Raw genomic sequence first — 59173 nt, forward strand, 5'->3', positions numbered from 1 at the left:
CCCAGGTAGCTGTAGGTGGAGGCTGTGAGGCCCCCATCAGGGCCCTGCGCCCGCCGCAGCCCCATCTCCAGCAGTCGCTTCTCTGGCCCAGCAATCAGGCGCAGGCGAGCTGCATTAGTGGCCACCAGGCTGGAGGAGGCAACAAAGCATGTGTGGGGAAGGTGCTCCCAACTCTCCCTTGGGACGGGGAAGGGGGCTGTGTCTGTCTCCTCATTCCCCACCTGGCATAGTTGATGAGGCAGAGCAGGGGCGTCTCCAGGAGCTGTACCAGGAGAAGAGGCCCAGACACGCAGAGTAGTGGTACCTGGAGCATGAGGATCACAAGGCCCCATCAGAGCCTCCCTTGAGCTGGGACTGTGAGTCCTAACTCACCTTCTCCTCCCCTCCCCCCTCCCACCCCAGGGCTGCACACTCACATGGGCAAAGGCAAGGGAGCCCTCAGGCTGTGCCCGAACAGTCACTCCAGAACAGTCCAGTCCCTGCAGGTGTTCGAAGAACGCAGGGTCCGTGCCTGGTGGGAGCACGGAGGCCAAGTACTTTACATCTGTGGGAAACAGAGGGTAAGGTGGCACACAGGGGTGGGTGTGTGCATGTGTGTATAGGATGGAAACCTTTCCATGGCAGGGCCAAGGGCCTCTGGTCAAGGCCTAATTCCTGGTCCTGCCTTCTCCCCCACATTAGAATCTAAAAATGATGGTAACAATAAAGAGCTAGCATTTATATAGCTGCAAAGCACTTCACAATATTATCTCATTTTATGCTCACCAACCATCCCCCTATTACTACGTCCATCTTACAAATGAAGAAACCGAGGCTGATTGGCCCGGGTCACACAGCCAGTTTGAGGCTAGATTTGATTCAAGTCTTCCTGACTTCAGTCCCAGCACTCTATCCACCTAGCTTCCATCTCTTCCAGTCTTTCCCTAGATCCCTAGTGAAGAACCTCGTCCTGGGCCTTGGGTTTCACTGAGGCCTTTGTGGCTTCCCGAAGGGCTCCTTTTAATTGGTCTCCCTGCCTTAAGTTTTTCTCCTCTTCAATCCATTCTCTACCCAGCTGCCCAAAGGAATTGTCTTTAAGCACAGGTTTGACCATGTTACTCCCCTTCTCAGTCATCTCCAGGGGCTCCCTACTGCCTCTAGGAATAACATATAAACTCCTTTGTTTGGCATGAAAGTCCTTCATGACCTGACCCCAAATGACAAAAGGCAGCTAGGTGGTGAAATGGATAGAAAGCTGGGCCTGCAGTCAGGAAGACCAGAATTCAAATCCAGCCTAGATATTTCCTAGCTTTGTGACCCAGGACAAGTCATTTACCCTCTGTTTGCCTCAATCTCCTCAACTGTAAAATGGGGATGATAACAGCACCTACTTCTAAGGTTATTATAAGGATCAAATGAGATGTTTGTAAGGTGTTTTGCACAGTGCCTGGCACACAGTGATTTTTAAATGCTAGCTATTATTCTCTTTCCAGCTTCCTCATACATCACTCCCCTGCCCAAGCTGGCCTTTTTGTTCCTCCCATCCAGAGCTCCATCTACTATCTTCCTGTAGCTGTGTCAAGTTCTGCTGCCTGCTCGGATCAATGTGCCTGCTAGGATCTTTTATTTCCTTCAAGACACAGCTCAAGCATCACCTATAGAGTCCTTTCCTGATTCCTATTCCCATCCTTGCCACCCCACTGCATTTAACTACATTGGATTGATTCTCTTGTAGTTTGATATATTGAATATGTGTAGGCACTTAATAACTGCTTGTTGATTGATTGATCACAGGGACCTTTGCTCTTTGGTCAAGCACTGACTTTTTCCACAACTTTCTCATTTTTCTCAGCTCTAACCTGAGGACCTAAGGGCCTGATCTTTCTGGCCCCTGAGAGCGCTCCTTGGATTCAGAGACTGGATCGTCCACTAATCACTAACTGTGGCACTTCCCCCACCCCCCACCCCCATTAACCCTGGTATCTTGGTCCTAGCGATTACTTCCCTTATAGGATAATAATAATTGCCTACAATCTTATTCTTAGGAACTTTTAAACTTATAAAGTGTTTTCCTTGCAACAGACTTCTAATTTCTCATTCCAACTTCCTATTGGGTATCTCATATTGAATGTCCCAAAGACATTTTCCATTCAACATGTCTGACCCTAAATTCATTATCTTCTCCCTAAACTCAGCTGTCTTCCTAACTTATCCTCCCAGTCACCCAGGCTCACCAACTAGGTGTCCTCCTTTACTCCTGATTCTCTCATTGCCCCCCCTCCCCAACAATGAATGATCTCTTGCCAATGGATTCTACCTGTTGGAACTATGTGGGCCCTTTTCTCCTCTGATACAAGTATGACCTCATACACCAGGACTACTGCAATAGCCTTCTGGTTGGTCTCCCTGCCTCAAATCTCTCTCTACTCCAGTCCATACTCTACTCAGTTGACAAATGAACCTCCTTAAAGCTCAGATCTGACCATTGTCCTCCTCACTTCTCCATTTAATAAAGTCCAGTGGCTCCCTATCACCTCCAGGATGAGATAAATACAAAATCCAGTTTGGCATTCAAAGCCCTTAGTAACCTCTTTCCCTCCTACCTTTCCAGTTCTCTTGCACCATACTCTTTGCCCCAACTTGTCTCCTTCTTGTTCCTCCAACAAGACAATCCAACTCTCAACTCCAGGCATTTTCATTTGCTGTCCCCCATGCCTGGAATTCTCTCCATCTTCATCTCCCTCTCCTGACCCCACTGACCAGCTACAATCCCACCTTCTAGGATTAGTCTTCCCTGATCCCTCTAAATGTTAGTACCTTCCCTCTGCTAATTCATTCCGTCTCTATCTTGTTTGTACCTAGTTATTAGCACGTTCTCCCCCATTAGACTCCCCAAAGGGAGGACCTGTTTTTTACCTTTCTTGGTATCCCCAGAGCTGAGTTCAGTGTCTGGCTATTAACTTGGACTATCTGGGGTTTCACACTTCTGGGGCTCTTTGGACCTAGAGCTTAGGTCCCTTCTCCCAAGCCCAGGCTCACTTCCAGCCAATCAGGAATCGAGTCGTGATCCCTCCTCCCCTCCCACCTAGTCCCAGCCTACTCATTCTTTCCCAATACTGAACGAACTCTGCTCCTTCTTCCACCAGAAGAGGCCAGGACCCAGGACCCAGGACCCACGGAGCAATTACAGAGATTGAGACTTTAGAGATCAAGTTCAACCCCCACACTTTTACAGAAGGGGAAATTGAGACCCACAACAAAGCGGGAAGTATTTGAGTTTTCCTTCAGGTACTCGAGAAATTAGAACAATCCAATCCTTCTCCTCTCTCACAAGCCAGTCAACCCTCAAAGTTCTCCGCCGACACACCGTTCCTAATTCCTTACACTGTCCTCTCCCTCAGCCCATCCACGCCATTCTCAGACTTCTAGGGGCCGGGGCTACAGCCATGGCAAGGGAGTGGGGCAGAAGTTTGGACCCAGGATCTGGGATCTAGGATCTAAGCTAGGTCTGAATCTGCGTTTGGGACCTCAGGGTCTGAATCTGTCACTGGGATGGGGTCTGAAGTTGGTTCAGGCGTAGGGTTCGAATCTGGGACTGTGGTGTCTGCTGAACCTGGGACTGGGGCAGGGACACATGCAGGGTCCGAATCTGCGGCTGGGGAGGGGTCTGAATCTCGGGGGACGCGGGCAGGAGCGCATGCAGGGTCTGAGAGGAGTGGGGCAGGGACGCACAAAGGGTCTGAATCTGGGGACTGCGCACATGCAGGGTAGGGGGTGGAGCGGGGCCGAAGCTGAATCGGGCAGTGAAGTAGGGCCAGGGTCAGGGTCAGGGTCAAGGCCAGGGCCAGAGTCTGGGTCCGGCTTTGCGTCTGACCCGCGGCGGCGGTACCTGCTGGACCGAGGCGGAAGGTGCGCAAAAAGCGCATGCAGTCCCGCAGCCCCGCTGCCAGGGCGAAGGAGGACCCGAAGGGACAGCGGCGAAAGAAGAGCTCGAACTCCGCGGGCTCCCGGGCCCGGCCCGCCCGCCAGTAGGCCAGAGCCATGGTGATCTGGTAGAGGTCGGTGAGCAGTGCCCGGGCCGCTGCCTCCGCCTCCGGGTCCCGCTCCGGGTCCCGCTCCCGCTCCCGCTCCCGCTCCCGCTCCGACTGCGATCTCTCCATTCCCTAGCCCAGAATCCGCAACGTCCGCGCTCTTAGGAACGCTACAGGAGAGCCGGGTCACGTGGAGACACGCCCCGACCAATAGCCATGACCCTCGGGAATCCGCGCCCCCAGCAACCCCACAACGCGTTTCGGGAAGTTCACGGAACACCCGGGCCGCGGGTTCGAGGCTGGCTCAGATCCAGCGTGGGCCGGGAAGACTAGCGCAGGGCAGCCCCGCTTAGCTGCCAGAGCTCTCAGCTTCCCTGCCTGGGGCAGCTAAGCTCCTTTGGCCCACTCCTGCCCACCAACGTGGAGCGCAGAGTCCAAGGCTGAGAGTCTGAACACCCGCTCCACCACTCAGTGCATGGCCGTGGGCACGTAACAACATGCTGGGAATTCTTTCCATCTCCCCAGAGGAGCTATTCCAAGTTTCCTACAGCACTTCTCCCAAACTCGCTCTCGGCAGAAGACTCAATTCTCAATTTATTTTTTAAGAAAAGTTTTATTGATGCCTTTAGTCATTTCTGGATACAGTTCCCTCCCTCCTCCGCATTGGGCTGGGGCTGTTTCCCCAGAGTCTAGCACTAACTGGTACCTAGTAATAATGATAGCTAAATTTTACATATGCTTACTATGTGCCAGTCACTGTGCTAAAAGCATTACAATTATTGTCTCATTTTATCCTCACTACCTTGGGGAAGTAGTTGCCATTATTATCCCCATGTTACAAACAAGTGACTTGGCCAGGGTCACACAGCTAGTAAGGTGTCTGAGACTGAGTTTTAACTCGTCTTTGTGACTCCAGACCTATCGATCTACCCACTTTGACACCTACCTCCAAGTAGGCATTTAGCAAAGGCTTGTTGCATAGAACAAAAAAACAGACAAACTGTTAAGTAAAACCAGCAGTTAATGACTCAGCTGGACCTTGCATGCAACGGCCTACCTTTTCCATCTTTCAGCAGAGGTAGGCAGCATGTTTCATTATGTCCTATTGTAGGGTTTTCACCTCCAATTTTACTGAAAAAATGTCAGGTATCATTCATGAGCTTCAAATCAATCGAGTTTTCATCAAGAGCCAATTAGTCTGGCGTAAAACCCCTCAAAATCATCCCGTTCTCTCCTTTGCTCCAGTCTGTGACTTAAAAGACTCTTCTCCATGCTAAAGCAAACCTCCCCTCCTCCATCCCTAATCTTCAGCCTCTATCTACTAGTTCCCTCCCTGATGCCTACCTACATCCTTCAAAAATACTTTAACTCTACCATCCCCCTCAAGCGATTGTCCTTTCTTCTTTTCACAGCCAAACTCCTGGAAAAAGCTGCCTGTACTCAGTATTGCAACTTCCTCCCACCTCCCATTCACTTCCGACCTCATCTTTCAGCTGAAACCGTTCTCAGCAAGGTTACAGAACTTTCTTAATTGCCAAAGTCTATAGTTTTTTCCTCATCCTTAACCTTGCAACAGCCAACATCGTTACTAGTACTGCCTCATACTCCTCTCAGGGTTTTTGGAAATTGCCCTCTCCCACTTCTCACCTCTTATCTGCTCCCACTCGGTCTCTTAGAAGGTTATCTGTCTCTTGCATACAAATTGGGGGAGGGAGGGTAGCGGTGGAGTTTTTCCCCAGGTTCTGTCTTGGGCTCTTCTCTTCTTTCTCTCCTATTCTCTTCACATGATCAAATCAAGACCTAGGGGCTCATGATCATTTCTATGAAGAGGACTAATGACATCGGTCTCTCTTCCAAGTTCCAGCCCCACATCTTCAACTGATGTTCCATCAGCACGCCAAACTTACCACGTCCAAAACTACTTATCTCCCCACGTCCCTTCAGCCCCTTCTTCCTCCAGACTTCCTTTTTGTTAAAAGAACCCGCCTCCTTCCAGTAAGCCGAGTTCAAAAGCTCAAACCATCCTCCCATCTTTTCAGTTCTACCCTAACAGCGCTCACATTTGTCCCCTTCCCTTCACTCACACAGCACCACTCTAGCTCACTTCAAATTTGGCCTATTAAAACGATCACCTAATTGGTTCTTGAGCTTCCAGTGTGTGTCTAATCCATCCCAGATATAACTGCCAAAATGATTCTCCTAAAACACAAGTCTGACCTTTTCATATTTGGCTTCTCACCCCTAAGTAAAGAGGTCTTAACCTTTTGGGGATCACAGATGCCTTTGCAAGTCTGGTAAAGCCTCTGGACTCCTCAGAATGATGTTTTTACATGCATAAAATACATTACGATTACAAAGGAAACCAATCGTGTGTCCTTGATACCTGCAGTGTCCTCCCTCTTCATTTCTACCTCCCCCTCATGGATGAAATGCCTCACTTCTGGCTCTTAGAATCCCTAGTTCCTTTTAAGGCTATGCTCATGTGCCACATCTGGAAACCTTGGTTCCCATAGTTGCTAGGTCTTTCTCATTGTTCAAATTATGTAGAGACTTTACCTGTTTACAGGTGGTATTCCTCCTCCCTCCATGACTTTGTAAGCTCCTCAAGAGCTGGGCCTTAATTTTATTTCTAGTGCTTCGTACACAGTAGGCACTAGAAAACGTGTGTTGTATTAATTGGGAAGAACCTTCCAGAAATAGGATAAATAGCTAGAACAGCCCCCAAATCATCCTTTTCTGCTGCCTCTAGGCACTGGCCCCCTCTTCCCTTCAGCAATCACCAGCTCTTAATACCAGGGCTTTGCTTCTATAGTGTGCTGGAAACAGAATGCCCCGGCTCTGTGGTCACCTGAGGGTGTGAGGTGGTAAGCTGGTCCAGCTGTTGGCCTCTTGCTTCCTTCCCTGTAAACTGAGACGGTTACTTAAGATGATTTCCAATGTTCAAAATCCCCTGGCTCTAGAGGGCTAACAGTTCTGGGAAGTATTCTTCAAGTTGGTTTCTTCTCCAATAGGGTAAGGTCCTGGAGATTACAAGACTCCTGGATGTTAATGAGTCTTGGACTCGTTTTTCTCAAAACAATCTCTCCTACCCTTCAAGAAGAAAAATGCCCATATGGGCTCAGTGCCACCCAACAGCTCCTAGAGTACTATGAGAAGAGGGAGGTTATACACGTTTTTGGTTTTGTTCCTGCCCTGATTCTATTTGTGTAAGGAACTCCTGGTGTGTAAATTCTCTCAACGATGAAGACTAGCAACTCATCCCAAACACAGTTTTAGAAACTGCCTGGGGAGGCAGCTAGGTGGTACCGTGGATAGAGCACCAGCCCTGAAGTCAGGAGGACCTGAGTTCAAATCTGACCTCAGACCAAACACTTGTCACTTACTAGCTGTGTGACCCTGGGCAAGTCACTTAACCCCAATTGCCTAAAAACAAAAAAAAACAAAAAAGAAGTTGCCTGGGGGGACCAAGAAGTGAAAGGACTTGTTCATGATTGTTTGTTTGGCTGAGGCAGGTCTGGAATCTACTAGTTCTTCCAGATCCCAGTTGATCCTCTATTGTCATGGCTGTATTAACAATGAATAACTGTTCATGTATTAACATTAATAACCTTGCAATTAAATTCAACCAACATTTATTAAATGTCTACCATGTTCAAGGTTCTTAGAGATACAAACAAAAAAAAACCAAAAACATACCAAAGCCAAACTCCCAAATAGTCCATGCAACAGCCTGTGATCTGCTTTAGGGGTGAGAGGGATCCACATTAGAAGATCAAAATTAACCCTCTACTTTAACAGATGCAAACACAGATGCCCAGAAAGAGAGTCTTGCCCCAGGTCATATAGACAATAAGTGGTTGGCAATGAAGGGGGAATTAGACCCCAGGTTTCCTGACTTAAGAATCACAGTGTGTTCATATCTTGAAAGGAACCCAGAATTCCAGCTCCTAGGAGAAAGGGATTTCATTTCTGACTTTGTATATAGCAGGCATTTAAGGAAATGTGGCTATTCAAAGTGTGGCAGAAAAACCAAGTGTCAAAACAGGTTCAAATCTGGTTGTTACAGACTGGCTATCAGATGCTGGATAAAATGCTCAGGTGCCATTAAAAGTGTCCTTTCCTAGCTCCGTGCCTCCCTCATGCCAAAGACCTGGTAGAAAGGGCTAGTAGAGGGGCTGCCCTACAATGGGACCCTTCCCCTCAGTGGGGGCTGGACTTGACACAGCAGGAAAGGACAGACACCACCCCCACCCCTGAATACACATCCAGGAACAGGTTGAGGGAATAGGGAACTGCTGGAGGTTGAACTCTTCAAATAATAGATGAGCCCTTTCCTCAAAGCCTGGGAGAGAAGGGAGCTTAGGACAGGACAGCCTAGGCTCAGAATTATGTTCTAAACTCCCAGATATAGAACAGACAGTTCCCCTTGCTGTCCTCTTCAGACAGTTCCCCTTGCTGTCCTCTTCAGGTTGTGGCAAAGAAGCGGATCCTAAGGCTTCAGTTGTTTCCAGAGGCACCTAGGTATACACAGTTGATAGAATTCTGGACCTGGAGTCAGGAAGACCTGAGCAGATCCACCCCAATACTTATAAGCTATGTGAATCTGTAATTTAAATTAAATCTGCAATTTAATTAAATCTGTAATTGAAATTAAAGTAATTGAATCTCTGCCTGCCTCAGTTTCCTCATTGGTAAAATGAGTTAGGGTTAATATGAGCATAGAATGAGATACCTGTAAAATGCTTTGTAAACCTTAAAAGTACTATGTAAAATGCTATCATTAAAAGAGTCTCAGTCCTCATCCCTTCTCTTCCATACACGTGAAGATTGTGCACCCGACAAGCAGAGGTCATGAGGGAAAAGCTGAAGTTTTAATCTGTGATTTCAATGGCACTCATCTAGCCCCTTGTTGTTTGGAGCTGGAGGCGCCAGGTTCTTGAAGCCATCCATGGCCAGGCCAGGCCAGGCCAGACTCCTAAAGAGTAGGCCTACACTCAGGAACTTGCCTTCTACCAGTATTTTGTTTTCTTCTGTTTCCTCTGGTCCCAATGTACTTTTCACTCCTCAGGGAAAAACCTGAGGGTTTTCCTTGGTGAAGCAGGGAGCAATGGAGACAAAGAAGCCAGCGTCTCCTCTGAGAGGAAAATGACTGACGTCAGTTTTGCTCCCCAGAAAGACCAAAGCTCAGCACTTCATCTCTTCTACATGCCCTGCCATCCCACAATCATCGACTTCAGGAGAGAGGGTGTCTGAGTAGGGGAGTCAAGCAGGAAATAGTGAGGAGCCGAGAGATCAGGCCAAGCCCCACTGAACACCTAGGAAGGGCTGTTTCCACACTTGTTCTTTCTACTCTATACCCCATTAAAAGAAGCAGAAAATTCACAGCTCATTGTGTGTCCTTGCAGGGCTCCCGAGTAGGGCTACTATGACAGTCCAGGTGGGAGGTGGATAAGGAGGGCCTGCAGCAGGGGGGTGGCAGTGCCAGAGGAGAGAAGGAGGCATTTTCAGGAGATGTTGCAAAGGTGAATTCAACAGGCCTTGGCAACTGATTGGATTACAGGGGTTTGGGGGTGGCGAGTGACTTCAAGGAGTCCAGGATGATTCTTAGGTTATGAGTCTGAGGGACTGACGGATACCCTTGACAGTAGCAGGAGAGGTGGAGGGGCAGGGGTTGGGGGTGAAGAGGGTAAGGGAAAGATAACTGTGTTGTGGACATATTGAGTTTAAGATGTCTACTGGACATCCAGTTTGAGAAGCCTGAAAGGTGGCTGGAGATGTGGGACTGGGGCAGGAAAGATACATTTGAGAATCGTTAGCAGAGAGATGGTAATTAAATCCATGGGAGCTGATGAGATCACCAAGCAAAAGAGTATAGAAGACAAAGAAATGAGGGCCCAAGACAGAACCCTGTGGGACACCTATGGTTAAAGGGAGTGGATGAGAATCCAGGCAAGGAGCAGCCTGATAGGTATGAGAAGAACCTGGAGAGAGTAACGTCTGGAAAATCTAGAGAGAAAAAGAGGATCTACTATAGGTCAGGCATGTGCTAAACGATTTCACAAACATCTCATTTGATTCTCACAAAAAGCCTGCGAGGCAGGTGCTATTAATAATTCTCCCCATTTTATAGTTGAGAAAACTGAGGCAAAGGGGTTATGTGACTTGCCAGGAAGTTTCAGAGAAGAGAGTGAGAGAAGAGGAAGTAGAGGTACCTACTGGAGATACTTGTTCAAGGAATTTAGCCACAAAGGGCAGAAGACACAGAACAACAGTTAGTGGGGAAGGAAAGACCAAGGGAGGGTTTTCTGAGGATGGGGAAACATGGGTAGGCAGGAGGGAAGGAGCCAGCAGGCAGAGAGACTGAAAATAAGGGATAGAATGTGGATGATGGAAGGGGCAATCTGTGGGAGGAGAGAGGCCAGAAGGATCACTTGTGCAGACAGAGAGAGAGAGAGAGAGAGAGAGAGAGAGAGTCATGGGAGGTTAGCCTGGGGCAGCAAGTCTTCACCCCTCCAGGTCTTGGTTACCTTATTTTAAAAAAGAGAAAGGCTGGACTGAATGATGTCTAAGGTCCTTATCAGCTCTAAATCTATGAACCACTGATCCTATGTGTGGAAGGTCTGTTTCCAAAGCAGTCATGAAACTAGGCAGGCAGGCTATCTTAAGACAAAGCTAGTGTGGAGAGTGAAAGAAGGAATGTGTCTGGCGTGACTACACATGTATAAGCTATATCGAATTGCTTGCCTTCTGGGGGATGGGAAGGGAGAAAATTTGGAACTCAAAGGTTTAAAAAAAATGAATGTTAAAAATTGTTTTTACATGTAACTGGGGAAAAATAAAATACTAAATTAAAAACAGTATCAATAAAAACTTCATTAAAATAGAAAAAAAGAGAGAAGGGATGACCCTGCTGTCCTCTGCTCTGGTCAGCCTTCCGTCAGGAATGAGTGTACAGGAGAAAGAGGAGAGAGGGAAGGAACCTTCCAACTCAGACTCTTGTTATTCCACTAGACCAGGGATCTTCTTGGTGACATGGACCCCTCTGGCAATCTGGTGAAGCCTATGGTCCTCCCCTCCCCACCTCTCAAAAACACTATTTTAAAATGCATAAAACATATATAAAATCACAAAGGACACCAATTATACTGAAATACAGGTTAGACGGACACCCCGCCCCCCCAAACTGGGGCATTTCACTCTCCCAGCCTCCCAGAAGGGCTCTTGTCCAGTCCCAGGCCCCAGGTTCCCCACTTGTTGCCAGGCACATCTCCTGCCCCTCAATTCCTGAGGCTTTAGGAAAGTCACTGTATTTTAAGTGAATGAGGCCATTTTTCTACATTTATTCACTTTCAAAGCTCCACACCCTACGGCCTCTGACCTGGTCCAGGACTGCTGTGCCCTGACAGGGTGGAAAATGCTGGTGTCTGGTCAGTGGCTCAGAGGACTAGCCACAAGAGAGGCCACACTCTACCATCCCGAATCCAACTGAAGCCTCTCTGGAACGCCCTTTCCACCTCCCTCCCTAGAGACCCCAGTCCAGAACAGGCTCAAGCACCTCAAATCTCAGCCTTTATTTTGGTTACAGATTCACACACATTCAGGGGCCTTTTAGATCTTATTGAAAGCAGCGATGTCAACGCTCTGCACCTGCAAATGGGAGGACAGAGGGAACAAATTAGAACGATGACCAATGAACCGCTTGCAATCTTGTACTCTCATTCACCCTTCTTATCCACCACTCTTTTATCCCTCACACCTAGGGAAATCCAACCAATTATCAAGCCAATCTAGGGCAAGAGGCCTTACAGACCAATCCTTAGTTGGCTTTTAATTCCAATCACCTCATATTACATATTGGGAAACTGAGGCAACATTCAGGGAAATGAGTTGCTCGAGGTTGGTGGGAGAATTGGCACTAGGAACCCAGTGCATCAGGAAGCACTTCCTGTGCAAGCTGGCTCTAAATAAGACTACTGGACGCAGGCTCACAGATTAGAGCTGGACAGTACCCTGGAGGTTATCTAGGCTAAACCCCTCATTTTACAGACGAGGAAAGTGAGGGCCAAAGAGGTTAGAGGCCCCAGTGCCATAAAGGGAGTAACCGGCAGAGCTGGGAATCAAACTTAGTTCCCATGACTCCAAATACAGCTCTCCAAGTTCAGTGCCTTGTCCACGGACACACATGTGACATGCCCAGAAGCCACAGGCTTCCCCGAGGAACTTACATAATCTTCGAACTTGGTGATCTCCTCCTCCAGGATGTCCGTGCCCACCTTGTCATCCTCTACCACACACTGGATCTGCAGCTTCCGAATGCCATAGCCCACAGGCACCAGCTTGGAGCCTCCCCAGACCAGTCCATCCAGCTGGATGGAACGGACACACTCCTCCAACTTTGCCATGTCGGTTTCATCATCCCACTTGGGAGAAATCAGGGAAAGGGTTAGCTGGGCCCTACAGGCCTGGCTAGAGTACCAAACCATTGTCATGCCCCCATGCCCCTGCCCCCAGGGTCTTATCATCACAAATGTGCCAAACTGTATGACCAAAACCAAACACGATTTTAGAGATAAAAAGGATATTATTGTTAAAAAAAAAAAACTTTTGCCAAAGAACATGGATTTCCATGCATCCTTATAAAAGCAAGGCTCCCCGTAGCTCCCCCCATGCCCCACCCCCACAAAGTAATCATCTTCCTTCTCATGAGGACAAATACTTTAGACTTCGAATCCACACTCTCATTTTACCCTCATACCAGCTGAAGAAGACTGTCACTGCTCTACAATTTACAGCAAAAAAGAAGGTTCAAAAAATAGATATGACTTGTCTAGGGTCACACAGCATTTCTGTGGCAGAGCTAGGGCTGAGAATCAGATCTCCTAGTGGGAAGACTTGCCTCCTAGCTCCTTTCCTTCCAACAGAGGGGGCGGTTCACAGAACATCATGTGAGAGTGCCAGGGTCCAAGCAACTCCTCCTGTTCTACTCCCTTCCTTCACCCAACCCCAGTCCCTACTCACAGGCTTGACATCTAGGAGGATGGAAGACTTTGCAATCAGCCCTGGCTTCTTGGCCTTCTTCTCTGCATACTGCCGAAGCCGTTCCTCCCGAAGCCTGGCTGCTTCCTTGTCTTCTTCCTCATCATCACTACCAAACAAGTCAATATCATCATCTTCCTCATCATCCTCTGCTGGGGTGGCCGCCTTCTTAGTGGGTGATGTGGTGGATAGCTCCACCTTCTGCATAGGGGATACATGCTGCCCAGGGAAAGGTGAACCAGAAGGTCAGAAATTCGGCTGGGCCCTGAGGGACAAACCTAAAGGTTCCTGGGAAGATGTTAATCCATGCAATAACTTTCTTCATCCCCATCTAAAGTCCATTTTTCCAGCCAGTGGCTGCTTCTTGTATCTGATCCTACTCCCCTGTCTCAGTCACCCCTCATCTTTGCACAATTCAATTCAATGCAACATACATTAAAGGAGACAGAGTTGCTTTAAAGAACACTAACAACAGAAAGGATGTCAAAGACAGCTTCAGAAAGCACCTGAGCCAAGCTGTGCAGGAAGAGAAAGACCAGAGAAGGTGAAAATGGGGGAGTATACTTGAGGCAGAGGGGAATGGTCTGGGTAAATGTATGGAGCCAACTGCTGAAAAGTATGAAAGGAAGAAGTGGGACACAAAACTAGAGGTTCGTAGGGCTTTGAACACCAGACTGAGGGAGGGAATGATATGGGCTCGATCACCAGGGCAGCTGTGTAAAGGACGGAGGTGAGAAAGAGGGGATTGGGGGCAATAAGGCATCTTCCAGAGGAGACGGAGGGAGGAATAGGAAAGAGAGAAGAATGTGTTCACTGAAGAGGTAGTTCTACATGCCAGGCCTTTAAAATACCTATTTAGTATTTAAAGAGGTATTTAAAATACCTCTGACTCTGGTGTGAAAAGAAAATTTTCTATCTTAACACATGCTTGTGTCTTTACATTTATCTGTGTCTACCTGTGTTATGTGTGCTTATCTAAAACATGGCTGAAGAATGTGGTAGGATGGCCAACCCAATGTCCACAAGCCTATGTACATGCTGGGACGGTTAAGGATGGAAAAACAGTTAAAAAGACTAAGAAGACTGTTCTAAGACCTAAGGGAGAAGGGGATGTGTGTGCATGTGCGTGCCTGTGTGCATTATATCTGTGCCATATACACCAGAGGCTTGGGCAGGTCAGATCAAGACTAGCTTCCAGTGCTGGGAGGTAAAGCTTCACCTGAGTCTGAGGAGCCAGGGAGCGATGAGAAGGGGAGCATTTCTCCAGGGTACACAGCCGGATTTCGAGCTTGGAGATGGTGAGCTGTAGGTCCTGAATCGCTGCAGAAGAAGAGGGAGTTACTGGGTGAGGGAATCCCCAAGCAATGTCGCTCAAGCAGGATGGGACCAAAGGGGCATGGCAGGCTTTCTTTACCCACAGGTCGTAGGTGTGCACTCACCACTTCGAAGGCTCTGGTTCTCTGCCTCTAGATTGGAAATCCTGGTGACCAGCTCACTATGGTCCCCGCTGGGACCACTGGAAGAGCTGGTGTTTGCGCTCTGTAACGAGAAACAGGGAAGGGGTCTAAGTTGTTGGGTCGGGAGTCTTTTAGGGCCACAGAGAAGCAGGGCGAGTGGGAAAAAGACTGAGGTTCAGGGACCCCAATCCATAAAGGGGAGTAGGGAAAGATGTGATGAAAGGAGATGATGATGTACAGAGGCAGAGGATCATGACAGGGGCAATTCATTTTAGTCTTCTGCTAGTTCACTGAGAACGAAGAGGCTCCTCTTAGTTCATATATTCTCTTCTACAAATCCCTTTCCTCTTCCCTCCCTAGCACCTCCCCCCCCCAAAAAAAACCCCAAAACAACCCAACCCTCTACAGGTCTTTTCTCTCCAAGCCTGGGAGCAGGATGCAAAAGGGCAGAGAGAGGGTGGACACCAGGTTCTGTTCCTACAGCTGCCCACAACTTGTCTGCCATCTCTGCCTTAGAATGAAAGGAGTGTGCCACTGCCCAGTCAGTCCTGGCCCCCACCACAGCAGAAGCCTCAGCTCAGCACAAAAAAGAGAAGCTCAGCTCCAGGCCCAGCATGCAGCTGACTGCCAAAGGAGGAAAGCTGCAGGAGCTGAGGAAGTGGGAGACAGAAAGGAAGGTACAGAAACTCCAATCTGAGGAGAGTCCACTACTGCCTTCCCAATTTTTACCAAAACAGATAGGTAGAGACTTGACCATCTATCATCTGGAGCTGGGAGCAAGGGGGACCTGGGTTCTCCATCCCATTATAGGTAGCAATGTGATCAATCGCTCAAATCTCTGGTTTCTCCTCTCAACGCACTCGGCATGTGACCTGGCTGAAGGGTGTCAGGAAACCATCTCACAACTATGGCCTCTTCATACAAAGTTTTAGTGATGTGACTAGTCAATCCTTGGCCCAGAATAGAAAATATAACCTCCATCTGGGTGACAGGACGGAAACAGGAGGAAAAAAAAAAACAAAAAAAGGGATCCCTGGTTTAGACCCTATTGCTTTGTACTAAGCCCCAGATCAGAGAAAGTTAGGGTCCCTGGCCTCCCTTTTCTTTTCAAAGCAAGCTGACAGACACAAAAGCCACAGAATAGGAAGCAAGGAAGTTGAGGATTTGAACTCTGGCCAATTTGGGGGCACAAGATCAGAAAAGCACCTGCCCCTTTAGGGGTACCAGGTTATGCACCATCCAGCAGAGTTCTGGGGCCACAGCGGCCTTGGCTTGTGTTCTCCCAGAGCTACTACCCTTGAGGGTGAGCAGGCCTCTCCCTTCCCTCCCCAGAAATGACTCAAAGGATCGAGTTCAGCCTGGCTCAGAGCCTCAGGGGGACTTTGCAGCACCATCCTGAGCTGGAAAGTGGGAGGGGAAAAAGATTCAAGGATGAGAGGTGCAGGGAAGAAAGCAAAGCAGAGGTTGCTGAGACAGACTCATACAGAAGAAGGTCAGGAAAGGCAAGGGAAGGGTGAGGGAAAGAGACCAAGACAAGCCTGGCCAATCACACACACTCGGAGCCACAGGCCGACAGCTGCTTAGAGCAGCCTGTCAGGCTCTTGACTCCCTAGGGCGAAAGTATCTGGTCAATACACACTCATGCAAATTCAGAGGCAGGGGCTGCTGTGCCCAGTTGAATGACTAGCCCCAAGGAATCCCATTGAACCATAACTTCCTCTCTGCCCAAACATTCCATTCTGGCTGACCACTTTTTCTTTTTTGGTAGCTAGCTACATGAAGCCATGGGAGTCCTGCTCTACCTTGGCCATTCCTCTAAGATATATACAGCAAGAGGGGAATGAGGGGTGGGCAGTGCATGACAAGGTAATCAATCACTGGGCCCCAGAGAATATCTAATGTCTACTCTGTCCCTTTTCTCATTCATGGAGATCATTCCTCTCCCCTATTCAAGGAAAGCCTCAAGGAGCAATCTTACTAACTACAGTCTCCCCCTGACAATGGTCCACAACATTATCACCACATTACTGAGAAATCTTCAATGGTTTTCCATTGCCTCTAGGGTAAATTTCAAACTCCTTTGCTTCAACCACCCATCTAGGAACAAATTCAACAAATATTGCTGTGATTTGTGTTCAGGGAAGGTAGGTCCATTGCTATAAGCCAGTTCTATCTCCTCTTACTCCCAACATAAGCCTTCTTTTGCAGACAGACTGATCTGTTTCTCTCTGAACACCACATTCACGTTTAGGTCATTCCATCCAGTAGAAAGGCCTTCCTCTGCTCTAGAGGTCCTGCCCATTCTTCTACAGGTCAAATCCATTCTCCTCCATGAGTCCCTCCATAACCTCTTGGCCTACAATGATCTCTTTCTCCTGAAACTCTTATTAAGCACTCTTTTTTAAAATAAAAAGGAAATAATTTATGAATAGAGACCAAATGAAATTCAGTTATAGCTAATTACACTTAAACTGTCCCCACCCCACTTCTGGCCTCAGAAATACCTTCACAAAGGGGCAGCTAGGTAGTGAAGTGGATAAAACCAGAGTCAGGAAGACCTGAGTTCAAATCTGGCCTCAGACACAATACTTACTAGCTGTGCGACTCTGAACAAGTCACTTAACCCCAATTGCCTTGCCAAAAACAAAACAAAACAAAACAAAAAACCTTTCACAATGCATGAATCCAGCTCTTTTCAGAAGCTACCACCTCTGAGAGAAATTTCTCCCTAAATACAGACTGCCATTATTGATGATAGATGATAACTAGGACTGGCCAAAGACTGCAAATATTGCTGAGCCATGGGGAGAGCTATGGTAGGAAAAGACACTTAGGCTCTTTTTTTACCATGAAAACTACAGCCAAAGGATGTAATTAAAAGGATCTTCTGAACTCCAAGGTGGTATGGTACTGTCATCTGCCTTCGCTTGAGTGTGATTTCACTGGTGCACATTAGCAACTCATCTGTAACAGATTCTTAAAGAGCTGCCTTGGGCATTGAAAGGTTAAGTGAGAGGCAAGGCTTGAACCTACTACTCATCCTGACTCCCAGGCTAGCTTTCTATAGCAGATGCTCTGCAGCTATGGACATGAGTGTGTGAGAGTACATTTGCGTCTGTTCTCTGGTCACTGTAACCTATGCAGGTCTGAAATTACTATGTGCATATACACACATATGTAATTATAGAGTTTTATATAGTTATACATCATACTTATATAGAAAACATATCAGGACAACCAAAAAACAAACACAGAAGAACAAGCTCAAAAGGATAGGTAGGATTTTAGTTTTACTTATACACAAACTATTTTTTTTTGAGCCTCACAATAATTCTGTGAAGGCAGGTGTTCTAGGTACTTTGCAGATAAGCAAGCTGAGGCTGGGGGAGGTTAAGTGACCTGCATCTCCTCTGTCCAAAGTGCTGTATGTTTTCAGCTCTGCCAGGCTGCCTTCTTCAGGCTGTTTCAGAGGTGGAGACAAGGGAGTGTATTCCACCCAAAGGGAAGGACATGAACGACAGTGAGGAGGAAGCAAGGTGAGAAGAACTACAAGTTGGCTTATTTGGCTGGAGCACAGATAGGAAGTAATGGGAAACAAAGCCCTGACAAGTAGATTCTAAGTCAATCAGAATTATTCTGGTAGGTTCCAAAGGGAAAAACCAGGTTCAATAAAATTTTCATAAATTTAGAGAAAAAATTAGGGAAAATCAGGGCTTTCCAAAAATGGAATGGATTGCCCTAGATTGGTACTTGTTAAGGAAGATGATTTAAAAGTGAATGCTGGAGAGGGGGCTCCTGCTCAGGTGGGACTAGATGACTTCTAAGACCTCCTCCAAATCTGAAATGATACGATTCAATGACTATAGCAAGCAGCATACCACAAAGGACTCTGGAATGACAGAATCATGAGTAAGAATTTAATCCAGTAGCCAGTGGGGAACTATTGAAGGCTTCTGGTAGAAGGAAAATTACTGAGTTTTATTTTTAAAAGGAAGGCTTTTTCTGATAGATTGTACAGAATAGGCTGGAAAGGAGAAGCTACTGCAATAACTTAGGAGGTGATGAATCCCTTGAACCACTGGGAGGTAAAAAGGGACATATCCTTGATGGGCTTAGCAACTATTTGAATGTTAGAGTGAGGACCGGGGAGATAGAGCTGACCCTGAAGTTACAAGTCTGGGTTACTAGAAGAAATTTGATTTTTACTTAGAGGCAGGTAGATGGCACAGTGGATTTAGTGCTGTGGATGGAGACACATAGTAGGCACTTAATAAATGCTTTTTTTTCTTTTACAATATTGGTTGATTTTTCATAGAAAGCACTTTGTGGTAAGATTTTAGTGTTTGTTGGGCAATGTCTTGAAGAATGCCCACAGTAAGTGGGCAGGAAGGGGAGGAGTCAGGGGAGAACACTAAACAACAGAGACATCAGAGAACTGGGACAGGGTAGCTGAAGGAAATTATTTTTTGGTTGACTGGGGGGGTGTTGAATTGAATTAATCTTATTTTTTTGAGGTTATGGGAATACTATGTGTAACTGTTTGCAGTGCCTTATTGTTCTTTTAGTTGGGGGAGGGAAGGAATTAGAGACTCAGTGATTAGGTTGGAATGTGAGTGGAATGCTCCATAATCCCCTGTGAGGCTACATTACCCAGTATAGATTCCGATAACCATTCTCTACTCCAGCCCCCAGGCATTCTCCCTCCCGATTAAAAAAAAAAAACAAACCACCCTCCCCCACCATTCTATTTTTAATGCTCTTTTTGGTTCTTACTCCTTTCTTTCTCAAGAAGTTCAGAACCTGCCTTATCATCTTCCTCTCCACCCTTGTTCTTATACTTTGGGTATTTCAATTTACATACTGAAATTTTGTTTCCCAGTTCCTCAAACTCCTCAGATCTCACAGCCTGCACTTCTATTCCCTTCAGCCATAGACAGGGATGGTCACAGACATAAGGATGGTAATAGCTAGGTGGCATAGGAGATAAAGCAGTAGGCCCAGAGTCAGGAAAATCCATTTCAGTGAGGTCTCATATACTAGCTGTGTGATCCAGGGCAAGTCTCTTAAATTCTGCCTGCCTACCTTTGCAGAGGTGTTGTGAGGATCTTATGAGATAATGATTGTAAAATGTTTACCACAGTGCCTGGCACATAGTAGGAGCTCATCTATTCCCTTCCCTCCCTTCCGATCTTGTCATCACTCACAAGGGATAACTTCCATAATCCATGACTCTGAAATTTATGTGAGCCTAACACCTTGCTACCCACCCTTTCAGCTGTCCTCTGGCCTCATTCCTTTTTTATATCTATTCTCTGTCCTCACTCAAAACTTCCAGTACTAGGGGCAGCTAGGTGTCGAAGTGGATAGAGCACCAGCCCGGGAGTCAGGAGGACCTGAGCTCAAATCTGGCCTCAGATACATAACACTCACTAGATGTGTGACCCTGGGCAAGTCATTTAACACCAACTGCCTCACCAAAAAGAAAAAAAACAAAACACAACAAAAAAAAACCCCTTCCAGTGCCTCAGTCACTCCTTTTCCCATTTCTCACCCATGCCCTGACCTTATTCTTCTCCCTTCAAAATCCTGATTCAACATTAATCAGTTCAACTTCACATCATCCTATACCTTTAAGTTCCTTTGCTCTCTGTTCAGCTGTCAAGCATTCCTTTCCAAACCCCAATCCTGGGTTACCCACCAGCCCATACCACTTTCTCTTAACTCCTAAATGTTCCACTGAATACAACTGTTCTGACCTGGTCCACTACAAAATGATGTTACAAATATCTATTGTCTGTCACTGCTGCAAACCAACCCTTTAACTCTTCCCTGCTCTACTCTTGATCTCACTGCCTACCATCTTTTCTCAGACTACCTGTACTTTCCTCTGCCCTCTCAGCCAAAGACCCTGCCCATGGTGAAATCTCTCCTCCTCAATTCTAGAATACAAATCACCTCCGAACCCGGCCCCCCCCCCCAGAGACTTCTTCCCTTGCTCCAGGCTCTCACCAATGACAATTATCTACTTGTAGCCTGATCACTGGGGGAGTTCATACCTTTGGATCATGCTCTCTCACTCTCTAATTCTCACACACACACCCCAGCCCCCTTTTCTATCCTTCCTTTCTGCTTACAAATAACCACATCTCCCCCATTCTTCAATAACCTTCACTCAATCCTGCTGTCCTTTTCCAGGTTTGTTACACATTACTCTCCTTCACACATTCTACTTTCCAGCCAAACTGAGCCTACCTCCTATTCCCTGTTCATGGCATCCCATCTCTTTATCTCTGTGCCTTTGTCCAGACTGTCCCCCTTGCTGGGATGCCCGACTTCTTCATCTCTGTCTCAGAGAGCTTCCTTCAAAGTTCAGCTCAAATACTGCCTCTTACAAGAAGCCTAATCTAATTTCCAAAGGCTGCTAGTGCCCTAGGGCCCCCTGGAAATCCCTCTGTATATATTTTATAACTTCTTGAAGGCAGGAAACGTTTGGTCTGTCTTTCTACCTCTAGTGGCTGGCACATAACAGGACCAAAGGATCACAGAATCGGAGATTTAGCCCTAGGAGGGACCTCTGAAGTCAGCTAGCTCCCTGGCCAGATCCTATCAGGGGAAGGGCAAAAATTGGGAGCAACACCAGGATGAAATGGGGGTGGAGGGAGAGGAAAACCCAAGATTCCAAAGGGATAATTTCTTAGCAGAAGTAGCAAAGGTCTAGACTTCTTTTGCTCCCTAAACAGTTCATGTTTGACTAGAAAGAGACCTCATTAAAAACCAAACACCTTTGAGAGGCAGTGGAATGAAGGATGATTCTTGAGCCAGAGAGCTTGTTTCTACATCTGTAAAGTGAGATGGGTGGTGGTGGGTGTCAGTCTAGATCAGTGGGGTCAAAGTCCTGAGTAAAATCAGAATCAGATTAAAATGTAACTGCGATATGTTTAACAAAATGAATAAAAATACAACATAGATGTTCATTTGTGGGGTTTTTTAAGTCAATGTGCAGCCTGCAGGCATTCTTTCTACTTGAGTTTGACACTACTGGACTAGCTTGACCTCCAAGGGTTCTTTTTGGCTCTTATGAGTATGAGGCTACATTTGAACTCTGTACTCCACACTTAAATACACACACACACACCCCACCACACATGCAGGTATCTGAAGAAAAGACAGCCTCCCTCCACCATGCGCCCCAAGATTATCATATTTAGGCCTCCCTCAAAGAAATTAAGAAGTAGACAATGAAGAATTAATTAAAATAAGGACACAGAAGATCCAGGACCTTGGTAAGGACTTTATGAAGCCTCTGGACAATCAGAAAAAAAGGGAGAAAAGGGAAGGCAAAGATTTGAAAAGACAGAGCCTTGTACCACCACAAGGGGATGCCTGATCACCATTTGTAAATTATCCATCCTCTATCCCAACAGGTTTATTTCTTCTCTTTGAACCAGTCATACCAGTTCCCAGCACCTGCCGCCTCATTACCACTTAAGGCCTTTTATTTATTCTTTTCCTGGTCTGGAAGGCCCATCCAGCCTTGTTCCATCTATCCAAATACTCTATCTTTCTGGGCTCAACTCACATCATTTCCTTCAAAAAGCCTATTCTCTTAACACCTAAGGACCACAAAATTGAGCTAGGGCAGACCTTGAAAAAAATGATCATCTATATTCCACCCCAAACCCCCAGATTACAGATAAGGGAACCAAATCAGCTGCCCAAGGTATACTACTTTGGAAATAATAACTAGAGTTGACATTTGAACCCAGGTCCCTCAAATTCAGTGCTCTTTCCATTGGCCCACTCCTGTTGGTTAGGAGATGGTGAGGAAAAATATATAACGGGTCAAGCATAAGCTTCAGATGGTCAGAGGAGCTCCTAGCTCTGGGAGAGGCAGAGAGTGGTCCCAGGCCTCCAGAACTACCCGGAGGCCACCCCAGGAGAAAAGACAGAATTTTAAAATACTTGTTTCTCAAAGTTTCCCCAATGAAAGAACTTTTAGTGTTTTCTCTGCTGAACATCTCCACCTGGATATCTTGCTGGTGCTTCAAGCTCAATACTTCTCAAACCAAAGTCATCATTTCCTCAATTAAACCTGCCCCTATGTCTGTTTCTTTTCAATAGAGCACTGGCATTACTTTTTACAACAGTTAACATTATTACAACAGCTAAATATTATTAATCTTGGGGCAGATACCTGTCAGATAAAGAAAACCCAGGATTCTGATAGCAGCTTTAGTCAGTCAGCTAGGGTTTCTTTTAGTTGTTCAGGGAGCAGTAACCTAAAGAATTTGATGCAGATACATGGAAAACAGACCTATGTGCAACTCCTTCTTTAAAAACTATTGCACATTCAGTACTCTAACCAGCCTGAACAACAGCAAGACAAGCTGAGACACCCTGTGTACCATTCTCTTCCTTGAAACTCTATGCCTTTCTACCCCAACCATGACGGGACCACATCCAAGACTCACTGAAGAAATAACTGATAAATAGCAGAGGGATGTCAAGTACACTGAAAACGAAAGCAGCAAATTATCACCCAATGACCCACACATCAGAAGAGGAAAGGAAAATAAGCCTCCTTTTCTAGGCCTCAAATTAAAAAACAGAACCAATTATCACCAGCAGGCTTGATCCCAAGACTGACTCAATAAATCCAATTTCCTCCTCTTTCTGGAGGTAGAAGGCACAGGAGGAAGAAGACAAAACCACAGAGAGGCAAGCAGCAATTTTCAGCCAAGAAAAGATGCCATCTTTTTTTTTTTTTTTTGCACACATCCTTCCTATGCAGGGAGGAGGCAGGAGAGAAAAGGTAGCAGCATTCTGCAGTGCCTTTGGGGAAGAATAGAGGGAAAGAGAAGGGGAGCCCAGCCCTGCAGGGAAGCAGCAGTAAGAGCCCAGAGCACACTCAGCCTAAGGCCTAAGTCATTAGGGAAACAAAGCCACACAACCAGTTAGGATAAGACTCAGAGAATGTGAAGAGAAAAATATTTCAAAGAGTCAGGGGGAAGGGTGAGGTATGAAGGGATCTGTGTGTGCATGTGAAAATTTAGTGTTTCAAATCCAGTTTGCTGCCTGGGGAAGTGGAGCTCCCCAGACATAAATATACCTCCTCTCTAACAGAGAATAGAAAATACTGCACCTTGTCCTTCCCTTTACTTCAAAAAAAAAAAAAAGTAATAATGATAAAAATATTTAAAACCAAGCTCCAACAGATGGTGGCAGAGGCCAGCCAGGTGGGCACGGGCGCACAAGAGGACGCCATAGGCAGCCAGCTGGTGCGAGCATAGGGTACTCACTCCGGCCAGCGATTTCTGGATATTCTCCCTGGCTCTGGCAATGTCACGGAGGATCACACTGGCGCCGTTCTCCTGCAAACAGTGCAGAAAGAACCAACATGTGTTTTTATTTGGGGGAAAAAAGTATAGATCTAAAACAGGGCATGAAAGTGTTATAGATAGAAACTGATTGGTGGAAAGAAGCAGGAGCCATGTGAGTTTTCTTTTTCTGGTTAGTTTCAAGGCCCTTTGCAAGCATTCAATGCTAGACAACATACTGGCCCTGATGCCTGGAGGACCAGGTGACAGCAGCTGCTGGACAGTGATTTTTCATCCTGTTCTTCCTGGTATGCCTATTGCCACATTCCTCCCACCCTGAACACCCCAGAGAGAGAAATTCCCAAGCTAGTTGGGGGGGAGTCTCAGTCATTTCTCCAATATTAAAACAATGACTGCTAGCAGGTAGAGAAGTCAAGCAGGGCCTCTCTGGCTCGCATGGCTCTAGGCCACAACTCAGCTCCTCACTGGTGGGGTCTATTCAATGGTGCTAGGCAATGGGCCAAAGGCCTGGGCCTATCTGCTGTCCCATAATCCACTTTCAAACCCCCTTCTGCGAGTGCCAACCAGCCATGTGTCTCATTAACCCAGCCAGCACCAGCCTACAACCTCTTTCTCTTCCCATAGCAGTGAGAACAAGCATTGAGGCTTGACTTGTGAGATCTACACCAGGCAAAGTGTGGGGATCTGCCCAATTAACTCCCAGGCCAGGTAACGTTCACAATAGTCCACAACCACCTAAGAGGGCCAGGGAGATGGCAGAATGCAGTAGTATGCTGAAGCAAAGCAAGGGCCAGGGCCCCTCCCATTCAGGAGCCACTTCTACAGCAGACTTGTCCAAAGGGAAGACTCCAGTATATTTGTGGCTGCAGTCAGTCCTTGTCTATCTGTGCTCCCCAGAGTCCCACGCTCACAAGTGAGATTTGCTTTGGCTAAGAACAGAATGCCATAGATTCCACTGAGCATTCATTAAGTTCCTACTGTGTACTTGTCAGGTGCTGGATGTAAGCAGCACTGCTGGGGCCAGCACAGTCCCTCCAGAGTCCAACCTGTCTCCCCAACAGAGCAGCCAGACATACAACTTGACGTGTCCTGCGTCTGGCACCAACACTTCTCTCCAGCTGGCCCAGGGATACCCCCATGGCTCAAGTCTGCTCCCCCAGTCCACTGCTGCCTCAGAAATCTGACTTATAGCTGTAAGATCACCTAGTCCAAATCATTTCACAGATGATAAAACTGTAGCCTTTACAGGGAAAATAACTTACCCAAAGTCACAGAGCGTTAAGCAGCAGGGGCCACTTCTGAAATCCTAGGGTTGCAAATCTCCCACCCCCAACAATGCCAAAACCATCTGGCAGGATGAGGATCAAGGAGCACCCTAAGGGCCTCTTGCCCTCTCCTCCCACAAAGCAGAAGATGGGGGATTGGTCTATAGTACAAAAGGGCACAGGAGGCTCTGCTCCCAATGCTTTAGCCTCCCTCTCCTTTTTAATCTCCTCCATCCCAGCTTCTGGCCCTGAGCTATTATACCTGTCGGGAGGGGACGGGCACAGGACCATTCATCTGCTCATAGAACTTTCTCTCTGCGTCATCATACTTGAATTTGTCAAACCAGATCTTCTCATGCACCAGGAAGCTGGTTGCCATCTTCCTGTAGAGGGAAAAAATAGGAAGAATGTCACACCTAGAGGTGACACCAGTTTACATGAATCTCCTGATATGAACAACCAGTGAGCTGCTCAGATCATAATAAGCTCCTCCATTTATTTCCATCCAAACTCTGAACCTAGCAAACTGCAGCCTCTTTCCCCCTCTTCATTCCACTCCACCTCTGCCGAGATATGGACCACACTAAGAAAAAGTTCTAAGCAATAAGAAAGTGCTGTCACAGGTTATTTGGAAGGTAGGGCTTCTCCAAAATGGCCTCACATCCTGATGCTTTTCTCAGACTCTTGAGCTGGAGAAGACCTCAAACATTATCCAGTCTAATCCACACTGGAACAGGATCCCTTTACAAGATCTCTGACAAGAAGCCACCCACTCTGGTAGCCCCACCCATTTTCAGGCAGCTACAGCAGGATAGCAAAGTCTTTCCACAACTTCCACACCTCACTGCTCTTGCCTCATGCCATGCAGAAGCTGCAATGTGATAGTCTTCTCTTTTCCAAGGTAAACATTACCAGGTCTCTTCAATGACCCCCCCCATCATATGGCATGGGGTCCAGTCCTCTCCCCTTTCCAGTGGCCCTTTCCTAGAAGCACTCCAGCCTATCAACACTCTTCTTTAAATGTGTCCCTTTTAACTGAACCCAACACTCCAGATCTGACTAGGGTAGAAGTCAGCAGATTACTACTGTCCTCCCTCCTTGTAGACACTGCGCTCCAGTCAGATGCTATTATGCGTGGGGACTGCTGTGTCAGCCTGATAACTTCTACTGCACCTGCCTACAAAACCTCTCCAGTTTTCTACTCGACTTAGGCCTCAGTGTTAGGGTGGGTTGGTAGACTTGTGAAGGGAAAGAAGAACCCTGCTTTTCTCTCATTTTTTCATCTTCCAAGTATCCCCTAAACCTGACCATCTCTGGGAAGGAAAGCTATGCCTAACTACATCAGAACGCCCACAAGTGACCAGAATGACTTCAATGGCATTTAATATTCCCTTCCTGTGGCTAGGGCAGTCTGGCCAGGCTGTCCTCATTCTTTAAACCCTTTCTCTGAATTCCCTATCCCAAGGTGAGTACAGAGTCAAGTGTGCTCCCCACAAGCCAACTTGCCTGCTGAGAGGTGTTTTCCTTCCCTTCCCACTGACGGACGCCACTGGTTGCTCTGGTAGGGAGTGGGGAAGACAAACAGGAGCCCTAGAAGAGAAGGAAACTTGTCTTCTAATACTGTCACAACCTTTCTGCTTACCTACCAGGCAGGTATAATGTCCCAACCCTGCCACTAACCAGATGGAAAAATTTGAGCAGATTTCTTTCCTTCTCTGGGCTTCAGTTTCATCCTCAGCATAAGGAGGGGGTCAGGAGAGATGAGAGCTGAACCACTCCCCACTCAAATACATCTAATTTCTAGAGACAGTTATTCTTGTCAACCAAGCCTACTGAATCTAGAAAGAAAAACTACACCCAACCACAACTGGAATGCCCTTAGGTGAATGGAATGGCCCCAGTGGCATTCTCAGTGCCCACTCATACTGACCTCTCTTCCTCTTGCTCTATCACTGCTCTTGACCTCAGTGAGTCCCCCTGCCCCTCCTCTACCTACACACACACACACACACACACACACACACACAGACATACCCCCACCCTTCCCCAAGTATTCTATTAAGTTTTATATAGAAAACAATGTCAGAGTATTTTGTTTGATTCTTCTTTCTTCTCCAATGTGCTATCATCAAATACAGTGAATTTTCCTTTTACGGCACCATACTTGGCAACCACCAGCCTAATCTAGGCCCTTTTGACTCAAGGCCTCAATTAGCACAATAACTCTCAGCTACCTCCCTGACTTTATACATTCCTCCACCAGTACTAAGCTTAACTTTGGTCTCATCACAGAATCAAAGAATCAAAGAATTTGGATGGGTCCACAGAGGTCATCAGCTTCAAACCCTGCTCAAAACACAAATGCTATCTGTGAGACAGGAGGATACTTATTACACTCAACCCTTAGGCTCCCCTGAGGCAGAAAAGGCATGTCATACTCCTGGCTCAAAACCCCTTAATGGCTCCCTGTTTTCTTCCATGTGTAGTCTAAGTGCTTCTACCTGGTTTCCTAAGCTCCTTACAGACTTACTGAACTTACGGAACTATTCCCCAACAAGAACCTGCCAGGCTCCAGAAGACTGGCCTCACCATCCTAGAACTAGACTATCCCTCTCAGTTTCTTGTCTGTCCCCGGTGTAACTATCCCTCTCCTAGATTCATTCCCATTCCATTTACAACTGCAAAGCTCAACTCAAGCCAAAAACTTCAACACTTACTGGGTCCAAACCAGCATCTTATCTCCTCCAAAACCTTTTGTGGCTGACTATTTCAACCCTTATTACTGTGCACAATACCTATAGCACAATTTAAGACTTAAAAAATTAATGATTACATCCTCAGAGAAGACTCAGAGTTCCCCAAGGGAAGACTTCTCTTAAGACCACAAACTATGTAAATGGAATTGAAAATACAGAAGTCTCTTAGGAAAGCCTGATGACTGATGTCCCCACCCCGCCATTCTCAGTGCTCTCAGAAACAGACATCACCAACCTCCCCCTGGGTAATCAAGATTTTAGATTCTGGTTATTATTTAAAGCAGAGGGAAATCTTACCTAGCCTCTTCTGTCAGCTTAAGAACTAGACTGCATTGGATGATCATGGGCAGCTCTGGGCCCGAGAACATTGTTACTGTTCCCCCAGTGTGTTTTATTCAAAACAAAACAAAACAGATTCTTACTTCTCCCGATAATCCACTCCTCCCATACTCCAGCTGCCCTTTTACTCCACTGAGAGGAACCAAAAGGTCTCCTTCCCCTGAGATACTGAGGTTAGAAAGCTGCCAGCCCAACAGTACAAAATCTGGCTGTTTTACTGTTCGGCAATCAAGTTTGGGTTGGAAAATACTGCTCAACAAATGCTGTCACCACCACTCAAAAGAACACAGAGGAAATTCATGAAGTCGCTCAGCTCAGAAGGCACAGGCATATAGAAAACATTACTATCTCTGTGGGTAAAGAAAAAAAAAAAAAGATTACACATGTGTCTGACTAGGGAAAAGGGATTTTAGAGCTTTTCCATCGAAGATTAGGAAGTTCTATGTTTTCCCCCAGCAGGACCTTAAGAGGTACTAAGGCATATTTGGTTTCTGACCTCACTTTTCCCTTCCAAGATGAGGTCTGGCCTCCCCACAGGAGCCTGCAGTAGGGGGCATGCACCTGGTTAACTTACCTGGGACTGCTGCCCTGCCAGAGCCCTTCTGTGCCAGCTAGAATTTAAGCTGGCACAGGACAAGGACCATGTAATCCTGAGCTTCCCCAACAGTGTCTATAGAAAATACTATTAAGGGAAAGGACTTCCAACCTCCCAGGACATCCTACTTCGACTTGATTTAAACCCACTGATTGTTTTTACTTGTTAATATATTTTGAGGCATAAATCATAGCAACTTTTTTGGGGGGGAACCCCAAAACTCTGAAACAAATTACAAAGCCAATAAAACACACAGGGCCCATAATATGTCTTAGTAATTCCTCATTCTCCCCACTATTGCTCTCCCTCTTTCAACCAACTTGGGTTAAAGTTTCTTAGAAATGAGATTCCTTGAGAGAAGGATGAGGAGAGAACAAGTCAAACCAGGGGCTGATGACCGCTCCCTACCCCCTATTCCGTGACTAAATTTCATCCAATACGAGTGGGACCTGGGGACATGTGAGAGAGGAAGGGGAGAAACTGTTACCATACAGTAAGCTTTTCCTACTTTGGTCTTGGTGTAGATGCTGAGGGGACAGCACGGGAAGCAGGCCGATGGGCAGGGACTGGCGAGACTGGAGGTGCTTCTGCTCGCCATGACATTCGGAGGGCCTCAGCAGCATGGTGGCGGGATTCAGCACTGTCATAAGTTGATTTGCTGAGCCATGGAGGTTCACCATCCTTGTGCAAGAAGTACCAGTAGGGCAAAGCAGGGTCCACTTCTTTGGAGAGCACAGGGTCTGCCCGCTTTGGACCAATACGTTTGCTTGTGTTATTTCTGCTTCGTCTATCTTTTCTTCCCCGCCGTGCTCCATCAGGTGGCCCACCTCGTTCCTGCAGCCTCACCTTCCCTGGTGGGTGGCCATCAAACATGGCTTCATAAAAACATCTCTCAGCATCATCATACTGGGGCTTTTCCAACCATACCTCCTGCATCATTGCTTGAAGACTAAAAAGCTGGGGTTTACCATTGGCTGGAGGGCTGGGCCAGCAGGCAGTGAAGGATGAGCCTCTAATGGGTGGCCCTGGGGTGGCAGGAGTAGTTACAGCTGTCATATACCCTTCATCTGGGGTGCCCCTCCCACTTGCCACACTTGAGTCCTGTGAAAGCTGTGGGGATGAGATGTCCAGGGAATGTGGTGGGGTGGACGCCTGCGTCCACTCCACAAATGCCATCTCAGCTCGGTCAAAATAGAACTTGTTAACCCAGACGCCACAAGCCATATGGTGGCAGGCCACATGGCTCCCGTGGGTGCAGGGTGCCGTCAGGGCCTTCCCTGGCTTGGATGCCACTGCTCGAGGAGCTGCCTTCTCTGTCCAGAATGCTGAGTGCATCTGAGTGGCTGTGGCTGCCTCCACGGGGACTAGGCCACGTGCAGCTACTGCATCTGCAAGCTTCTTGCGGTAGGATGTCTCTGCCTGGTCAAAAAGTGGCTTTTCAAACCAAACTGGGTCGGCTGACAGGCCCACTAGGGCCAGGTTGGCCTGGGATGAGTGGTTCTTGGGTGAACGCTTCCTCTTCTTTTGCTTCTTCCCGTTGTTGGCTTTCTTGGTGTCCCACCCGCTACTGTCCCCTGAATCATCCTGGCTGAGGCCATTCACCACCTCCTCTGGTTGCTGCTGGGCCTGGGCTGCAGCGGCCTGTGTGGCTTCCCGTTCGTAGAATAGCCGCTCTGCTTCATCATATTTATGCTTATCCTCCCAGACCGTCTCCAGCGGGCAGGAGGGCTTCCTTGTCCTCATCTTCTCAAGGAGGCAGCATTAAAAGGTAAGCACAAGAAGGTAGTTGCAACATAGCTGAACAAACCAAGGATACACGTTAAGACGTTTCTTTTGACAAGTTATTACGACCTCGTTACAAAGCTCTGGTAAGAGTAGATTAAAAAACAAACAAAACACAAAAAGAAATCCTTGCTTAATGGGCAAGGCATTTCTATCAAGGGGCCAGCTTTCTAAATGATTCTGAGTGGGCAGCTGGTAGCATACTTACAGATCTCACATATTAATTATTTAGCACACTGAGACCTGACTAATTCAGAGTAACAACGTTAGAGAGAAGGGAGGTCTGAATTAATGAACTCCTTGAGAAACAATTTTCTTTTAAAGAAATGAAGCCCAGGGGCTTTGGTAACAACTCACTAATAGGAAAGGATGATTCTTATTACACTAGTAACAGTAGGGAAGCCTAGAATGGTGAGGGTAGGCACCAAATTCAAGGTCACTGTCTGGCTGGGTTTCTGCGCATAGATGTGTATGTGTATACATATGTAGAGAGCCTGACCTTTTAGGTACAGGCTCAAAGCTCTGCTTGAGAATTAGCACCACCTTAAGAAACACGATGCTTTGTAACTGCAATCTCAGCAGAGGGAGCTTAACTTGACTAAAGGAAGCTCAAACTCTATTGCTGAGCCAGTCCACATTGGGTTAACTGCTTTCTCTCCAGTCAGACCGAGTTCTAAATAAAGAATAATAATGATCATCAGGCTAATAGGGGCATCCATACTGGTGGTAGTGGAATGAGGGCCAAGCTGGGATCTAAAGGTCCCGGGGCCACAGTCCTGACTTTTAACCATTGACTCCCTCTGACATCTTTGACTCAGTTTCCCTCTCTGGACATCAGGTTCTTCTAACAAATAAGCATTCTGGATTAGGTTCTTTTTAAGGTCATTTTCTTTTGGCTCTGACATTCCATGGTTCTATTTCAACAAGCTGCTACCACAAAAGATGTTGCTGGTACATGCAATTACTCACATAAATATACAATTTCCCAGAATGCTGACCTTACAAGTTGCTGAAATCTCTATTGCTGTGGCTGATTTCAGGTTGTAGGTTTTACCCAATTATTTGACCCTCTGAGACATTGTGAGGGGAAAGGGAGGCACTTTGGTAAAAGGTTGGATAGAAACATATTAAATCACCAAGTTCCTGCAACTATAAGGGGTCAAGCTGGAATAAGGAACTGACTTGCTTTGAAAGAATGTATCAGTAAGATGCTTTGGGAAACCAACTTGAATGAACTCCCACAGTGTGCAAGCTTTCTCTGCTAGGGGTGGCTTTTTTAATACCTTGAGAAGCTTAAGGTCAGTTTAAACATAACTTATACTTTGGGTAACTTTACAGAGCAGGCAAAAGTCATTCCTGAATTTAGCCATAACCCGCTACACCTGTTTCCTTTTAGGTCTCTGTGCCCATTTGCATGCTGTTTCCTGGGCCTTCTTTTTTGGAGAAATGCCTGGCACATGAGAGCCCTTGTTAAGAGCTGTTATTTCACATAAGTCTCTTGATGCTGTGATTGCCTGTTGACACTCTGAGGCTCCACTGAAGAGCCAGAGTAATAATACACTGATTTTCCTAAAACGTCAAGTCCTGCCAACCAAAGATGAACAATTCTTCAGAGAGAAGACACAGGGAGCTTGCAGAAAGCCATCTAGGTTGCCAGGCTGTTACAAGTTTAACCCTAAATACCCACTGCTATTTAGAATGTAGCTATCTTTTCCTTTTCCCATTTGTTCCCAATAAAGGGCAATGTCATCAGTGCCTCCATTTCCCCTGGAGGGAGGACAGCCCTTGAGTTCTGGAAAGAGCTCTTTTGTTATCCAAATCCAGAAGGCTTCCTAAACTTCAGATCACAATTTTTAGGAAGGGTGGCCCACTCCTATGTTTTAAAAAACTTGTTCTTAAATACGTGCAAGGAAGGGTCTTACTCAGAAACAGTAAGAAAAAAATGAAGGGAGTCAAAGAGAGAATGAAAGAATGAGAGGGAAGGAGAGATGGAGAAAAATAGATTGAGGGAGAAGAGAGGAAAGTAGCAAATGCTCACTGAGAAGGAATAGCTTCTTAACACTAGCAAGGATGAACTTAAGTCAACCAAGAACTAAAAACAAAACAAAATGAAAAAACTCAAAAAACAAAATTCCCCCAAAAGAAATGATTAGTTCTAAGCAAGCTCAAAGCCCCCTATCTCTCACTGATCTCTGGAGATCCTGGCACTCACCAATGTAAGGATGACAAGGACGGAGGAGGCAGCAGCAAGTGGCAGAGGGAATGTTGACCTTAGAAGCCTCCCCACCCCACAACAAGCCTAGAGCATTGTGATCCCACGAAGACAGTGACATCACCCTCTCACAGTCATAAAGCCAAAAGTCTAGCTCACTGTGGCTGGCCAAGGCAGACTCCTGGAAACTTGTTTATTCGGGGCCCATATAGCAGCATGAGCTGTAATGCCTTTCACTGTTAATTTGTACTCTTTTCTAAGGAGACCATAAGGCCTTAGGATCTCTCTGCACTTGTATTCTATATTTCACTTTTTCTAACTCTGCTTCATTGTTGGCTTTGGAACATTTGGGGGATGAGGATGTTTTGTAAAAGCCCCTAGATCCTATGGGATCAGGGCAAGGGATACGCACCCACGAGATAACAAAAAACAGTGGAACATCTTAAGGACCAACATGGGAAGGATATAGGTTTGAAATGTAATAGCCACTACAATGAAGGAATATAAAAAGATATATTCATATACACACATACAACTTCTTACTTCAAGAACTTATGACTGTCAGTATGTGTCCTTAAACCAATGATGCCAAATCATAGCTTCTTTGGGTGTTTGCAGACAGTTTCAGCTTACTGTGGTTAAAAAATTCAGCACCAGTAGTGGCCAACTTTCTGGTTATAAGCCTCTCCAGATTGGTAATAACTACAACAATGACCATCATGAAAAGGGGGCCTTATTCTGAAGACCTGCCCACCTTGAGAGGGCCAGCCAAATGTTTTCTCCTGGCAAAGCCTTTAAGAACTCAAGGTCACCTTCACAGGGTTCACAGAGGACATTGTAAGCCTAGAGCTACAGTCTCTGACCAAACGTTTGAGAACACAGCTGTTTGTAACCCTGGCAAAGGCCAGGGCTGGGCAGGGTCTATTCCAAAACTGTGACTTCTTTTTCTTTTAGAATTTGATTAAAAACAACTAAATGCATTAAATTGCATTAAGCTTCTATCAGAAACTGGAAACTAAACCAGACACCTGAGGGGATTTCCTGCTTTATGCTAAAAGGGCTGTTAGATCCCTGATGGTTTGTTAAACCACAAGAGGAAAATGTTGGTATTTTGATATATCCATGGATTCTTATTTGTAATTACAGTAACAACATGTTTTCAAGATGTACCCCCCAGGAGGAGGCACCCAAGGAGGACTAAGGATATATGATGCTAAAATGGGGAGGTGATTGGATTTCTGGCTGAGGACTACAGTGTGCCCATCTCTACTGGTCTTTAGGTGTGTTACCACATGGTACAGCAAGTTAGTCTGGGTAAGAGCCATGGAATAAGGAAACAGAGGCTCAGGCCCAAATATCTAGGCCCAAGGGCTGTATTATATTATGTAGGTAGATCAGTGAAAGAGGTAAATTTTTTGGTTTTGATTCTGCACTGAAGCAGCCAAAAGAGCTGGAGTACTAATTGTTTTTACCCCTCATCATAGCCTGAGGCAGCAAAGGTGGGCAGATTAGACCAGAAGATATAAACTTCAAAGTCAGGAAGGGAAAGGGAAGGGAAGGGAGGGGGTGTGAGAGGGATTCCCCAAGCCCCACCACGAGATTCAGCAAGGAAAAGGGGTTTAGGGCTGAGGACAATGCTTATTATGAGGGGGTGAAGCATGGCTCTTTTTCCATCCCTGCCTACCAAAAATGTTATCTGCAGTTTCACATCCAGAGCTTTTCAATTCAGCTGTTTGATTTTCTCCCTGCCAATAAACAGAATGCTGTACTAAAGCTGGTCCTACTTAAAAGCAGTTTTTAAGTGGAGAAAAACCAACTTAGGATAGACAATCCAGATTCTAAGATGCTGTGCCTTTTTTTTTTTTTAAGGGCATAAGAATTCTATGCCAGATTATCAGAAACAGCTTGAACATAGAAGTTCAAAGTTATCTTCTATTGTCCAAAGGCATTACTTTAATGAGTCAAATCTAGTCTTCATTCCATCTACAATTGTTATCCATGATATACAACTTCTCCTGAAGCTTATTTTATTGGGAGAATGACTCCAGGAATGAGGTAACAGCCACACACAAAAACATCAGAATGAATGAACTGTGATTAAAGACCAAGTTCTACTTCTATATACCCTTTGGAACCTTAATGTTGCTCCCCCAAAGAGGCTGCCTTCACTATGAATTCACCAGGAATCAGGCCCCTTACTCATGGAATCACAGAATGTTACAACTGGGAAGGATACAACCCCTCATTTTCCATGAAGGAGCAGAAGCACAAGGAGGGAAGTGCTTTGTCCGAGGTTCCACAATGAGTTAGTGGCAGAATACGGACTAGAATCCTGGTCTCTTTCCTACTAAACTGTGCCACCTCCTAGAAAGTACTCCTTCCAAGCATCCAGAGATAATTCACTAATTTAAAATGATGATAAACTCCTAGTAACTAGTCTCTTATCTTTTTTTTTAAATCTTAATTTCGGGATGGGAAGGAGGAAGGCAAATTTTAAGAAATCTGAGTTGGGGTCACTCTGGTTTCTTAGTTTACTATGGCACAAAAAACATAAGTTTAAAAAAGGGATTCCATCAAGCATAGATACCATGAGCCAACATCTAGGAGACAACAGGTAAGGCAAATACTTACTTTTAAGTTATACTCCTAGGGCAGCATGAAAAGAAAGCAGTAAGATTAGATATAGTCGGAAAGGTTAAATTCCCCAGAGACTGGTCATCAAGTAGGACATTCCACACAGCATAATCACAAGCTGTCCATGACCCACAAGACCCACATTCTTGGTATAGAGAAGCAAATGATGTTTTCAGAAGTCTTAAAAGAAATTATGCAAATACTTCCTAGTAGAAAGAAAGTGGCATCACTACCAGACAGCCCTGACCTCAGAACACCAGGTGTAAATTAAACTCCCTGACTGTTGAGGGCACAGTGTCATCATCCATTCCCAGCATTAATCAGAACTAAAATGGGCATAATTCAGCAAGAAAAAGAAAATCCATTTAACTCATAGATGGTTTTACATCTATTATTTTGTTTGAGATTCTGGGCAACTAGGTGAGGAAATCAGGCTAGAGATTATGATCTCCATTTTGCAAACAATGCAAATGACGCCCAAAGACGATAAACAACTGGCTTAAGGCCACAAGGCAATTAAGTGTCTGACCTGCTGCCTATAGCCACTATCTTTGAATAGGCTGGCACCAAGAAGACCGACCCTGACATGGTCTCATGTTACTGTGTTATATCACCAGTTACTCAAAAAACCAAGCAATCCTGAAGGTCTTCCCCACACAATGGAGTTCAGCAATGCTACCCTGAGCATCCTAGGACATCACCAGGACTCAGACTTCCCTTCTGGCAGCATGTCTACTACGGAAACACCCTGAGAACTGCCTACACGGTCATTTTAGTGAGCAACTGTTTTTAGTGGCAATTACAAATCTGCCCCCACCTTTTCCTGAAGCAGGAACAAGTCTGGTACCATCTGCTCCCAGAGGGAGCCAAAGACTCTTTCCAGGAAATAGTGGATTAATAATAATTACACCCTACATTCGCATATTGCTTAACTGTTTTTAAAGAGCTTCTACAAATATTTTCCCATTTGAGGCCTACAAGTAAAAAAAAGCGGATGGGGGTTAACCATTCTTGTTGGCCAGAAGGAAATGGAGGCTCAAAGTACTTTGACATGGCACAAGCTATCTTCAAGTGTTGGATGGAATGTCAAGGGGAAGACAGAGGGATTAGATTTGTTCTGTTTGGCTCCACAGAAGAAAATGGGGAGCAGTAAATAGATGGAAATAGTAAAAGCAAAGTTAAGGTAAAATACCTCAACACTTAAAGAGTTATCCAAGAGCAGAATGGGGGGAGGGGGGGAAGGACCTCCTCACTAGAGGTATTCAGGCAAACCCTGGACTGGCCTCTTGTTTGATGGTTGTGGAGAGGAGTCTTATTTGGCCACTGTAGACTAGATGGCCTGAGGTCTCTTCCAAGGGCGAGATTCTGTGATCAAAGTATAATTGGCAGAGTCAGAGCTACAACCCAGGTTTTCTGGCACCTAGTACACCATACCACAGTAGATGAAAACAGATGATTAAAAAAAAAACATTTTGGGGTTTTGAGAGGTTTGTGAACAGGAGGCAACTGGTCTAGAATGATTCTTAACATCAGTGGGGCACCAGTCCTGGGAATCCATTCTGTTTTTCCCTACAATAGCCTTGTCAGGTCTGAGCCAGGGCTCAATGACAGCTGGTCACACTGTTTGATGACAAGTTTTCTATGAGCATCCATGTTTCCAAGAGAGTATCTGCTGCCAAGAAATGCCCAAGACTGACACTTGGTCCCAAACCTATTAAAACACATCAAGGATTTAGCTGGGAAGGCTTGATGCTTTTCAACAAGAGTTTTTTAAAAATTAAAACACATTTACTTAGTTAGCTAGACTTTTATATAAAGTTGAGATTTGCTCCTCAACCTCCTATGACTTAATATACTAAAATAAAAGTTAACACAGAAAAGAGATAACCAATACATTAATGCTACCTTTACAAATATCAGACAGCCAAAAAAATACAACCCAGAGCCACACATTACCAGTGTTCTTGGCATGTACATAAATGTATACATTCTTAAATGTAAAATACAGATCCCATCCCCCTCCTTTTAAACTTCTAAAAATACTTAAAAGTCCATCTCAAATGCCACCTACTCCATGTCACTACTTTATGCCTATGAATTTTTAAAAAGGAGTCTTCTTCCTTGTCCCCTAACTTCCTTCCTTCTCAAACTTCCAATGCCTGTTGCTCCTGAATATGCTGAGGCTGCCAAGAGCAAAGTAGCCTGTGGTAGAGAACACTGAATAAAGTAATGGATAGGATCAGAGGTCCCAGCCCTACCAGAGCTCTGACAGGCTATGATTTGTGAGCAGTCACAATGCAGAAAGGCACTGGGGTGGGAATAAGTTTTGGCAAGTTCAGGGTAAAACTGGGAATACTGGCCAACCTGGTGTAAGTAGTATATTTAATTTTCATAAAATTAAATTTTGGCCCTAGCTATGTGCCTTTAGGCAAGTTCCATAAACTCTGCAGGCCTCGGTTTCTTTATCTGTAAAACAAAGAGACTGGACTCAATGACCTCCAAGGACCCTCTATATCAGATTTCTATGTATCCTATGATCTTAGATTTGGAGGCTCTTATAAAAAGAGGCTCAGATGCATGACATTCTTCTGTTTGCTATGTGGTAACACAAGAATGGAGGGCTTGCAGTGGCGAAGGCTAGGCTGTTCTTTGTTCCAAGAGGCAGTGCACCAGGTGGGAAGAAGGGAAGGATGCCTTTAGCTCCAGCCCTAGGGATAACCTTATATGGTCTCATAAAATTCAGAGCAGGAAGATGTCCTTAATCCACTCTCATTTTACATATGAGGAAACTGAGGCCAAGAAAGGAGAAGGACCTAGCCCAAGGCCACTCAGGTTGTAAAGAAACAGAGCTGGGAATCCAATCCAGGTTCTTTTGACTCCAAACCCGTCACCCCTTCCACTACACCAAGGAGGTCTGGCATGAGCATCCTTGGTATCGGCTATTGTCACGGACTGCTCCCAAAGTAGCAAACACACACACACAATCAAGTAACAAGCAACCACTGGACACCTCCTGTGTATCAGACACTGTGCTAGGAACTAGATACAAAAAATAAAAATGAATTTGTCTCTGCTCAAGAAGCTTATATTCCGGAGGGGTGGGGAGGAGGGAGAAATTAACAAGTGTATATAAACCAAATACAACAGCATTTATATATATAGCACTTCAAGGTTTGCAAAACATTTCACATATCATTTGATCTTCAATTTTGAAAATAGGTGCTATTATCATCATCCCCAAGAAAACTGAGGCAGATTGAGGTGAAGGGCTTTGCTCAGGGTCATACAGTTAATAAATGTGTGAGGCCAGATTTGAACTTAGGTCTTCCTGACTCCAAACCTAGAGCCACTGTGCTTTCTAGGTGCCTCTTATTTATAGAAAATAGGTACTAGAGGCTGGGGGGGGGGGGGGGGGGTAAGAAGGGCCTGGAGAAGGTGAAGTAACTTGAGCTAAACTTTGAAGAAAACTAGGAATTCTAAGAGGCAAAGGTAAGGGATAGGAAACAGCAAGAAGGTCCGTTCAACTGGACCATACTGGCTTACTTGATGATTCTCCCACAGGATGTTTCATTTCCTTAAATTCTTAAAGCCTTAAATTCTCTGTTTATACTTACCTCTTAAAGCTTAGTTCCTGAGGTTACCTACCTCATAAATAGATAGATTACCTATTTATATAGCATGCATATGGATTATTTCATTTCCCCCATTAAGCTTGAGGGCAGGAACCAGTATGTTTTCCTTTCTTTTTATCCCCAGAACTTAGCAAAATTCCTAACCATTAAAAGGGCAGATAAATGCTTGTTGATTGATTTCCTTCCATGTATTTTGTCCCACATTCCCATCTCTAGGTCTTTGCTCATATTGTTGCCTATACCAAGAACATCCTCCCTGCCCCTCTGGATTGAGTTTCTTTTCCCCCTATTTTCATGTTTGTGTATTGCATTTTTTTTTAGTTATATTGATATTACCTTTTGTTTTTACATGAATTATTTCTACTTAGCACCTCCTCCCACTACTTCTTTTAACAAAGAAAGAAACTACCAGACTGCTGAATATCAAGGCAGTGTGGTATACTGGACAGCTCACTGGATTTTGAGTCTGGAAAGGAGCTGAAATCCAGACTCTTACAAAGCTTCTATCAAGCACTTCTCTGCCTTAAATTTCTCCTCTCTCTAATCTACCTTCCATATAGTTGAAAAGTAGATTTCCTAAACCATGGAAATAACCATGTTGCTCCTAGCCTTTACAACCTGACCTTACAACACACCATTCAGGCTATGTACAAGGAACAGAATCCAATTTGGCCAAAAGACCAAATATTTGGAAAGGAATCAATCAACAATCAATTATCAAGTCTTTTTAATGGCCAGGAATTTTGCTAAGTTCTGGGGATAAAAAAGAAAAGGAAAACCCACTGGTCCTATTCCTTGAGCATATATTCTAATGGTGGAGACAACATATTTATATGCATACAAGATAAATATAGAATAAAAGGCAGGTAGCCCCAGGTAAAGACCTACTTACAGGAACTAAGCTTTAAGAGCTAAGTTAAGTCTTAAGAGAAAGAATTCAAGGCATGGGGCATCCTGTGGGAGGACCATCAAGTAGGCTGGTATGGCTGGCCCATACTGCTCAGAGAGGGGAGAAATGGGTTAAAAGACTAGAAAAACCAGAAAAGGCAAGATTGTTAACAGCTTTAAAAATCAAACAGAGGTCCTGTTGATCCTGACCCTGGAGGTAACAGGTCACACAGCTAATAAGTGTCCTGGGCCCCAGGCCCAGTGCCATGCCACAATGCTGTTCACTATGTGTAAAGCCCAGGTATACAAACAGCAGAGTCAAAATGGTCTTGCTCTCAAGGAGCTCACATTCAAATGGGAGAGACAACACAAGTCAGATGGTAACGGCCTGTGGTTCTTAGGGCATAGCAGTAAAGCAGAAATAATCTTTAATGTTATTTTCACAGACAAAATCCTATCAGGGTCTGATATCGCACCATTTGACAGTGCCAAGGACATTGGTGGCCAGAACTTTTTGGGTCTTCAGGAGCTGTGGCTGCAGCACCAGGAGCCTAGGGCCTCAGAAAGGTAGATTCAATCAATCAAAGGTAAAAACTTGGGAGGACTGAAGGACCTTCATCATGGGAGAAAGACAAAGGATGCCACATGGGCCAAAATTTCATGACTGAATGAAAGTACAACACATCTCTGGGCCTATGGGTAACACAGAAAGTCAGTTTGGAAATCCTCATTCTAGCCACAGGCCAGTCTAGTGGTAGAAGTAGGTCCAGCCAATCCCTTTGGCAGAGGGGAGGAAATTTATCCCCCTCTTCTGCCTCTCACTTCAGGCAACTCTTGTGAGTTTGGGAGATCTACCAGAGTAGATATCAGTAACCAGGAGGAAGTAGTAGTGTCCCTGGAACATCTGTGGCTCACAGAAGCATAGAAAGAATAGCTATGTCAGAAGCAAAAATATGGACAAACTAGATATACAGAGGAAAAGTAGCTTCAGGACTCTGCAAGTGTAGTAGCCTTGGAACCCAGCTTAGGGCTACGCCTAGAGTAACTTCATGAGGAAGCCAGGGAGAAAAAAGAGCTTTAACTACATGTCCTCTCTTAAGTTTGAGCCCACTCTCCCTAGGCACTTTGTCTATGCAAGGGGAGAAAGTCCTGCTAGTTTTGGGGGGGACATTTCTGAAATTAGCTATTTTTAAAATATCTGCTTAGAGCAAGAAGGGAACAAGCATTTACTAAGTAACTACTAAGTACCAAGCACTGTGCTAAGCACTATATGAATATTATTTCATTTGACCCTCACAACAACCCTGTGAGGTAGGTACAATTATTATCTATTTTACAGTTGAGGAAACAGAGGCAGACAGATATTAGACTTGCCCAGTGTCACACAGTTAGTAAGTATCTGAGGCTGGATTTGAACTCAAGTGTTCCTGACTCCAGGCCCAGCACTTTATCCACTACACCTAGTTGCTTAGTAAATACCCTCTCTAAAAGCTAATTAACTCTGGTTGATAATCAATAGGGAGCATCTTGGATGGAGGAAACAGCACTAGAAACCTGAACCCTCAAAGCAGTCAGCTGGTCCAGTCTGCCAGGGTGAGGGAGGGTTGGGGAATTAGCCCTGGAGGAAGTGCTACAAAGAAATACATACAGAGTAGATGGCAGGTAACCAACCTTAGAGAAGGTCATCCCTGCTAAGGGAACTAGGGAAAGTCTTCTGTAGAAGCTAGCATGTGAGCTGAATCCTGAAGAAAGCCACTTTCTTTCCCCAACTTGCCCTGACATGACTACTGAGGGGTCAGGTGACAGGGAGAACATGGAGTAAGGGAAAGAGAACTGCTGTACCATGCTAAAGCGGGACTGCTGGCACATTGCCTCCGCCTGGCTTTCAGAATCTTGTAATAATAGCTGACAATAATCCAGCACTGAGGTTTGCAAAGCACAATCGTCTTATCCTCACAACAACCCTGAGATTTTACAGGCAATATTGACATTTTTTTGAACAGATGGGGAAACTAAAGTTCAGAAAGGTTAAGTCAATCAATAAACATTTTTATTAAGCACCTACTATGTGCCAGGCACCATGCTTGTGCGAAGAGCTGGGGATACAAAGAAAGGCAAAAGATAGATCTTAAGTCTCAAGGAGGTCACAGTCTAATGATGGAGACAACATGTAGACCACTATGTACAAAAAAGACATGCAGAATAAATCAGATGTAATCAATAGATGAAGGCACTGGCATTAAAGGAATCTGGGAAACAGGGTGGGATTTTAGCTAAGACTTGAAGACAGCAAAGCCAGGAGGCAGAGCATTCCAGGCTTGGGAGACAGCCAGTGAAAATGCCCATAATAATGCAGCTAGTTAAGTAAGTGAGGCAGGATCTGAGTTCAGGTCTTCTTGACTCCAAGTCTAGAACTCTACTTTGCCACCTAATTCTCCACTATTCCTAAACACACTATCCATTCTAGCTGAGCCAACATGTTTCCTCAGTCTTTTACATGTATCAAACTCATTTCCAACCTTGGTCTTCATTTAAACTCTCCTGTATGAGGTTGCCCACTCTCCTTCCTCTCCTCTGGGGATACAAATTCTATCCATCCTTTATAAGTCTGACACAAATTCAACCTGCTGAATTCTATCTTTGAAGCTGTCATCTTTTCTTCATGCTAAAAATCTCAGTTTTTATCTTCATGAAACATGACTTCTAGAGTCTTAGATCACTTACCTCAACCCAAGAAAGGACTTGCTTATGGATATATAAGCAGTTAGAAGCCTAGATGGGACCATCTACACTACCTCTTATAATCCCATAGCATTTCAGTGTTTTCACATACATTACCATTGAGCACCTGCTGCTTCCTAAATCCTCTGCTCCCTTGCTTTTTCTGACATTGCTTTTTCCTGTTTCTACTTTCCTTTTCCGACCCTGTTTCCTTTGCTTAATTCCCCCTCATCTCCTGCTCCCCCAGTATAGGTAAAGACTCTATCCTGGGCACTCTTCTCTATATACCCTCTCCCTTGGTGATCTCATTAGCTCTCATGGGTTTTAAGCATTCTGTCAATCCAAGAGTACCCAGAAATCTATATTCAGCCCTAATTTCTGTACTAACTTGTCCTGAATAATGACTACTGGACATCTTCACCTAGCTATCTCAATTAACACTTCACACTCAGCATGTCCAAAAGTGAACTCATTTTCTCCTCCCTAATATTCTCTATCTCTAAATCTCTCCAGTAACTAGGCTCCTAACTTCCTTTTTCTACCATACATCTTGTCTTCATTGAGTACATTTTTCTTACCTCTCATTAAGGCTACTATCATAAACTAATTGGTCTTCAGATTCCCATCATTCTAACTCTCCCGGTCCCTCCTCCAACTAGCAGTAGTCAAAACAATTTTCCTAAGGCATAGAGCTGGCCCTGGCTCAGAAACCTTCAGCGGCTCCCCATTGTCTACAGGAAAAATACAAACTCGGTGTAAGGCTCTCCATATTTTGGCTTCCAACCACCACTGCAGCCTTATTTCATACTATGCTCCTTTACAAACTCTACATTCAAGTAAAATTTACCTATTGCCTGTTCCTGAACACTCCCTATTCCCATGGATTTGCACAGGTTGTCCTCCATTCCTGGAATGCATTTCCTCCTCATTTTGCTTTTCACTGTCAGCACCGGTCACACTTTCACAGCTCAGTTCAACTACCACCTCACTCTATGAAACTTCCTGTTTCTTCCTTCCTCATTTTCTTTTACTATACTGGTGTGCATGCTTTACTACAGCAGACCATATAAGCTCCCTGAGCAGAGACCTTCATTTCTGTCTTTGTACCTCTGGCCCCTAGCATGCTGGGAACTTAGCAGGCACTAATACTGGTTGAGTTTAATATAGTGTTTTAATGTTTATAAGCTAATCCTATCTTACTCTAAGGCGTCAGCCCTCAAAGGAAATACCGCTATTATCCTAGAAGAATATGGGCCCAGCCTATCTCACCTGCCCTAACTCTTCCAAGAACCTTAGTTTCTTCCCACTCCTGCTAACTCCCTGTATGACTCAGAGCAAAGCCCATTCCTTGGCCTGAGTTTGCCCATGTATACGAGGAAGAGATTGAATCAGACCATCTGTAAAGTCCCCTTTCCAGCGCTCACAGTCCAGGTTCCAAAGACCAAGATGACAGGGATTCAAATAGAGCCAGAGAAACAAGACACCCTTCCCTGGTGGAGAGGGCGGCCGCGCCTGGCTTCTCTTATTAGTTTACAGAAATGCGCCAGATGCCAGCGCCTGGGGGCCCTCGATCTCCGGCCTCGGGATATCTGGGGCCCAAGCCCCACTCCCGCAAAGAAAGAAGCCTCCTGTCCCAGCCGGACAACCTCGGGTACTACGCAGCTGGCCGGCGCTGAAAGGCTCCCGGGGGAGCCACGTGGGGGTGCGTCCAGGCACCGACCAACCTCCCCGGAAGGCGACACCGCCTGCTCCTTCCCTCTAAAGGCGTCCCCCTTTCCGCTGCCCCCGCCATGGACGGCACTTTGACCTACAGCTCCTAACGCGCTCCCCTCGCCTTGGCGGCCCCTTAGGAGAGGCCGGGGGGCAGGGGAGGAGTGGGGCGGAGCCTCACCCTCAAACCTGCCCGCAGCGGCTCTGGCCCGGGCCCCCAGTACTCACACTCTGTGAAAAGGGAGGGCAGCAGCTAAAGGTTAGTCCCAAAGCCGATCCGGCGGGTAGCGGCGGGGAAAGGGAGACCAGGGCGGCAGCGCACGGGAAATGAGGAGCTGGACCCTACCAACCGACACTCCACAGGATGAAAGGGGGGAAACTGGGAAATTTAATTCTGCTTTCCCTCCCCCGCCCTCTACCTAGGCCCGTGGATGCGACAACCCTGACCCTGGGGTCGCGAGCGTTGAGTGAGCTGGAGAATGCACCGAGTCTTCCCTCCAGCTCGAGGCAGACTGATAGAGGGAGACAACTCTCTCCCTCCTCCCCTCCAACTGAATGGAATCGTCTGTCGTATAGCTCTGGTGGCAAAGGAGGGGGCCTGAAGTGGAAGCCTAGGGGGCGGAGTCTCTATGCCGCGTGCGCCGCAGCTCGGGCCAGAGAAGGTAAGGGACACTTGAGGTCTGGACCCAGGAAGAAGCACAAGGGTGGAAGGGGCTGAGCCCAAGAGCCTTCGAAAGAGGCTGGTCTGTCTAGGAGAGGGCGTGGCCAAACAGATGCGCCTGCGCGGTTGCAGATCCAAAAAAAGGCGGTGGGGCGAGAGATAAGCCTGTGCGCCTGCGTCTAGGCGGGAGGAAGAAACGAGAGCGAGTTTGGAGAACTTGGAGGGTGGGGTGAGGCTGATGAGCCTCCTCCTGGCCCTTCCCTTTTCTCCGTCAGGGGCGCTCTCCGGAGCTAGGGGGAGACAAAAGGGAAAAGACGCGCAGGCGGGTGGCTCCTCCTCCCCTCCCCCTTTCCCTCCTCTCCCCTCTCCCTCCTTCTTCCTCCCCTTCCCCCGCCCCCCCCCCCTCGGCTCCCCGCCCATTGCGCGCGCGCCCCGCCTATAACGCGCCTGCCCCGGCCGGAGGCGGGTGGGCAGACGGAGCGGCCGGGAGTATATGGCTTCCAGCTGCCTGAGTCGCCGCTGCCGCCTCCGCCTCCATGTACCCCGCGGGGCCCCCCGGCCCGGCCCCGCACCCTCGCCGCCGGCGGCTCCCAGCACCTGCCCGGTCAGGGCCTCCGCTTCTGCCCCAGGAGGTGGGGGAGGACGAGCAGCCGCCTCCGGGCCGGGGCCCCTTGCCAGCCGTGCCCGAAGCCCCCCCGGGGGCAGGGGTCAGCCCTGGGGCGCCGGGCCTGGCGGTGAAGATGGCCTTCCGAAAAGCCTACTCCATCAAGGACAAGCTCCAGGCCATCGAACGTGTGAAGGGCGGGGAGCGCCAGGCCAGCGTGTGCAAGGACTTCGGGGTGCCTGGGGGCACCCTCCGGGGCTGGCTCAAGGATGAGCCCAAGCTGCGCTGGTTCCTGGACCAGCTGGGCGGAGAGGTGGGCACCCAGCGGAAGAAGATGCGGCTGGCCAACGAGGAGGAGATCGATCGTGCTGTCTATACCTGGTTCCTCACCTTGCGGCAGCACGGCATCCCACTCTCAGGTCCCATCATCCAGGCCCAGGCAGAGGCCTTTGCCCGCCAGATCTATGGTCCTGAGTGCACCTTCAAGGCTAGCCATGGCTGGTTCTGGAGGTGGCAGAAGCGCCACGGCATCTCTAGTCAACGAATCTATGGCGAAGCAGAGCCACAGCCTCCACCCCCTGCCTCAGCTCCATCACTGCCCACTGTTAAGGCTGAACCAGACCTTGTGGGCATCGGGGACCATCCCTCACCAATGCCACCCCCAACCCCTACTGATGGGGGCTATGGGGATGAACAGATCTACAATGCCAACGTCACTGGACTGTACTGGAAGTTGTTACCTGAGCAGGCAGCACCACCTGGGGAAGGGGACTCTGGAAGTGGAGGACAGAGGTGGCGAGGTGACAGGGTTACAGTGCTGCTGGCAGCCAACTTGACTGGCAGCCACAAGCTGAAGCCTCTAGTGATTGGGCAGCTGCCGGACCCACCTAGCTTGCGACACCACAATCAAGAAAAGTTTCCTGCCTCCTACCGCTACAGCCCTGATGCTTGGCTCAGTGCCACACTGCTCCGTGGCTGGTTCTTTGAGGAGTTTGTGCCGGGTGTCAGGCGCTACCTGCGGCGCAGCTGCCTGCAGCAGAAGGCTGTCTTGTTGGTGAATCACCACCCTGGGCCCAGGCCACCAGACCCACGGCCACCCTCCCCAGAGGAAGGTGAGGAAGCTGGCAAACGTCAAAGGACAGCTGGTGGCCTGGGCCCAGGGCCAGCCGTGTGCCACCCTGAGGAGTTGCAGACCCCTGATGGTGCAGTGCGGGTACTTTTCCTGTCTAAGAGCAGTGCCCGGGGTAAGATTCCAGCACCCCTGGAGCAAGGGGTAGTTTCAGCCTTCAAACAACTGTACAAACGGGAACTGCTGCGGCTGGCTGTGTCATGTGCAGGTGGATCCCCTCTGGACTTTGTTCGTAGCTTCATGTTGAAGGACATGCTCTATCTGGCTGGCTTGTCTTGGGACCTTGTCCAGGCAGGCAGCATTGAGCGATGCTGGCTGCTGGGTCTCAGAGCCGCCTTTGAGCCCCGTCCTGATGATGAGGAACGGCTGGTCCAGCCCCACCCAGGAGCCTCTGGGGAGGATGAGGAGGCAGAGGAACACAGCAAGGTCCTCAGTGACCTAACACACTTGGCTGCCCTCACTTACAAGCGCTTAGCACCTGAGGATGTGGCAGAATGGCTGCACCTGGACGATGGGGCCCCAGGCTTGGGGGAGCCCCCAGAGGGTGGGGGGGAAGAGGATGAGGATGGGGGAGGTCGGGAGCAGCCCTCCTGTGGGGGCTTCCCACCACTGGCTGGTCCACCCCAGGGGGAGGAGGAGGCTGGAACAGGAGGGCCATCACCAGTGCCCACAGCTGGGGAGGCCATTAGGGGTCTTGAGACAGCTCTACGGTGGCTGGAGAGCCGTGATCCCCGGGAGGTGGGACCCTTGAAGCTGGTGCAACTTCGATCCTTAATCAGCATGGCTCAGCGTCTTGGGGAGACAGGGCCCTAGTTATGTATCTCATGATGGCTGCTGAAGGGCAAGACTTAGAGAGTTAGGGAGCTGGGATCCAACTGACCCCTTTTTACTTCTGCACCTTTATAGGGGGAAGTTAATAGGCTCCTATCCCTTCAATGTTGTGGGCTAACCCCTGCAACAACCTGGAGGGGACCACGAGCCTCAGAGATAGCCATGGGAGAATGATACCCTACTTCGAAAGTCACCAAAGGGGATGGGACTAGGGGCACTAGTCACTACCAGTAATGGCTGAGATGCAACTCTTACTCATCAGCAAAGAAGCACGTGGCAGGAATGTCAGGGGCAGGCAACTTCAGGGCACAATCGCTTAGGATGGGGTAGCAAAGAGCCATCTTAGCCAGTACCCCCACACACATCCACATGTGTCTGTACACAGGAGCCCTGGAGGCTCTATCAGGGAGCAGCTTTCACTGTGTTCAAAACCTTAACCTTTCTGAGGCTCCCCAAGCCTAGAGCAGTGGCAGTCCTCTTTGAGGGTATGTCCTTTTTAATGCCACGTGTGATATATCTGCCCTCTCACATAGAAGGCCTTTCATCTATGTCCCCTCTTCACCGCCTTCTTGTCCTCTTCTGAGCAGGTTCCCGCTATAACCTTAACCCTCCTTTCCTTTTCTCCTCCTCCTCCTTCCCAGTCACATGCACTGGATAAGGGCCTGCTTGTTCCTCCTCTTGCTGGAAGGAGCCTGTGAGTCCTGGTGCTGGGGTTAGCTAGGGCTTGCCATAGCTTTTTAATCTTCAAAATGGGGAAAAAACTGACCACTTTTTATATAGATTAAAAAAAAACCTAGAGCCAGTTTTATAAGCCAGACCATAAAGGGGCACCAGGGTCAGAAGCTGGTGAGGGGCTGGCTCTAGACTGGTCAGAGGAATGAGAAGGATGCTCCTTAAGGGAGGGATTATAACTCTGCCATCCTGGGGCCGGGTTGGAAGGTGCCAGCCCTGAGATGTTAGCTAAGTTGCCCTTGGGAGTTGAACCAAGAAAGATCATTCATATGAAAAAGTAGATTTAGAGTGTCTGAGATCACTCATGGGTTTTGAAGAAGGGTTTTTTAGTCTGGCTGTGAATGGGGAGACTTCTGTAGCATTTGGGCTGTCCTAGGAAATGACCATAGACCCCAGGATACATCCCTAGTTTCTGTAACCAACTTGGGTTGTAGATTTGTTCAACTTTTCTTGGTCTCTGGTTTTTGTGAATGGGTTTTGTGTGTGGTTTGGGATTTTGTTTTTGTTTTTAAAGAAAAATAACACTTTCAACAGTTTTATTATAGATCATTGGAGTGTCTGAATTTGGGGCCCCTGTGGGTCTCCCTCCAAATAACTTGAAAATAACCTATTTTTACTTCAGCGTGTTTGTTGTGGTCAGCAATGGCACACTTTCCCCTGAGTGTGTGCAAACTTTGTGCCAACCATGGGCTTTGGGAAATTACCCAGTTCCTCTTTGATCAAAGCAAAGGCATCCTTCTAGAAATCATTCACTGAGTTTTTATAGTGTCAGTATCTGGAGGTGAGGAGAGTGGGTCCAATGGAAAAATCACTATTGCCTTATTAACTTTGCCCTTCTCTAGACCGAATTGGCCTTCTTCACCTGGATTCCTGGTGGGGAAAGATCCTTTGGTAAGAATCACTCTTTGTGGGTGGATTTTCTTGTCAGGTAGTAAGTCTGTTTGCAAAGCTGTGACGTGACCAGACCAAAAAGGACACAAAATGAACAATGGACTGGGGTGCAGGTAGGATTTGATATTAGTTTGGAGGAATCTTGGCAACTTTTGTTTATCTTCTGGCAAAATAGTCTGGAAAAGAGGGGAAAATACCCTTGGTGCCTCTTTGTGTCTGTAACGTGTATACTGTCTAGTCCTGAGGCCTGCCATAGTAGTTCAGAGTTCATTGTTACTTGGTTGGGGTTGGGGGTAGGATTGAAAGAGGGTTTGAAAGAAAACTGTCTAGTACTCACAACTACTTGATGAATGTCTTTGTGGATCTTTTCAGACAGTAAACAGCAACTGTACTCAGCTGGGGTTAATTGGCAGCTAGCTTTCTGACTCTCCAGCCATTCTCTGTCTCCACTTCTTAATCCGTGCCCAGCCCCAGCATTTTTTGACTGCAAGTGAGAAATTTGAAAACACGGAGTTGGTATGGAGAAGGATCTGTTAGAAATAGGTGGGACTTTGGAGGGAAATTAAAAAATGATGCTTCACAGATTCCCCTAAATTAGTCACAAGTCAGTTCTCATGTGATTCTTGAAAAGCTATTTTCCTTTGAGACCAAGAGTCTGAATCCTCCCTCTTGATTGTTTAAGAGATCAGCAGGGTAATATAGAACACATGGAAATTGGTTTGCAGGAAAAATGGTATTTTGAATGAAGGTGCCATCAGGTTGTGGTTCAATATATCTGGTTTTCATTTAACAAAAACATATTAAGCATCTACTGAGTGCAGAGCCTTTTTGGGTACTAGGGTAAATACAAAGACCCTGCCCTCTTGGAGCTTACAGTCTAGTAGGGAGATAAAACACAAGCACAATTACTTCTAATGTAAAGTGATAAATAATTTGAAATGTACAAAGTGTATTATTAGGTCCAAGTAAGAAAAGAACTTTACCAGCCAAGTGGATCATGAGAGTGTTCCTGAAGAAAATTACATTTGGATGTTCTTTAGCTATAGCTATAGCTGACATTCATGTAGCACTTTGCAAGATTTGCAAAGTACTTTTCAGATATCTCATTTGGTCCTCACAACAACCCTGAAAGGTTGGTGCTATTATTATCCCCATTTTACAGATGAGGAAACTGAGGGTAAGCGATTTGCCTGGGGTCACACAGCTTATAGTTGTCTGAATCAGGATTTGATCTTTAGCGTGCCTGACTCTGGGTCTTTAAAGGAAGGATAAGGAGGAAGGATAGGAATGTAAAAAGACAAAGGGGTAAGAGGGAAGATGTTTCAGGCTTCAGCCTTGTATGCCAGAGAATGGAATTTGAACTTAGGTATACAGTTGGAAACCACTGAAGATGGTTGGACAGAGGAGTGATGGGACCTGGTCTGTGCAAAGGAGAAATTATTTTAGCAATAGGATGAGGAATGGATTGGAGGGAAGAGAAAAGAAAAGTGGAAATGCCTGTTATGTTATCCTAACGATCCATGAGAGTAGACAGGAATGTCAGCTGGAGTGGGGGTGGGGGGGAGCGGCAGTGGGGACAGAAAAGGAGCCAAGATTCGAGAGACATTGAAGAGGTGTTATGGAGCTAAGCATAAGAAGAACCACACATAGCACCAAGGTTTCAAACATGGCAGACTAGATAGTTCGTTTTTGGGGGAGCTGATTAAGAAACTGTGCAGTGTTGCAGGCCTGCTGAGGGAGTGCTCCCAGCACGCCCAGCAGCTGTGGGATATGATTATAGTTTGGAACTGGAAGGGACCACGAAGTCTAGTCCAAACTCCTCACAGATGAGGAGACTGAATACCACTGAAGGTGCCTAAAGTCACCCAGGTAATTAATAAAAGACCTAGAAATGGACCCCCAAAGTCTTCTGACCCAAAGCTAGCCCTCCTTCCACTCAGCTCAGAAACTCAGAACCTGACAAGGCAGAGAAGCACTGGCTGGCTGTAAGAAAATATTAGGACTTATTATGAAGAGGTTATGGGACATGATGGGACATGCCTTTGTGATATAGCTACAAAACTTGACCTGAGGCTTAAATTAATGGGACTTGGTGGGAGCTTACCCCTGGGCTGGAAGTTTTGGGTCAGGCTTTTGATTGATTTGTCTGTAGTGACCTTTTGCTAGTTGAAGACCTTGGAAGAAAAGAGGCCCTTTTTCATTATAGATTTTCACTATCTCTGTAGTGTTTGTGCATTCAAATCCCTCACCCACTTGATGGAAAAGGTTGCTAGCACTTTGATCAATGTGTTAGCCAGGCCATAGGCTAAGGAATAGCTTCTCCCCAGAAGCAGATGAACAGTTTTTTTGCCATTCACTGAGCCCTCCTGGTATCCTCAATCCTGTACCTAAGCAGGCCTGGATTCACTGACTGAACAAACTTTTACCCGGTATAATTGGGGGCAGCATAGTCTCATGAAAAGTACTTTGGGTTTGGAGTCAGGATGCCAGAGTTCTGAATCCTAGTTCTGCTACTATTTGTGTGACCTCTGGGGAGCTGTTCAGAGAATGGTTTGGACGAGATAAGCGAAAGTCCCTCCTAATGATAAATCTCAGCCTGGAGTCAGGAAGAGCTGAGTTCAGATCCATCCCTAGTCACTGTGTGACCCTGGACGAGCCACTTAACTCTGTTTGCCTCAGTTTCTTCATCTGTAAAATGAGCTGGAGAAAGAAATGGCAAACCACTGCAGTATCTTTGCCAAGAAAACTCCAAATGGGGTCACAAAGAATTAGATATGACTGAACAACAATGATAAATCTCATAATCTAAGGAATTAGTTGTTGTTATCCACTGGTGTTCAACTCTGTGACCTCAGCTAGTGAAGTATCTGAAGCCGGATTTGAATTCAAGCCTTCCTGACTCCAGGCCTAGGCTCTATCTACTGCAGCCACCTAGTTGCCCAGATATTGGAGTGGTTTGCCTTCTCCTTCTCCAGCTCATTTTACAGATGAGGAAATTGAGGCAAACAGGATTAAGTGACTTGCCTAGAGTCACACAGCCAATAAGTGGGGCAGGTTGAACTCAGGTCTAAATAGTCACCCAATTCTCTGAGCCTTTGTTATAATGAAAAAAAGAAAAAAGTAACTGAAAGAGCCCTGAGCCAGGCTATGCTCTTTATTATGGATAGTGGAGGACAAGTCCCTATATCTTAACTTCAGTTTCCTTTTCTGTAAAATGGGAATAATTCTACTTGCACTGACTACTTCATGGGATAGTTAAGGATCAAGTGAAATCTTTTATGTGGAGTGATTTTATAAGCTATAAAATACTGTAAAAAAGCCAGCTGCTTAGACAAATTACTTCACCTCTCTAGGCTTTAGTTTCTCCAGCTATTAAAAATAGGCAGTTGGCCCACCTGAGTTGCCTCGGATTTTTTTATTGAAAAGGAGCTTGTCATTTCCCTGAAGGTTTGGATCCTGTTGGTGACCCTAAACCGTGGAGGAGGTAAGGTGCCTCTGTAGGCTTACCTTCTGTCCCTACCCTGACTCTCAAAATCCTAGAGAGAGGTGTGACAGCATTAACAGAAAGGATCTAAACAAACTCCAATGCATTGTAGAAATGAGAGGTAGAACAACTAAGATTTAGGCCATGTGCTTAGCGTCTGTGTGGAGCTGTCCTGAGGCTCTGATCCCTCCCCAGAACTCCCAGCAAGCTTTAGCTACTAAGATAAATACTACTCTAGATTGTCAGTAGATGTCTTTTTCCAGAAGTGGAGGCTAGAAAGCTAGAACCAATGTCAGGTTTTGGAAAAATCTAAATTTGAGGATCAGAGCACCTGGGCTTGAATCCTGGCTCTCACCTTTGGTGAGTCATCTCCCCTTTGGGGCCACATTTTCCCTCTGTAAAATAATAGGATTACACCAGATGATCTCTAAAGAGCCTTCCAGCCCTTGTTCCTTTGAGGTTAAGACTTGTCGTGTCTAGCCAGGTACATTGCCATAAATGATGGACAGAATGTCCATGTCATTGCTTCCTTATGGCAGAAGTGGGGCCTCATCTTTCTAGCCTCACAGAGACAGAATCTGAGATGCTATTTTTGGCAGCACTGGAAGATAGCTTCAGAAAATCTGTCCAGCACTTTCATAGGGGATTACAGATACTGAGGCCCTAGAGAGTGTGATCTTGGAGGGCAAGTTGGCAGAACTAGGATTTGAAGTCAGGTCTCCTGACTCCTGATTCTGTCTTCAAGAATTACTTACTATATTCAAGGACTGCACTAAAAAAAACTAGGTAAAGGGGAGGGAGAAGAATTGGGAAGGGAGGTGGGGGCGAGAAGAAGCTTTTGAGATAGGAAAAGGCACTAAAAGCAAGATCCAGAAGGGCACCTTAGATAAACTTCAAAGGGAGCTAAAGGTTCTAGGAGGCAAAGGGCAGAAGGGAACGCATTCCAGACAGATTTCTGGAGGTTCCTTCTAATTTTGAAATAGTGCAATTGAAAGGAAACACGTGTACTCGGGACCACTGAGCAACTCTGGTTTCCTCACAGAGCCCAGTGACTTTTTTTCCCCTCAAATTACTGAATTTTTCTTGCAGAGAGGGGAAGCATCAAAGCACTATTAATGTTGTAGCTGTCAAAAACATCCTCCTGCAACTACTCAGCCCTGCCACCATTTTAACTAGAAGCATTCTTGACCACTTCACTTCAGTGGCAGTTTAGCCTGACAGACCTGTGGAGCATAAGACTTATGTCCCCAATTCTGCCTTCCTTCAGGGAGCATCCTAGCCAGAGGACATGGACACAACTCTCTGCTGGAGAGTTTAAATGGTAAACTCTTCTGCTTTCTTCAGATAAAGACGGCCTATTTCAGAGACCAGTCAAGAGAAGGCAGCTCTGGGGGTACTTTTACTTCCAAAGCCCTTGGGCTAGGACCAGTGGGAGGAGAATGAGAAAAGGAGGCAGATTTCAGCTTTGTGGAAAAAACTCTAATGAGAACTGACCAGCCAAGGAATAGGTTCCTTCCTTAGGTAGTGAGTTCATTACCACTGGTGGTGTTAATACAGAAGCTGAATGAACACTGGCCAAGGATGTTGTAGAGGAGCTTGACTGGAAGGGGGACCCTTAAAGTCCTACAATTTTACAATTCCATGAGCCAAACACTGTGACCATCCTTCCCTAAGAAGGGGATCCTAGCAGAATATGGTAGGTAGCAAGAACTCCACTATACTTGGAATCAGAAGACATGGTTATTTGCCAGCACAGTTATTTGCGTAAACTTAACCGAAGCAACTCACAACTCATGTCATCTTTTTGATTCTCAGTTTTCCTATATGTAAAACAAGAACATTAACAGAAACCATCTGTCTTACAGCTCTGAAATCCTTATGACTTATGGACTGGTTTGCCCTTTTTTCTAGCAGCCCAGGACTTCACCTTTCCAGGGAAAGTGAAACTAAATCCTTTGCATCAAGCCCTGACCTACATTGCTACATTAATAAAAATACCTGACATTTGTATAAATCTTTACACAGTCCACATTTCCGTCATTTGATCCTCTCAGCAGTTCCATAAGGTACAGAGTACAACTATCTTCAATCTACCAATGAAGAAACTGAGGCAGATTGTGGTTTGTCCCCAAATTGCACAGCAATAAATGGCAGAACTGGGAATCTAACTCCAAATGCATTGTCTCTCCCCCCACCCCACCCCCACTGTACCACAGCTACTTCTGTGCCATAGTCTGTGCCCAAGTAATGGTCCCTCAGCATCATCACGATCCTTCCGGGTACCCAGACTCTACTTCCCGGCCTTTCCATGGAAGCCTAGGACAGGGTCTAGAGGGCATTAGCCAAACAATTGATTGCAAATATAGCAGGGAATGAAGGGGAAGGAGGAGTAGTGAAAACATTGGCCTTGGAAGGTCCTGGGTTTTAGTCCTGAATAGATGTTACTTAGTAGCTGTGTAATCTTAAGCAAGGCATAACATCTCCTAAGGGCTGCTTTTCCCTACTGTAAAATAAGGGATTTGGAGACAGAAGCCCCGGATTCAAATTCTAGCTTTTGATATTTGGGACATATTTAAGTTTTCTGAGCCTCAAATTTTCATATCTGTAAAATGAGGATATGGACTCTTAGATGACCTCTGAGGACCCTTTCAGTTCTGAATTTCTGATCCTAAAAGTGAAGAACCCTTAACGGCATTGAGGAAGATACTGTGCTTCTAAGCAAAGAATTCAAGGCCAGAGAGTTCATGAGGCTGATCTAATGCCATGCTTCTCCTGCTATTAAGAAACCCAAAGGGATGTTCCTGGGGGGTATTTGGTAGGGACGTGTACGTGGAAAGGACATGTATAAAATGGTCAGCATGAAACCTGGGTTCAGTCACTACCCGCAGAAGTTGGAGTAGGTACCTTTCTCTCTGTGTCCTTTTCTGTAATAGGAGTAATTAGAAAACATCTAAGGCTGCTCTCAGCTTTAATTTATTCTGATTCTGCCTTTGATGCATGGCCATCCTCCTGTGATGGGGATTCTACCAGCTCCCGAGGCAGCTCATTCCGTTTTGGAAGAGCTTATAACTGAAGATACGGGAAGTGAATGCTTACCCACCGGAACTCAGACTGGGCCTGGGTGAGCAGAAATCAGCCACAATCTAACCAAAAAGCCCTATGACTCAGGGCCATTACTTGGGGGTTATCTAGTGTGGTAAATCTTTCATTTTGCAAATATCAACCTTAAGACCTGGAGGGGCCTCCCAAGGTCACATGGTTGGAGGTAGAATGGGTTCAAATGCAGGTTTCCTGAGCACCCCTTTCTACTATACTACAGCTCTGCTGTCCTCATGGACTGGAAAATAAAAAAGGAGTAAACCCAGGGAGGTATATGAAAGCAGTGGGACAGGAAAGGGTATTTATCCCTATACAGGCTCTACTTGGACCTGGGTAAGCAACAAGGTAGACAAGAATAAACTGATTCCCATTTCTGCAGCTCTTTGTTGTGACGTACTTTCCTCCTAATTTCCTTGTGAGATTGGTGGGATAAGAATTCTCCCTGTTTTATAAATGAGGAACAGATTCAGAGATTAAATGATTTGCCTACCTTCACACTAGCAAATGAAAGATCTGGCATTTGAACTCATGTCTCATACCAAGTCCAATAACCCCATTGCCTCGTTGGAAATAAAATTGCAGAATTTGAATTGGAAGTGACGTCAGTAATCTTGCCTGAGCCATACCTGAAGCACAAATCTCAAGGTTGGTAAATGTTGGGTAAATCTTTTTCTCTTCCCCTATTCTAAAATGAACTGGACAGTCCTTAAGGCTTCTGCAAGCTCAGACACTGTAGTTTTGTTCCACAGTTCAGCTTAGCCACAAGGCCTGATCATTGCAGTGAAAAGGTGGATGGAGTTTAATACACAGTTCGAACATCATCTGAGTGGAATGTGTAATCCTGTTTGCTGGGCTATTCTGACTACAGCCTTTGGCTTCAGTCACTGGAGAGATACCACTGAAATTAGACTAGGTCTCCTTAGGAGACATCACCTGGCACACATGCAACTTCCTGTTTCTTCCTCAGGATGTGCCGAGCTGATGAAAGAAAATGTGTTTCCTGGGTTACAAGCCATACTGGGCACACCTGAGATGCTTGATAAACATTTAACCAATTGCTTATTTGCCTTTCTTGTCACTTGCCCCTTCCCCCATAGGCTTCCAAGGTAGAAGTAGGTCATAAGATCCTGAGCAGAAGGGTCCTTAGAGAACATCTGATCCAACACGTTCATTTTACAAATCAATAGGCCCAGAGAGAAGTGACTTGCTTAAGGTCACATAGGTTGCTGAGCAGGGATTCAAGTCAAGTCCTCTGATTCCAAATAGAGTGCTTTTCCCACTACATAAATAAAAAGGCAATTATTAAGTGCTTACCATATGCAAAGCACTGGGGATACAAATAAGAAAGTCAGGAAAGTCTCGGCTCTCAAGTTGCTCACAATTCTAACGAGAGGAGTCAACACAATAGGTTTAAGTAACAAAGGCCCCATGGTCCTTGGGGTGCAGGAGCAAAGTATATGGTAACCCATCTCATGATCTTGAAGCATTTGATAACAAGGGACCTGATGTCAAGAACCTTCTTTTCCAGGTCTTCAGTAGATCTGGATGCTGAGTAGGCAGCGGCTGGCTGCAGTGCCTGTAGAAGCATTATCATGTCATGTATCCACAAGACTTGATTCTGTGGATTATGGTTTTATGTTCTAGGAGGAAGGGAGCTCCTGTTCCTGGGGTTCTTGGGGTCTGAGAGGAGGTGATGGTTTTACTTGAATGACACATGCCATCTTTTACCCTCCCTCAAGGTGCTTTGATGCTTCATCATCCTGGCACACAGTTCAGATCTGCTCCAGTCCCACACCGTTTCGGCTATGATCTACTTAACTAACCCTGATACAGGATTCCTATGGCCTATTCCTCCAAATCAGGTTTTTTCCCCATCCCACTGTTGCTAGTCATTTCACAGGCTGCTGTCTTGCAAAGGAGTAAGGAAAGTGGGGTATACAGAGTAAAACTGATTCCTTGGCCACCCCACACTTACCAGCTGTAATCATTGCTAAGTCACTTTAACTTCTCAGTGCTTCATCATACCCTTCTGTAAAATGGGGATAAAACTATTTTTAACTCTTTACATTCCAAGATTATGAGGAAAATGGTCATTTTTTTTTTGTTTTGTTTTTTGGCTAGGCAATGGGATTAAGTGACTTGCCTAGGGTCACACACAGCTAGTATTATGTGTCTGAGGCCAGATTTGAACTCAGGTCCTCTTGACTTCAGGGCTGGTGCTCTATCCACTGCACCACCTAGCTGCCCCTTTTTTTAATGAGGCAATTGGGGTTAAGTGACTAGCCCAGGGTCATACATCTAGTGAGTATTATGTGTCTGAGGCCAGATTTGAACTCGGGTCCTCTTGACTCCAGGGCCAGTGCTCTATCCACTTTGCCACCTAGCTGCCCAATTATCCTTTTTTTTTGCTATTCCCCACCTACTCCTGAATGTCTGGCTGTCCCCTGATATGTCTTCTCTTGTCATTCATATTTCTGCTGCTAAATTCTCTCCTGTGCTCCTACAGATATTGTATTTCAATAGAAAGAGACACAACTTGGAGTTAGGACACTTGGGTCTGTGTTCCAGCTCTGACCCTTACTAGCTATTTCTTGACTATGCCAGTTTTCCAAATGTTTTGCCATTTGGCCACTGTAGGTCAGAACTCTTGTTATGATCAGTGGCAAGTTGGGAGACAGGTTTGGCTCAGTATGAATTTCCCAGCACTCAGCAAGCCTAGGCTGCCTGAGGGAACAGTGACCTTCCAGAGTTAGCAGAGACAGGATCACAGAACAAGAGCCAGAAGGGTCCTCAGACCATCTAATCTGATCCCTTCATTTCACAGTTATGAAAACCAAGACGAAGATCACAGGTCTGAGACCAGGTAGCCACTTGTCATGTAGGAAGTATCAAGTAGTACTGGGATTGGATGACCTCTGAGCTCCCCTTCAAACTATGGAATGTTATTCTCCAGACATCCAGGCTGGGCCTCAGCTGCTTCCTCTGCAGGCTTATATACCTCTCTCAACCCAAACAAAAGGAATTTTTGAATTGGCAGACAAGAAAAAGCCCAGCGGAGGGCAAAGCTGCTGCAGGAAGTGAGTTGAAGAGGTCGAATGACTCCCATCTTTCTCATCTGTTAAATGAGAGGGTGGAAGGAGATTTTAAAGGTCCCTTTTAGCTGTATGATTCCAAGATCCTGTGTTCTGCTTAGACCCTTAGATGCTGCACTTTAAAATTGGACTACCTCTAGAGGAAGACAACCCAAATGAGTAGGGGGCCAGGGGCCATGTCATGTATGGACTGAGACAGGATAGTTCTCTACAAGTGTTTGAGAGTAGGGGCTGTTGCGGGGAGGAGGGTAAGGTTATTCTGTGTAGCTACTGAA

The 59173-nt window shown here is 46.3% G+C and overlaps 4 protein-coding genes across 8 annotated transcripts in view; 1 reads left to right on the forward strand and 3 right to left on the reverse strand.

Annotated features, from left to right (window-relative positions):
• NAPRT (nicotinate phosphoribosyltransferase) overlaps positions 1 to 5899 on the reverse strand; it is a 10756-nt gene extending 4857 nt beyond the window's left edge. Inside the window, exons 1-5 of one of the 3 annotated variants that reach the window (XM_027859900.1) lie at positions 5658 to 5899; positions 5068 to 5141; positions 417 to 544; positions 222 to 304; positions 1 to 129 (exon numbers count right to left, since the gene is read on the reverse strand). The exon at positions 1 to 129 is cut by the window's left edge and continues 2 nt beyond it. In XM_027859900.1, coding sequence (XP_027715701.1) covers positions 1 to 129; positions 222 to 304; positions 417 to 544; positions 5068 to 5141; positions 5658 to 5707 — 464 coding nt within the window. In that variant the 5' untranslated portion in view covers positions 5708 to 5899. Of the gene's footprint in view, positions 130 to 221; positions 305 to 416; positions 545 to 3868; positions 4155 to 5067; positions 5142 to 5657 lie in introns of those variants that run through there. The other 2 variants (XM_027859899.1, XM_027859903.1) reach the window with 2 other exon arrangements.
• A 5663-nt stretch (positions 5900 to 11562) lies between these two features.
• EEF1D (eukaryotic translation elongation factor 1 delta) lies at positions 11563 to 44710 on the reverse strand. Of its 3 annotated transcripts, XM_027859831.1 has the most exons (9): positions 44604 to 44710; positions 26613 to 26696; positions 25369 to 25489; positions 23803 to 23874; positions 14486 to 14585; positions 14266 to 14366; positions 13029 to 13265; positions 12236 to 12430; positions 11563 to 11657 (listed from the first exon to the last, which is right to left on the reverse strand). In XM_027859831.1, the coding sequence occupies exons 3-9, from the start codon at positions 25483 to 25485 to the stop codon at positions 11619 to 11621; spliced, it is 861 nt and encodes a 286-aa protein (XP_027715632.1). In that variant the 5' UTR covers positions 25486 to 25489; positions 26613 to 26696; positions 44604 to 44710; the 3' UTR covers positions 11563 to 11618. The 3 variants fall into 3 exon arrangements, with proteins under 3 accessions (XP_027715632.1, XP_027715633.1, XP_027715631.1); XM_027859832.1 differs by lacking the exon at positions 26613 to 26696 and having other exon boundaries at positions 44604 to 44706; XM_027859830.1 differs by lacking the exons at positions 23803 to 23874; positions 44604 to 44710.
• LOC114041408 lies at positions 26721 to 32461 on the reverse strand. Its single transcript, XM_027859833.1, has 2 exons — positions 29305 to 32461; positions 26721 to 28551 (listed from the first exon to the last, which is right to left on the reverse strand). Exons 1-2 carry the CDS (start codon positions 30537 to 30539, stop codon positions 28455 to 28457), a joined length of 1332 nt encoding a protein of 443 aa, XP_027715634.1. The 5' UTR covers positions 30540 to 32461; the 3' UTR covers positions 26721 to 28454.
• Positions 44711 to 45737: 1027 nt separating the features above from the next.
• TIGD5 (tigger transposable element derived 5) lies at positions 45738 to 48876 on the forward strand. The gene has a single exon (XM_027859914.1). It carries the CDS (start codon positions 45777 to 45779, stop codon positions 47580 to 47582), a length of 1806 nt encoding a protein of 601 aa, XP_027715715.1. The 5' UTR covers positions 45738 to 45776; the 3' UTR covers positions 47583 to 48876.
• The last annotated feature ends 10297 nt before the right edge of the window (positions 48877 to 59173 follow it).

Source organism: Vombatus ursinus, unplaced genomic scaffold (genome assembly GCF_900497805.2).
Source record: "Vombatus ursinus unplaced genomic scaffold, bare-nosed wombat genome assembly UNPS02014173.1, whole genome shotgun sequence".
In the NCBI taxonomy this organism is placed as follows: Eukaryota; Metazoa; Chordata; class Mammalia; order Diprotodontia; family Vombatidae; genus Vombatus; species Vombatus ursinus.

What these genes read in the sequence shown, in the direction of transcription:
- EEF1D (XM_027859831.1), bottom strand. Translation starts at nt 25,485, where the DNA reads ATGGCAACCAGCTTCCTGGTGCATGAGAAGATCTGGTTTGACAAATTC. An exon ending in TCCTCCTAGATGTCAAGCCT is followed by an intron (nt 12,431 to 13,028) that starts GTGAGTAGGGAC and finishes ATTTCTCCCAAG; the next exon opens with TGGGATGATGAAACCGACAT. An exon ending in TCACCAAGTTCGAAGATTAT is followed by an intron (nt 11,658 to 12,235) that starts GTAAGTTCCTCG and finishes TCCCATTTGCAG; the next exon opens with GTGCAGAGCGTTGACATCGC.
- LOC114041408 (XM_027859833.1), bottom strand. Translation starts at nt 30,539, where the DNA reads ATGAGGACAAGGAAGCCCTCCTGCCCGCTGGAGACGGTCTGGGAGGAT. An exon ending in GCATCTACACCAAGACCAAA is followed by an intron (nt 28,552 to 29,304) that starts GTAGGAAAAGCT and finishes CTTTACCCACAG; the next exon opens with AGATAGTAATGTTTTCTATA.
- TIGD5 (XM_027859914.1), top strand. Translation starts at nt 45,777, where the DNA reads ATGGCCTTCCGAAAAGCCTACTCCATCAAGGACAAGCTCCAGGCCATC.